Below are 68,566 nucleotides of genomic sequence, written 5' to 3' on the forward strand. Positions count from 1 at the left end.
CTTGCCCATCGACTGACGTGCAAACGTCGTCGAGCGCCGCCTGTCGGATCCTCCTCAAAGGCCTCAGTGGACCGCATACGGCGAGCGGCGCGCTGCTCACACTTCCCCCTTGTAGCCACTGTATCTATAGTGTACTAGAATAATATCCTAGTGGTGCGAGCAAGAGGGAGGGACAATGCGCCGGCTGAAGCAAATGCCAGTAGCCACCGTCGGTGGCGCTGCTGTGCTTTTTTCTAGCTGCTGGCACGCGGTCGAGCCGGCTCAGACACGCTCTGCGGCTGTTTGCTCCGTGTGTTTTCCGAGCCGTGTGACGTTCAACGTGGCCATGCTTGTGAAAAACAGTGGATGATTTGAAAGAAAGAAGGCGTATCCCTGCATCTACTGCAGCACAGGAGGTTCGGTGCCAAAAAGAAAGACGGACACCCATTTATACGCTCCGGGCTGCCACAGCGATTATCAGGGCGCTCCGAAAGCGTCATTGTTCGCCGCATCAACGGAAAATGAACTTGGGAAGAAATGGGAGAGCGCAATCTGCGAACAGCAGACAAGCATCTCACTGAATCTTCAGCGGTATTTCATAAAAACTTCTTTCTGGACGAGTTGGTGCATACTTAACATAAGAATTCCGTGCTTGTGTCTCGTCCTTGTTACTTTGTGGTTGCATGTGTTTGCGTTGTTACAATTTTTATGTTCAGTGGTATGTGAGCGCCACTTTGAGCCTCGATACATTTGGAGGGATTACGTCCGCATCATCAATAGCACCGAAATGCGACTTCCACGTGGGAAGCTGTCACTGGCGCCTGGCGCCGTGCCTACCCTTCTGCCCGACTGTACGTCCTACCTTTCTGTCGCACCTGTTCAAGAGAGGCCAGCCGTAGAAAGTGCACCGATGGTAAGCACGAATTAAGCCACGTAAGAGCGCACGGACCGCACGGACCGCACAAAATGAAGAAAGAGCGGGAGATTGTCAGCTCCGCCAACCACTTCGCGAGATCTTGGTCGAGACTGCGTAAGATGAAAACGGAGAGTTTGCGGAGAATGAACCATTCGCAATTAGCTCGCTCTAAGTAGTGAATGTTCCCTCAAGCTCTGGTGCCACTTTAACTGTGGCAACGACTCAACCGTAGTTTTCGCGACAACGTAGGTACAAAAGCAAGAAAGGCTTGAGATCTTGCATGAGAAAGTTCTGCATTTCAGTGGGCATGAAGACGAAATGTCTGCTCAACTGTACTTTAGAGGTGGGCTGTGGCAAGACATAGTTGTACGCTCACTTGCCGCTGCGAACCATTTGCTACAGGACTCTGAGAGCCGCATCATCTGCCAAGGAATAATGCCTGAAAGTGACTTTCATGACCTTTCACGTGTTTTAACTCGAGGCTGCAGCCTGCTGCTGTGGTATTTGGGACTCCAGCATACAGTGACAGCCGCTTAATTTTCTATATCGCTGGTTGTGGCGAGAAAGTGCATTTTAAAGACAGGCTGTGAAGCCTGCCTGAACTTACTACTGATCACAAAATGGGCAGCAGGAAATTTGAGGTTTGCAGAGTTTGCCATATGAAAGACAACGGTGGTTTTTCATATCCTGCCTCCCCTATGTACAAGTTTATGATCAATTTGGACAAAGACTTCATAGTTTGTTTTAGTCTTCTTGAGTTGCGCGCAGACAGTGTTTTAGATGTTTTAGCTAGGTGCTGTTAAAGCCAGGCTGCAGCATCAACTTGGCTGCCCTGATCACTTCGAATCCATCACAGCAGAACTCACTGCTTTCTACATCACAACCAAGCTACATTTCTTCACAAAAAGCGTGAAGAAGTGTAATGAAAGAAGGCGCCCTGCAGGCATCAAAATGTATTAAGCTCGGTTGATGTTCCTAGAACTCCATGCTACAAGGTGTTTTTTGGTCATGTGTTTTAACAGTAATAGTTGCTTATAATGGGATTTGATGCTCGGTGTCTAGGGAAGGTACACTTTAGGGTTCCATTATAGCTGTGCTATTTTCATTGTGAATAATTAAAAAAATACTAACCTGGATTTCTTTCGAGCGTCACTCTGACAGTATGTGCTGAAGATGCGGCGGATTTCTTAGGAGCTAAAATTTCGGGAAAAATTGTGAGTTTGGATGTGCGCAATTGCATAGTCAAAAATGAATTCATTCCGGGGTTTACTGTGTACAACACTCTAAGATCTAATTATTAGGCACGCAGTAAAGAGGGGGGAGGGACACATGAATAATTTTGACCAACTGGGGTTTTATAACCGGCAACACGGACATGTTTGCATTTTCCCGCTATGAAAGTGCAGCCAACGAGTCCATTATTTAATCCTACGCCCTCGGGGTTAGCAGCGCAACGCCGAAATCGCTACGCACTTTCCTGTCATTTGCTATAAGCACGCGATTTAAATGGAGTGGTAAATATTGTCACGTGGTAGTGACGGTGAAGAAAGAAGCAATACGGTGGAATACATAACTAGCTTTTATTGGGCGAACCTGTGCCCACAAAAACAGGCTACACTTATAGCACAACCAAAGCGGCGAACACGGTCGGCGATCGTCGGAAAACTGATCAGCGGGTCAAGCGCGTCGGCTTTTATACTGCAGTCGTCGAATGTTCCAGACTAATCGTTCGGACCCGCGTACCTTCCACAAAGTTCTACACCATTCGCGTCACGCGATGAAATCAGATAAGACAGGGTTCGGCGACAACAGACACCCGGATAGAAGCATCGATAACTTTCCAGAAACTTCGGATACATACAGGCGCATCCCGCGCTGTGCGATTACATTTGTTAGGCGGCGAAACGTGGTCGCCCGATAAAGATAAGTACACTCGTCAATACCCCCCTCTTAAGAAGCATCGTCCCGATGCTACAAATATAAGAGAGCGAAACACAAAAGGACACTTATTAAACATAAGTAACAAAACAACGAAAAGAAACAAAGTCCAAAGATCAGTTACGCGAAGTCCCAAAGTTAATTATCGCTGATAGTACGGCTTGAGTCGCACAACGTGGACTATTTCAGATCGTGCGCGGCGCCGCTGTGAGTGCGAAATGCCGTCTGGCACAACCTCATAGTCTAGTGCGCCAATACGTCGGATGACCTTGTAGGGTCCGAAATAGCGTCGCAGCAGCTTCTCACTGAGTCCTCGCCGGCGTATCGGGGTCCATACCCAAACACGGTCGCCGGGCTGGTACTCGACGAAGCGTCGACGGAGGTTGTAGTGTCGGCTGTCGGTACGCTGCTGGGTCTTGATCCGTAGGCGGGCGAGCTGTCGGGCTTCTTCGGCGCGCTGGAGATAGGTAGCGACGTCAAGATTTTCCTCGTCAGTGACGTGCGGCAGCATGGCGTCGAGCGTCGTCGTCGGGTTCCTGCCGTAAACCAACTTGAATGGCGTGATCTGTGTTGTTTCTTGCACCGCCGTGTTGTAGGCGAAGGTGACATACGGCAGGACCGCGTCCCACGTCTTGTGCTCGACGTCGACGTACATTGCTAGCATGTCGGCAAGGGTCTTGTTCAGGCGCTCCGTGAGACCATTCGTCTGCGGATGGTAGGCAGTTGTCCTCCTGTGGCTCGTCTGGCTGTACTGCAGAATGGCTTGGGTGAGCTCTGCTGTAAAAGCCGTTCTTCTGTCGGTGATGAGGACTTCTGGGGCACCATGTCGCAGCAGGATGTTCTCGACGAAAAATTTCGCCACTTCGGCTGCGCTGCCTTTCGGTAGAGCTTTGGTTTCAGCAAAGCGGGTGAGATAGTCCGTCGCCACGATGATCCACTTATTCCTGGATGTTGACGTCGGAAACGGCCCCAACAAATCCATCCCAATCTGCTGGAATGGTCGACGAGAAGGTTCGATCGGCTGTAGTAATCCTGCTGGCCTTGTCGGTGGTGTCTTGCGTCGTTGACAGTCTCTGCATGTCTTGACGTAACGGGCGACGTCGGCGGTCAGACGCGGCCAGTAATACTTTTCCTGTATCCTCGACAGCGTCCGGGAGAATCCGAGGTGCCTAGCGGTTGGATCGTCGTGTAGGGTGTGCAGTATTTCTGGACGGAGCGCTGACGACACCACAAGAAGATAGCTGGCGTGTGAGAAGTTCTTCTTCACGAGCAGGTTGTTTCGTAGCGTGAACGAAGACAACACGCGCTTAAATGCTCTAGGGACAACGTCGGTGTTCCCTTTCAAATACTCGACGAGGCCTTTTAGCTCCGGGTCTGCTCCTTGCTGTTTAGAGAAGTCTTCCGCGCTTATTATCCCAAGGAAGGCGTCGTCGTCCACGTCGTCTTGCGGCGGGGGATCGATTGGGGCGCGTGATAAGCAGTCGGCGTCGGAGTGTTTTCTTCCGGACTTGTATATTACCGTTACGTCATATTCTTGTAGTCTGAGGCTCCACCGCGCCAGCCGTCCTGAAGGGTCCTTTAAGTTAGCTAGCTAACACAACGCGTGGTGGTCGCTGACGACTTTGAATGGCCTGCCATAGAGGTGAGGGCGGAATTTAGCTGTAGCCCAAATGATGGCGAGGCATTCCTTTTCAGTCGTAGAATAATTGCTTTCCGCTTTTGACAGCGACCGGCTAGCATAAGATATCACCCGTTCAAGTCCTTCTTTCCTCTGGACTAGGACGGCACCGAGGCCTAGGCTACTGGCGTCAGTGTGGATTTCAGTATCGGCGTCCTCGTCGAAGTGTGCAAGTACCGGCGGCGACTGCATGCGTCGTTTGAGTTCTTGAAATGCGTCGGCCTGCGGCGTTTCCCAATTGAACTCGACATCAGATTTCGTTAGATGTGTTAGCGGCTCCGCGATGCGCGAAAAGTCCTTGACAAAGCGCCTATAGTAGGCACACATGTCAAGGAATCTGCGCACTGCCTTCTTGTCGATTGGCTGCGGGAACTTTGCGATGGCAGCTGTCTTCTGCGGGTCGGGGCGTACTCCAGATTTGCTGATGACATGGACTAGGAATAGAAGCTCATCGTAAACGAAGCGACACTTTTCCGGCTTCAGGGTGAGCCCTGATGACTTGATGGCCTGTAATACTGTCGCAAGCCGCTTAAGGTGATCGTCGAAATTTCCGGCGAAGACGACGACGTCATCCAAGTAAACAAGACAGGTCTGCCACTTCAATCCTGCTAACACCGTGTCCATCACGCGCTGGAACGTTGCAGGCGCCGAGCACAGTCCAAATGGCATAACCTTGAATTCATAGAGGCCGTCTGGCGTGATGAAGGCGGTCTTTTCGCGATCCCTTTCGTCGACTTCTATTTGCCAGTAGCCAGACTTGAGGTCCATCGATGAGAAGTATTTAGCATTGCAGAGCCGATCTAATGCGTCGTCTATCCGTGGGAGGGGGTATACGTCTTTCTTCGTGATTTTGTTCAGTCGACGATAATCGACGCAGAAACGTAGGGTTGCGTCCTTTTTCTTCACTAAAACAACTGGAGACGCCCACGGGCTTTTCGACAGCTGGATGATGTCGTCGCGCAGCATTTCGTCGACTTGTTGTCTTATAGCTTCGCGTTCTCGCGTCGAAACTCGGTAAGGGCTCTGGCGTAGTGGTCGAGCGCTCTCTTCGGATATTATGCGATGCTTTGCGACTGGTGTTTGTCGAATCCTTGATAACGTCGAAAAGCAGTCTTTGTATCGTCGAAGCAGACTTCTGAGCTGTTGCTGCTTAATCACGGGGAGACTTGGATTTATGTTGAAGTCTGGCTCGGGAACTTCGGTCGTAGGGGTAGATGCAACAGAATCCGAGAGGACAAAGGCATCGCTGGTTTCCTGTATTTCCTCGATGAATGCGATCGTCGTGCCCTTGTTGATGTGCTTGAACTCCTGGCTGAAGTTTGTCAGCAACACTCTCGTGTTTCCTCCGTGCAGTCGAGCGATCCCTCTTGCGACGCAAATTTCACGGTCGAGTAGTAGACGTTGGTCGCCTTCGATGACGCCTTCTACGTCAGCGGGTGTTTCGGTGCCGACCGAAATAACGTTGCTGGAGCGAGGCGGGATGCTCACTTGATCTTCGAGCACACTCAAGGCGTGGTGGCTACAAGGGCGCTCCGATGGTATCGCTTGATCTTCCGACAGCGTTATTGACTGCGACTTCAGGTCGATGATGGCGCCGTGTTGGTTCAGGAAGTCCATGCCGAGAATGACGTCTCGTGAACACTGTTGCAGGGTAAGTCCGGTCATGAATGGTAATTCTTGCCGTGCAGATTCCAGTCGGCGTAATGAGGTGCCCTCCAGCGGTCCGAATTGGGGGGCCCTCCCATGCAGTCTTAACCTTCTTCAACTGGGCGGCGATGTGTCCACTCATTACGGAGTAATCGGCCCCTGTGTCGACTAAGGCAGTGACTGCCTGGCCGTCGAGAAGCACGTCAAGGTCGGTGGTTCTTTGTCTGGCGTTGCAGTTAGGTCGTGGCGTCGGATCACGGCTGCGTCGTGTTGAACTGAAGCTGAAACGTCGCTTCGTCAAGTCATCTTTCGTCGGTGTAGTCTTGGCTTCCTGACTTCGTCGGGACGGCGGCGTGTCGTCATTAGGTCGTCGAGATGGTTTCTTCGTCGTCTTCGTCGGCGGCGGAGGATCTTCGTCAGTTCGACGAACAGCAACCGCACCTCCATCGGTTGCTGCTTTTAGTTTTCCGGATATGGGCTCGCAGAGCGGCCCCGGGCTGGGCCGGTGTATGGTCGGTGCTGCGGCGACAGGTAGCGGCCTGGTGACGGCGAACGGGACGGTTGTCGAGGGCTCCACTGAGTAGCGGCGAGGTAATCGGCGATGTCACGAGGGCGTTCACCTTCCCTCGGGCGCTGTGCGTTCACGGCGAAGCCTCGCAATCCCAGGTCACGGTATGGGCATCGGCTGTACACGTGCCCGGCTTCGCAGCAGTGGTAGCAGAGCGGGCGGTGGTCGGGGGCGCGCCAAATGTCCGTCTTCCTCGCGTAGGTGCGCTGGGCGACGGGTGGGCGTGCTGGCGGCGGCGGCGGTGGACGACGGAATTGCGGCGTTACAGGGACCTGGTGTTGTCGCGGAGGGGGAGCATGACGGCGTGCGATGGCGGCGTAAGTCATCGCTTCTGGCTGGGGCTGCGGTAATTGTGGTTGCACCTCAGGAACTCCTAGCGATCGGTGCACCTCTTCTTTCACGATGTCGGCGATCGAGGCCACTTGAGGCTGCGACGATGGCAAGACCTTGCGCAGTTCTTCGCGCACGATGGCCCTGATGGTCTCGCATAAATCGTCCGTGGCCAGTGATTGAATTCCGGAGTAGCTTGTTGGCTTGGTGCGTCGGTCAAATTGCCGGTTCCGCAATTCCAGTTTCTTCTCGATGCTCGTCGCCTCACGAAGAAACTCGTCGACGGTCTTCGGTGGGCTTCTTATCATACCGGCGAAAAGTTCCTCCTTTACGCCACGCGTCAGTAGACGTACTTTCTTCTCCTCGGACATTTCTGGGTCGGCGTGGCGGAACAGACGGCTCATTTCCTCAGTGAAAATCGCGATCGTCTCATCCGGCAGCTGCGCTCTTGTCTTCAGTAGAGCTTGGGCTCGCTCTTTTCGCACGACGCTTTGAAATGTTTGCAGGAAGCCGCTTCGGAAGAGGTCCCACGTCGTCAAGGTGGCTTCTCGATTCTCGAACCACGTCTTGGCAGCGTCCTCCAATGCGAAATACACATGTCGTAGCTTGTCGTCGCTTGCCCAGTTGTTAAACGTAGCGACCCTCTCATACGTTTCCAGCCAGGTTTCCGGGTCCTCAAATGTGGAACCGCGGAACGTCGGTGAGTCCCTGGGCTGCTGCAGGACGATGGGGGACGCTGGGGCTGCCATTGCGGTTGCCTTGGCCACAAACTTCTTGGTCTTCTCAGGTAGAAGTCCGTGCTCCAGGGGCAGCTGTTGAAGACGGCGGCTTGCTCGGTGGTCCGGGACTACGTTGGTGTTCTGTTTGCGGTCTGGGCTGGGATCACGGCTTGTCGGGGGCGTCCTGTACATGGACGAAAAGCACCTCCACCAGATGTCACGTGGTAGTGAAGGTGAAGAAAGAAGCAATAAGGTGGAATACAAAACTAGCTTTTATTGGGCGAACCTGTGCCCACAAAAACAGGCTACACTTATAGCACAACGACAGCGGCGAACACGGTCGGCGATCGTCGGAAAACTGATCAGCGGGTCAAGCGCGTCGGCTTTTATACTGCAGTCGTCGAATGTTCCAGACTAATCGTTCGGACCCGCGTGCCTTCCACAAAGTTCTACACCATTCGCGTCACGCGATGAAATCAGATAACACAGGGTTCGGCGACAACAGACAGCCGGATGGGGCTCATGCATTGCCCAGGGGGCGCTGCGAAAAAGGTGCTAAAAAGCGCCCTCTGTGCTAAAATGGGTCGTACCAAGCTCGGTCGTCTGCTTCGGAAAGCACGTTTACGATATGGACCCGCCACTTTCGGTTGTGTTGTTTCACGGCCTGCAGCGAATATCGGGCGCCGAATATTTTTTTAGGGGTGGCACGCTGCGTAAAGGCAAGAAATTATGCAGTGCCGAATACGTGTACGCCGTTCAAAAATTAGGCGGCGAAGTTTTAGCACCGTGTAAATCGAAAGTAAAGCGAGTCGCGTACGAAGTGGAACTTCAGGTAAGGTTTGCACGCTAGCTGCTAGATTCAGGCGCACAAACGCGAGGAAATGCTTGCTATAAATGAATCCACAGCAGCGATAAGCAGGCATCATGTGTACGGAACTGCTCGAGCACACAACGGTACGCGCCGCGATGTACGAACTGCTCGAGCGCACGATCGTACGCGCCGCAACGGCAGCGGTCTTTCGACATGCCGCGAAACGGCGGGCCTCCTGCAGTCCTTGTTGACTGCATGCCGCTAAACAAGTAGTTATGCCCGCGTTGTAGTAGCGGCCATCTGTCCCTTTTAGTAACTGGTAATAACTGATGCAATGCATATGAGCTCGCACGAACGTGCGAATCGCGCTGCAGCGCGAGCTCGTGCGCTGCTCGCTTGATGTAGGTTTTAATGACAGTGCTCGAACATCGATGTGCCGCAATCAATACTGCCTTGCTGCGTTGCCTCAACGTGCTGGCTTGGGATCAGGGATGAGCGAATTTAACTCTCTTAACCTGTGCTGCTCGTAGTGGAGTAGTGAATTGTCATCGAATGAGCCCGACCATTTGTGCTCATTGGTCACCTGGTCACTTCACCACTTCGCATCGGTCGAATTGTTAATTGTCGCTGTGGCCGGGTCTCGAATCGTGAATTACCAGCCACGCCTGCTGCTATGTCGGTCTGCTGTCGGGACTGTAGGTGCAATAGACCGAACATTAGAACGCAGATAATCAAGCAAGCTTCAAGACAGGCGAAGCAGTCAGCATGGCGCGAAGTTTCGCTTACTCAGCGCTACGAACTGCAGCTATGCAGCGCGCCCGACGCTCCACTTCGTGAGGCCTTGAAGGAAAACGACAGAATATGATGTTGGGATTCAGGCCTTCTTGTTCATGGTAGCCCACGGCGCAGAAGTAATGACGGTGACGCCTTTTCGAGGCTGGGCTAGGTCTCTCCGGATCGGCGTCACCGATTCCTTCTGCTCCCAGCATTACGTCCCACGGCACACGGAGAGTCCGTTTTCGTTAAACTATAGGCTGCGGCGAGCTCGCAGCGTGGTCGGCGTGGTCTGTGAGAAGTAACGAGCCTTTTCGCACTCGCAACAGGGCAGAAAAAAGTGCGAATCGACGCAAAACTCGGCCTAGAAACGTGCTTCGCCACAGCGAGGGCTCAATACGACCCAAGCTGGTACGACCCAGATGTCGTTTCCCGCGCCGCCACCAGGCGCCGCTACTATACCTCAAACTCCAGTGCAAGACGCCCATAGAAGCATCGATAACTTTCCAGAAACTTCGGATACATGCAGGCGCATCCCGCGCTGTGCGATTACATTTGTTAGGCGGCGAAACGTGGTCGCCCGATAAAGATAAGTACACGCGTCAATATAGCTCCATAGAAGCAAGGCAGGCCCAGATGTATTGGCTTTCGAGCAGTAGATGAGCAACAAGAAGCTCAGTGAATTGCCAGCTGGCACAGGCGATACGACGAGCGCAATGAAAGCGCCGGACTGTGCGAGAATACGCTAGCAGACGACATTGTTGATACTATGCTCTCGGTGTGGCCTTCAAAATCTTGCTTTACACAATACTTTGTTAAATACCATCCTGTTCTGTTATAATGAAAGAACCATGTCCGTAAAAAACCCTTAATAACACGGACCGCCTCAAAAGCAGCGAATATGAGAGCAGCTGGTCTGCTAGAAAAGGTCGCAGTGGCGACACCTGGTGGCGTCAACGGAAAGAGGCACGCGCGCTCCTTTCCGGTCGTGTCACTAGGACATTATTCTAGTACACTATACCAAGGTCGCTCACAATTCCCAGCCTGCTTTGCGGCGGTCGCGTAGGGGGCGCGCGCAACTTTCCGAAATGGTCCATTGCATCCCCTGCTGTTAATACTACTGCTTCCGTGCCTCTCACAGATCTGAAACCTTACATACGAAAGAAACTGCGAAACCGCTGGCAACACGTGTGGCACGCAGAAATAAATAACAACCTGCATGTGATAAAGCCACAGTTAGGTTCTTGGCCCTCTGCAACAAAATCACGGTGAACAGATGTCCTATTCTGTCGGCTCAGAATAGGACACATATTTGGAACCCATCATTTTCTACTTACTGGAAGTGAACCTCCAACCTGTGGTAGATGCGGTGAGAGGCTGACCGTCCTCCATGTGCTCCTGTAGTGTCGGGAAGCCGAAACGGAGAGAAAGAAAAATTTTCCGCTTGCATACCATTATTACATCCCTCTACATCCGGTTATGTTTCTTAGGAACCGCTTTTTAACACCAAGGCAGTTCTCAAATTCCTAAATAATGTTCTACATGTTATAAGCCCATTAAATTCGTAGAGCATCCTCGCTCCAGAGGATGCCGCTGCGATAATTGTTTTTCATAGCACATGCTTTGTGTTCCAAGGGCTCTAAGGAGGCAGTAGTGCTCCAGCATATCTTATAACCTGGTATATTTTTACACATCGTATCATTCTTTTTAAATGCGTCTTAATGTTCATAGTACACATCATACGTCATTGCCATAATCTTACTATACAGATTTTGCGCACTTTAGAGCGACTATATTTAAGGCCCATTCACAGCCACGTCACAAAAACTTCATAGAAGCTAAGAACTCATAATTGCACTGCGAACTCATTACCACGGACATGGCACTCTTTGGCCATACTTGGCCCTTGCGCCATTAAACATCAAACATTCATTCATTCATTCAGCACCAGGCAACATGGTTTCAGCCCGTCTTGACATAAAACATGGTTCTGCGTCACTCAGGGAATTTTGCAAAGGCACTCGGGGAAAACCTGGAACACTCAGGGAATTTGGAAATGACGACTTGGTAGACACCCTGTATAACGTGTTTTTACGTACTTGTGCCATGTCATATTTCATGTAGAAAGTTGAGCATGTGGAAGTTATAAAAATGTAAATAAAGTAGATTTGTTACCTTGGTTAAAGAACATTTAGAAATAAGTAATGCTACTACTGCAATAGAACTTCTCTCGCATGTTTCTTCCAATGTGGGCTTTTTACTGAACTAAATATATGATTTCATAATTACATTCTCTAAATACATATTCTTCTTTAATGTGACGTTGCGCTTAAGGGGGGAAGTGGGTCTTAAAAATTTTTTTCTTATTCTTGGGTGAATCTTTCATAAACTCCACTGTCTGGGGTAATTTTTCGTGCTGATTTCAGATCTGTAATTAGATTTTTGATAGCTGTAGCAGTTCAAAAAATATTGTGGTCCGAAGTCAAATTAATTTCAAACTCGTTACGGGGCTTTTTGATGATTCCGTCTTGCTAAATCAAAAACTGAATGCATGGCACCATTGCTAAAGACCTACTGTGGGGGTGATGCTATTTTTATTCATTTGGAAGCATTTTGCAGACAAGAAAACAATCTTGCATTTATTATGAACATTTTTTTTCTAATTAGCAGCGAGTACTATACCTGAATGTAATTTTCATGACGGTGCAAGAGTAATAAAAATAGCATCACCCCCCAGATCATTTCAATACGAATAAAATGATACCACCCTTGTTATTTTTGGCCAAAGACAACCCAGAAAAAACACCGTAAGGCGGAGTACAGTGTGCAAAAACATCGAACTGAAATAAACGCATTTGAAGTTTCAAACAAATGTAGCTTTTGCTGAAGTGAATCTACAGCAATACAAATGACACCATTTTGAAGCTCTATGTTTTGTAAGAATGGCCATACTAAATGTGTGACTGCACACTCTCAAAATAATGGTACACTGGCCACTGAACTAGCACAAGAAACTTCATTAGGCACCATGCTCTACAAAGAGCATGGTGCCTGGGTTTCAAACCGAAGTGTAGAACTCTGTGTGGGCATGAATATAGTTCCAGTGTTGTACATGCAGGCTGTCTGATTGATAGCAGTCTCCATTACAATCAGTGAGGCATTTTTTCATTTGGTATAATTGACCATGTTACTGAATGAAGGCTCTGACTTATGTAAGTAGCCTTCCAAGTCATCTTCACCTGACAGTGGCTGTGGAACTTAGGATCAGAGAGCCAGTGATAGATATGCAGCTGCTAGGTGCTTTCCAGAATTTTACTTTTGTATGATGCCTCGATGACTTCTGCAGCCAGGTGTGTGCCAGCCCAAGGGGCCTAGTGAACAGAGCTCATGATGAGGTTCTCTTTATGAAGGGGTGGTATATGATAGATATTGTTACGGGCTATCGTGACAATATGATAATAGAGTGAACGCGCAATGTGCTTGGTTGCGAGTCCGAAGTGCCGATGTGCGAAATGCACAGCCGCAGATACAAGGAGCCGACGCGCGATGTGCTTAGTCGCGCAGTTCAAGGTGCCGACGCGCGAAATGCCTAGTCGCCCGCGGGCTCGAGGAGTCGACACTCGATGCGCTTATTCGGGCAGTCTGAGGTGCCGACGCGCGAAATGCCTAGTCGCCCGCGGGCTCGAGGAGTCGACACTCGATGCGCTTATTCGGGCAGTCTGAGGTACCGACGCGCGAAATGCCTAGTCGCCCGCGGGCTCGAGGAGTCGACCCTCGATGCGCTTATTCGTGCAGTCTGAGGTACCGACGCGCGAAATGCCTAGTCGCCCGCGGGCTCGAGGAGTCGACCCTCGATGCGCTTATTCGTGCAGTCTGAGGTACCGACGCGCGAAATGCCTAGTCGCCCGCGGGCTCGAGGAGTCGACCCTCGATGCGCTTATTCGTGCAGTCTGAGGTACCGACGCGCGAAATGCCTAGTCGCCCGCGGGCTCGAGGAGTCGACCCTCGATGCGCTTATTCGTGCAGTCTGAGGTGCCGACGCGCGAAATGCCTAGTCGCCCGCGGGCTCGAGGAGTCGACACTCGATGCGCTTATTCGGGCAGTCTGAGGTACCGACGCGCGAAATGCCTAGTCGCCCGCGGGCTCGAGGAGTCGACACTCGATGCGCTTATTCGGGCAGTCTGAGGTGCCGACGCGCGAAATGCCTAGTCGCCCGCGGGCTCGAGGAGTCGACCCTCGATGCGCTTATTCGTGCAGTCTGAGGTACCGACGCGCGAAATGCCTAGTCGCCCGCGGGCTCGAGGAGTCGGCCCTCGATGCGCTTATTCGTGCAGTCTGAGGTACCGACGCGCGAAATGCCTAGTCGCCCGCGGGCTCGAGGAGTCGACCCTCGATGCGCTTATTCGTGCAGTCTGAGGTACCGACGCGCGAAATGCCTAGTCGCCCGCGGGCTCGAGGAGTCGACACTCGATGCGCTTATTCGGGCAGTCTGAGGTGCCGACGCGCGAAATGCCTAGTCGCCCGCGGGCTCGAGGAGTCGACCCTCGATGCGCTTATTCGTGCAGTCTGAGGTGCCGACGCGCGAAATGCCTAGTCGCCCGCGGGCTCGAGGAGTCGACCCTCGATGCGCTTATTCGTGCAGTCTGAGGTACCGACGCGCGAAATGCCTAGTCGCCCGCGGGCTCGAGGAGTCGACCCTCGATGCGCTTATTCGTGCAGTCTGAGGTACCGACGCGCGAAATGCCTAGTCGCCCGCGGGCTCGAGGAGTCGACACTCGATGCGCTTATTCGGGCAGTCTGAGGTACCGACGCGCGAAATGCCTAGTCGCCCGCGGGCTCGAGGAGTCGACCCTCGATGCGCTTATTCGTGCAGTCTGAGGTACCGACGCGCGAAATGCCTAGTCGCCCGCGGGCTCGAGGAGTCGACCCTCGATGCGCTTATTCGTGCAGTCTGAGGTACCGACGCGCGAAATGCCTAGTCGCCCGCGGGCTCGAGGAGTCGACCCTCGATGCGCTTATTCGTGCAGTCTGAGGTACCGACGCGCGAAATGCCTAGTCGCCCGCGGGCTCGAGGAGTCGACCCTCGATGCGCTTATTCGTGCAGTCTGAGGTGCCGACGCGCGAAATGCCTAGTCGCCCGCGGGCTCGAGGAGTCGACACTCGATGCGCTTATTCGGGCAGTCTGAGGTACCGACGCGCGAAATGCCTAGTCGCCCGCGGGCTCGAGGAGTCGACACTCGATGCGCTTATTCGGGCAGTCTGAGGTGCCGACGCGCGAAATGCCTAGTCGCCCGCGGGCTCGAGGAGTCGACCCTCGATGCGCTTATTCGTGCAGTCTGAGGTACCGACGCGCGAAATGCCTAGTCGCCCGCGGGCTCGAGGAGTCGACCCTCGATGCGCTTATTCGTGCAGTCTGAGGTACCGACGCGCGAAATGCCTAGTCGCCCGCGGGCTCGAGGAGTCGACCCTCGATGCGCTTATTCGTGCAGTCTGAGGTACCGACGCGCGAAATGCCTAGTCGCCCGCGGGCTCGAGGAGTCGACACTCGATGCGCTTATTCGGGCAGTCTGAGGTGCCGACGCGCGAAATGCCTAGTCGCCCGCGGGCTCGAGGAGTCGACCCTCGATGCGCTTATTCGTGCAGTCTGAGGTGCCGACGCGCGAAATGCCTAGTCGCCCGCGGGCTCGAGGAGTCGACCCTCGATGCGCTTATTCGTGCAGTCTGAGGTACCGACGCGCGAAATGCCTAGTCGCCCGCGGGCTCGAGGAGTCGACCCTCGATGCGCTTATTCGTGCAGTCTGAGGTACCGACGCGCGAAATGCCTAGTCGCCCGCGGGCTCGAGGAGTCGACACTCGATGCGCTTATTCGGGCAGTCTGAGGTGCCGACGCGCGAAATGCCTAGTCGCCCGCGGGCTCGAGGAGTCGACCCTCGATGCGCTTATTCGTGCAGTCTGAGGTACCGACGCGCGAAATGCCTAGTCGCCCGCGGGCTCGAGGAGTCGACCCTCGATGCGCTTATTCGTGCAGTCTGAGGTACCGACGCGCGAAATGCCTAGTCGCCCGCGGGCTCGAGGAGTCGACACTCGATGCGCTTATTCGGGCAGTCTGAGGTACCGACGCGCGAAATGCCTAGTCGCCCGCGGGCTCGAGGAGTCGACCCTCGATGCGCTTATTCGTGCAGTCTGAGGTACCGACGCGCGAAATGCCTAGTCGCCCGCGGGCTCGAGGAGTCGACCCTCGATGCGCTTATTCGTGCAGTCTGAGGTACCGACGCGCGAAATGCCTAGTCGCCCGCGGGCTCGAGGAGTCGACCCTCGATGCGCTTATTCGTGCAGTCTGAGGTACCGACGCGCGAAATGCCTAGTCGCCCGCGGGCTCGAGGAGTCGACACTCGATGCGCTTATTCGGGCAGTCTGAGGTGCCGACGCGCGAAATGCCTAGTCGCCCGCGGGCTCGAGGAGTCGACCCTCGATGCGCTTATTCGTGCAGTCTGAGGTACCGACGCGCGAAATGCCTAGTCGCCCGCGGGCTCGAGGAGTCGACCCTCGATGCGCTTATTCGGGCAGTCTGAGGTGCCGACGCGCGAAATGCCTAGTCGCCCGCGGGCTCGAGGAGTCGACCCTCGATGCGCTTATTCGTGCAGTCTGAGGTACCGACGCGCGAAATGCCTAGTCGCCCGCGGGCTCGAGGAGTCGACCCTCGATGCGCTTATTCGTGCAGTCTGAGGTACCGACGCGCGAAATGCCTAGTCGCCCGCGGGCTCGAGGAGTCGACACTCGATGCGCTTATTCGGGCAGTCTGAGGTGCCGACGCGCGAAATGCCTAGTCGCCCGCGGGCTCGAGGAGTCGACACTCGATGCGCTTATTCGGGCAGTCTGAGGTGCCGACGCGCGAAATGCCTAGTCGCCCGCGGGCTCGAGGAGTCGACACTCGATGCGCTTATTCGGGCAGTCTGAGGTGCCGACGCGCGAAATGCCTAGTCGCCCGCGGGCTCGAGGAGTCGACACTCGATGCGCTTATTCGGGCAGTCTGAAGTGCCGACGCGCGAAATGCCTAGTCGCCCGCGGGCTCGAGGAGTCGACCCTCGATGCGCTTATTCGGGCAGTCTGAGGTACCGACGCGCGAAATGCCTAGTCGCCCGCGGGCTCGAGGAGTGCTTTATGACTTAAGTTTCCCATTAAAAACGAGACAATCACCCAAGAAGATTAAGAAACCATGGGTTTCACCTAGCCTTTTCAAAATGATTAGAAGAAAAGATCGCCTGTACCACAGTTTCTTGGTAACCAGAAATCCTAATGATTACGTTGTGTTTAAGCAGTTTAGGAATAAATTAAATAATGACTTGCGCAAAGCCAAGCGTGACTATTACTCAGTAATTTTCGCTGGAAGAAAGAATAATTCAAAGCTAATTTGGCGCGCAATAAATGAGGTAATTAACCATAGAAATGTATCGAATGACATTGGCGAATTGATTATCGACGGGTCACCAAAATCAGGCGTACTATTAGCCGATTGCTTTAACAACTTCTTCACCGAGCAAGCAACAGCAAAATATAACGCAGATGCGTGTTCTGTTATTTCAAATGAAACAACCAGCTCAGTATTTCTTAGCCCAACAGATCCATCAGAAATATTTACCGTTCTCATGTCCTTAAGAAATAATTCCAGCTCTGATGTAGAAGGCCTCACAATTAAACCAGTAAAGTTTGTTGCTGACTTTCTTGCACTACCTTTGTGTCATATTATTAACCTTTCACTAGAATCGTGTGTTTTCCCTGCAAGAATGAAACTGGCTAAGGTTACAGTCATTTTCAAGTCAGGCTCGAAAAACGTCATGAGTAATTATCGCCCCATCTCTATTCTTCCTCTTTTTTCGAAAGTGCTAGAAAAAATTCTGCTCAAACGTTTGCAGAACTTCTTTGATGCTAATCAGTTAATATCACACTCACAGTTCGGCTTCCGCAAAGGTTTTTCTACAGAATCAGCTTTATTAGTCCAAAAAGAAATTATTTTACGGAATATTGAAAACAAACTCTTAACACTAGGGATCTTTGTGGATTTCAGTAAGGCCTTCGATTGTCTAGACCATAATATTCTCTTAGATAAGTTAAACAAATACGGCGTTAGGGGAAGGACACTTCAAATTTTCAGTTCATATCTTAAAGACCGGGAACAGATAGTGAACATAGACGGTTTTTGTTCATCCAAACGTTATCTAAAATGTGGCGTCCCGCAGGGCAGCATATTAGGACCTTTTCTTTTCAATGTCTATATAAACGATGTGATAACAATTTCGACAGAAGCTGATTTTGTAATTTATGCCGACGACGCTTCCCTATTTATCTCTGGTCCTTCGGTTACAGAAATAATTTCAAAAGCAAACAATGCCCTAAACAGCCTTTTAAATTGGTCTAAATTAAACAATCTCAAAATAAATACAACTAAGTCAAAAGCTGTTATTTTCCGCGCTATAAATCGTCACATAGGGACTAACTTAACCATTAACCTAGGCAATAATATTATTGAGGTCGTTAGCCACCATAAAACACTGGGTGTTGTATTTGATGAGCACCTTCGATGGACTGAGCACACTAATTACGTATCTCTAAATTTATCTAAAGCTGTTGGAGCACTTTCCCGGTGTCGTGGCATTCTTCCAGTGCACATTAAAAAACAGATATATGTTTCATTATTTCAATCACACATTGCATATTGTCATCTTGTTTGGGGCACGGCATCACCGACTAACATGAATAGAATTGTGAGCCTGCAAAAGAAAGCGATTCGTATCATTGCAGACGAAGAGCACTGCGCACACTCCAAACCGCTTTTTATTCGGTTAAAAATTCTGCCCATCAGTGTTATGCTACCGCAAATTATTGTTTGTTTATTCACCGCTAAAACCACGTTTCGTACTAATTTCCTTATCAGAATATCAACGCTCAAGGAACGTGTACCGGCAGCCAACACTCGACAATTAGAAAAGTGGTGTCTTCCCAAAACTCGAACGAATTATGGTCAACAAATGTTAAAGTATATAATACCTTACACCCTGAACAATAATACAACCTTAATTGATGGCCCCGCAATAAATAAACGTGCTTTAATTGAATACTTTTTGAACAGTATAGCTTAATCGGCAATATATTTATATCATGCAGTTTACATTCGGCATTTTGCGTTCATTTGTGTGGACTAGTGTGGAATGATTTTGCAGACATTGTCCAATTTCACTTTTTTTTTTCTCGCTCCCCGTTTTTATAACAGCTCATTCTTCATACAATATTTTGCTTGAAGTTATGCATGTGTGCACTTGAATGGTGTGTGTATATATGCCATGTACGCGTGTATATGTAGGTGTACATATATGTATATATATGGGGCGTATGCGCGCCACTTGTCCGGGTTTTTGCGTGTGTACGTGTGAATATAACACGTCAGTGTACAATATTGGTTTGTTATTGGTGTATATATATGTAAATATTTTTTGTTCTCATTCGTCACAGCTTGGTGCGAACAGTTTCTTTTTTTCTTTTTCGTTCGTTTTTTTTGTTTCTCAAGTTGCTTTTTTTTTCTTCTTCTAGTGCGACATACACTGCTGTTTTGCCGCTGTTGCCACTGCCTGTAGGGCCTCAGGCCTCGTCAAGCTGCTCAATGAGCAGCTTTTTGTCTGGGGTCCACTTTTCCTTTCCTTGAGGAAAATAAAACCGATTCTGATTCTGATTCTGACCCTCGATGCGCTTATTCGGGCAGTCTGAGGTGCCGACGCGCGAAATGCCTTGTCGCCCGCGGGCTCGAGGAGTCGACCCTCGATGCGCTTATTCGGGCAGTCTGAGGTGCCGACGCGCGAAATGCCTAGTCGCCCGCGGGCTCGAGGAGTCGACCCTCGATGCGCTTATTCGGGCAGTCTGAGGTGCCGACGCGCGAAATGCCTAGTCGCCCGCGGGCTCGAGGAGTCGACCCTCGATGCGCTTATTCGGGCAGTCTGAGGTGCCGACGCGCGAAATGCCTAGTCGCCCGCGGGCTCGAGGAGTCGACCCTCGATGCGCTTATTCGGGCAGTCTGAGGTGCCGACGCGCGAAATGCCTAGTCGCCCGCGGGCTCGAGGAGTCGACCCTCGATGCGCTTATTCGGGCAGTCTGAGGTGCCGACGCGCGAAATGCCTAGTCGCCCGCGGGCTCGAGGAGTCGACCCTCGATGCGCTTATTCGGGCAGTCTGAGGTGCCGACGCGCGAAATGCCTAGTCGCCCGCGGGCTCGAGGAGTCGACCCTCGATGCGCTTATTCGGGCAGTCTGAGGTGCCGACGCGCGAAATGCCTTGTCGCCCGCGGGCTCGAGGAGTCGACCCTCGATGCGCTTATTCGGGCAGTCTGAGGTGCCGACGCGCGAAATGCCTAGTCGCCCGCGGGCTCGAGGAGTCGACCCACGATGCGCTTATTCGGGCAGTCTGAGGTGCCGACGCGCGAAATGCCTAGTCGCCCGCGGGCTCGAGGAGTCGACCCTCGATGCGCTTATTCGGGCAGTCTGAGGTGCCGACGCGCGAAATGCCTAGTCGCCCGCGGGCTCGAGGAGTCGACCCTCGATGCGCTTATTCGGGCAGTCTGAGGTGCCGACGCGCGAAATGCCTAGTCGCCCGCGGGCTCGAGGAGTCGACCCTCGATGCGCTTATTCGGGCAGTCTGAGGTGCCGACGCGCGAAATGCCTAGTCGCCCGCGGGCTCGAGGAGTCGACACTCGATGCGCTTATTCGGGCAGTCTGAGGTGCCGACGCGCGAAATGCCTAGTCGCCCGCGGGCTCGAGGAGTCGACCCTCGATGCGCTTATTCGGGCAGTCTGAGGTGCCGACGCGCGAAATGCCTAGTCGCCCGCGGGCTCGAGGAGTCGACCCTCGATGCGCTTATTCGGGCAGTCTGAGGTGCCGACGCGCGAAATGCCTAGTCGCCCGCGGGCTCGAGGAGTCGACCCTCGATGCGCTTATTCGGGCAGTCTGAGGTGCCGACGCGCGAAATGCCTAGTCGCCCGCGGGCTCGAGGAGTCGACCCTCGATGCGCTTATTCGGGCAGTCTGAGGTGCCGACGCGCGAAATGCCTTGTCGCCCGCGGGCTCGAGGAGTCGACCCTCGATGCGCTTATTCGGGCAGTCTGAGGTGCCGACGCGCGAAATGCCTAGTCGCCCGCGGGCTCGAGGAGTCGACCCTCGATGCGCTTATTCGGGCAGTCTGAGGTGCCGACGCGCGAAATGCCTAGTCGCCCGCGGGCTCGAGGAGTCGACCCTCGATGCGCTTATTCGGGCAGTCTGAGGTGCCGACGCGCGAAATGCCTAGTCGCCCGCGGGCTCGAGGAGTCGACCCTCGATGCGCTTATTCGGGCAGTCCGAGGTGCCGACGCGCGAAATGCCTAGTCGCCCGCGGGCTCGAGGAGTCGACACTCGATGCGCTTATTCGCGCAGTTGGAGGCGCCGATGCACAAAATGATTAGGTGACTGTCCGAGAAGTCCGCGCGCGATGTGCATGATCGCCGAGTCGGAGAGTCCCTATGCGCGAAATGTTTAGCCGCGTTTCCGAGGATTGCGTGCGCGATACGTATTTGTCACGAATTCGAAACACCAAATGCTGAAAGGCTTAGCCGCATGTCCGAGGATTCCGCGCGTGAATGTTGGTTGCGAAGTCCGCGTTGCCGATGCTCGGAATGCTTAGCCGCGAGTCTGAAACGTCCACAAGTGCAGGGATCGGCCACGCTACTGCGATGTCCGCGTAGCGCCCGTTTTGACACGTCGAGATTACGGCGAGTGGAGACATCAAGCTCGCGAGGTGCAAAGAGCCGAGCAGACGACGCGAGCGCCGGACCAATGGCGAACCGCGCTGGAGTCACGTGGCAGGCGCGGCCAATCGCAGACTCCAACACGACCTTCAATCATTTGCTTTTTGTGCGCTTGTTTCTGTATGGAGGAGATCGCTGAAGCGGCAAATTTGAAGACGGAGAAATGCGCTTTCCAACGAGACCAAGATGGCGGCGCTCGGTCGCGCCGTTCCGGAGATATCGTGGCGTTTTTGGCGTGAAAAACGCTGTTCTTTCTTGATTTCCGCGAGATTTTTCGCCACCTTGGCTGATAAAACGAATTTTTTAGAGCACTTCTAAGTGGTTTACAGTGATGATATTTGGGTATCAGATAGAAAAGGGGTTATAGAAACTGAAAATGTGATTTTCAAAAAATCGATTTTTTTGCCATTTTTCGCGATTTAAAACCCGCGTCCCCCCTTAAGGGGCCTTCCTCTTGCAGAAAGTTGTAAAGAAGAAAAAGTTCTCATTCAAGGATTATGCTTTTAGTTCAGTTGATCCATGGGGCGTTAAGCGGTAATTGGCATTAATATTAACAAGAAATGGCTATTGGTTGCAGGGAAAGTTTTTCGTATACAAGTCAAAAGAGCATTTTTCTGAGATCACATTTTAAATTTTAACTGTTTAACCATCTGTCTAATATGCACCTGAGGCATAGTTTGCACGATCACCCACCTTAGATTTCTTTCCAAAATCTTTTTTGGCACTTGCCTTAGCCTTCCTTTCTTTGCTCCCAGCAGAGATCTGAAACTGAGCCTTGTCCATCTGATTGAGGGTCCTTTCACAAAACACCCCCAGTGTAAGAACGATTGCCGGAAGCACTTGCTTCCTTGCTTGATTACCATCATTGCAGAAGCTAGCTGTATCATACACAGCAGCTTCCGCTGTGGCCATATGCAGCCAAGCCAATGCAATATCCAAGCCAATCAAGGTACTTCAATTCCAACTCATCGAACGCTTCCCAAAATATATCCCCAGAAATGGGACCCCCTTTCAATGAAACTAAAACTGCTTTGTCTACAATATATGTGTGAAATCTAACATCTTTTTGTTAGGATGCTATAGAACATATATTGATGCCCAACATATTGTGCAGTATATTTGTGCACTTTTTTCTGGCTAGTAGAGCTGCATCTGCTTTGAACTTATTAGGTTCTCCATATGCAGGTCTTGTGACATACTTTCTTGAAATCCATCTATAAGGACCCATTTGAGTAGTACGGGTTGAATTTATTGGAATTATGACACAACCATAAATAATTTATTTATTCATTCATTTATTTGTATACACTGCAGCCCCATAGGAGGGCTATTGCAGGAGTGGTTGAAAACAGTGGTGAACAAAAAATAAAGTGAAATCAACAGTGACTCTTACATCATTACAATCGTTTACAACATCTTACAAATCGTTTTCATCGATTCTTAAAAAGCAACAACACAGCGATATGCACACATAAAGTATAAACTAAACCTAATTTTAGTAGTTACACATACTGGTTTTCATAGAGAGCACTTTCGAATTTGCTTATTGGGAGTGAACGAAGGCAGCCAGGTAAGGAATTCCATACTTCTGTTGTGCGGGGAAAGAAGCTGTACTGCGACAAAGAAGATCGGCAGGCTAAAAAGCCCAGTTGCCATCGTGTGGCTCATACCTAGTTCGTTCACTGGATGCGCCCTAGCTGCTGCTGCCGCGTTGGTCGCTGCTTCTCTAGGACCCAAATAAACCCCCTTTACAGTATTTGAAAGTATATGTACGGGCATAGAGAGGGTTAATGTTAAGCTCGTGGAAGTTACGCGTGCAAGAAGGCTTGGTGAAAGATATGCATGCTGTGTTTGAAGTATGATAGGATTTGTTAATTATGTTGTGCAAAAATTTTGATGATTCCACATCACAACGTACTGAAAGTAATGTTAGTTTCAGTGTAGAGAGGGCGGACGAGGGTGAAAAATAGCGGTCATACTGGTGAAAAATGAAACGGACGGCTTTTTTCTGAACTGCTTCTAGTTTGAGTATGTTGGTTTGATTATTGGGTGACCAGACTGCTGCAGCATAATCGATAACAGGGCGAACAAGTGTATTGTACATTAAGAGTTTAGTTGGCTTCGGAGCCTTTTGCATAGTACGACTAGGTATCCAAGTTGTTTCCATGCAGCTGAAACGAAGCCTACAGCTGTACTTTTATGCATAGAGCTCGCATGCAGCTTGCTATGCTCATGAATATTGAAATGTGGCCACATATGTCCATTCTAGGATGGGATTTCCCATGGCAGTGTTTCATGCTCATGAGCTTTCCTAGTGTGTTTATCATAGTACATTATGCTGACTGCGCTTCTACAGACCCATTCATCGTGGCATGATTGGTTTTTCTTTGTGGGCAAGGAAATGCCCAGACATTGCTACGCCCAAGGCTGTTATAACAGCATCGTCGGGTCGTGACACGCTGTCGCACACGTTTCCTAGAGACGAGAAGGTGCGTAAACTTTGGTACGTTCCCGTAAGCCATCACGCCCAGCATGGAGGCTTTTAAAAAATGGCTTCATTTGTGTGGACCACTTCGTCGACGATGACTATGCGACCAGCCCGGCTGTGCTGAAAAGCCTTTGCATTCCACTCAAAAAGGTCCTTTTGAGGTAATACAATTCAGAGTGGGTGCTTAGTGATGCATTCGTAACTCTCAGCTGTGTTCGCCACCTTTTGTTGCTCTGCGCAACAGATCCTCTTTCTTTCTGTAGGCATGTAGCTGCAGCTGTGACTGCAGGAGTGCTATCGGGGACAAAAGTCTCCAGACGGCCGCGCACGGCCGCCGGAGCAGCAGCGAGTAGAGTCACTAGAAAAAATTTCAGAGTACCGCAAAGGTCGGGATTTGACTGGCAACACTGAGCGGCCACCGCCATACACCTTCCAAGCCGACTGCGTCGCGGGAAGGCCGCTGTGTTGGAAGAGCTTGATATTCGGCGACATATCGGGTTGAGTGTTTACTGAAGTACAAATACTTTGTGCCCGGAGATAATGGTTGCCAAGAACGAAAAGGACATGTTATTTTGGCGATGTTATCCAGCCGGTGGTTGTTTTGCACGCCGATCGTGTTTACACCTGGAACTGTGCTACGATTGCGGGCAGCAGCTTAGCGCTGCTATCGCGAGCTTATGCACGCGTTTTTTTTTCCCTTCCGCGGAGCAAGCTACGAAGAAAACGTTTCGTCACTTCGAGCCGCAATGAGGCAAGCTTGTGCTTTTGGGCATGAATATCGAGGACCGCCGTCGGCTTCTACTGAATGTTTCCAAGCAGGACGAAACACCCGACAGTGTCACAGGTACGTACGTTCACTGTGTAATTTCACAAGCTAAATCGGATACATTTAATTTAGTTTGTAATCCGATACCGCGCGTTCTCGACTCTGCCGGGCGACTTCGTCCGCCGTATACGCACGACACATTGCGACTGCCGTGTGCGCATCGGTGCTTGGCCGTGATCGTAAGACGATCTGTGCACAGCAGGCGTAAAAACCAACTGCGATGACCATTTTGCGCACTAAATCTTGAGGAAGGCCAATATGAGCCATTTGTGTGATTACAGCAGCTTATATGTACTTCTGTACACTGATAATGAGCGAGAGTTTGCTACATTGCGGTTTATGAACGCGGCTGTCTAGTGCGTTCATGAGCGGCTACTCTTCTCAACTGATTTATGACTGTTTTCTTAGACTACCAGGAATTGCTGCGTGTAAAAAAAAAGGCAGGAACGCCCGCTGATGACGCAGCACTTTTTTTTCTAAGTTGCATGGGCGATGTATAAAATTATTGTGCTTTTAGAGCGGTTTATGTGACATGCATAGTGACAGAGTGAAACTAAAGCTACTGGGTGTTCTGTTGTTTTGTATTTCTTGTTATGCATCAAGCACAGCATTATTTGGGTATGCACCGTAGCATTTCAACATAAAACATATGTATGTTGACTTCAGTTCATTGCATGCGCTCGGCTTACAAGCTCAAAATTTGAAGCATGCGTTTTGAATATCACCTGGCCGTTGGTTTCAGGCTCAAAATGCGTATGTATGAATGAGCAAAGGATAAGTGTAAAAAAGGAAGTATCAAGGGCCTCCTATTGACCAAATTTTAAGAAAGGACTGCAATGTGTCAGATTCTGCAGTCTTGTGTGTAGGTGACCAAAGGAAAATAAATCAAAAGATGAGTTACTTGATATTACATGCATGCAGTGTTGGGTAATATTTTCTTAAATGTCATGTGTATAGGTCAGTTTCATTTGTAATGTACATCCAGGTACAAATCGCACATTCAATGAAAGCAAGGCAGTAAACAATATGAGTGCTTTGTGTGCGGTAAGCGATAGCCACCTTGCACACATTTATTGACATATATAACATATACATTGCACTTTCATTTTCCCGACCACAAGCCTACGGCTTTAGTCATGAACAAAGTCGAACTTTGGGCTAGTTGGCAATAATTTTTACAGAGATACCTGCCGAATAAACAAAGGACGGGGAAAGAAGGATGGCACAAATGCAAACAGACAAAGAAAGCTTTTATTTCAGAGGCATACCCAAGGAGACCAACATGTCGGTGCTCACCGATGATGCAGAAAGCCTGTTTCAGAAATTGTGCAGAGAGTATAGATGACCCACTGTCCTCAGTGCCACAAAAGAACAGCAGAAAAAGGAATTTCAGATTTTGCCCTGCTTTCACCATATCTCTCTGTTCCCAAATGGTAGCAGAAAAATTCAGCACAGGCGTAATCTTCACACGCTCCCACTTCCCGCACAAGTTGTCAAGCCTTTACACACTTTTCAGCTGAAGTATGGTGAAAAAACTGGTTTGTGATATGAAGCATACCACCAAGCTTATTGAATGTGCAGCACTCATGGTTTGCAAGATATCTCTGAGCTGTAGGTCTGTTCATATAGGGCAAACTGGTCGTTTCCTAAACAACTGACGAAGAGAACATGGTGCTTCACTTAACAAAAATAATGCTCAGTATGTCTGTTTGCACTGTAAAGCTTGTAGTTTTTATCTGCTGTACAGAAACACAGAAGTCTTAGGACGATTAAAAGACAAGTTAGCTAGGGAGATTCTTGAGGCGCCTCTCATTCACAGGTTCAGAAGAGACGCATGTCACTGATATATCTGGTGTTGATTTTCTTCAAAGAGCACTTAGGTTACTTAATTCTAGATAATATAGTTTTTTTACGTTTTAAGGTGAGGCTTTAATCTTGTTTTTAATTTTGCTACAAGTATGAAGCTTTCACCTTCTTTGCTTTTGGTGGTTTTTGCTGTGATACAAATTTTTTCATGTAATCACAAAACATCATTCCTGTTTAAGTGTAGTGGCTGGGCGCACACATTGCTTTCCTTAATGCTGTTGTCAATTCAAGCTCATCCCGTCTTTCCTTCATCATCCTGTATTTCCGAGTAAAGTCTCCCTGTCAAATGTGATCATGAAGCAGGCACACCATGCAAACTTAAAAAATGGGCAGACTAAGACACTTTGGCACCTAAAAACAAAGTGCACGTAAGTGAGTTATAATGCTCTTTTTTTCTCTTTATGGCACATAAGGCAAATGTGCTTATGCTGAAGAGACTTGGAAGTGTAGGTACACCTGAAGTAGAAATTAAGAATGGCTTAGTTTTGCTCCTTGCGACTAACAAACTGCCTGCAACATCCATCATGTACGGAAGCTACAAGTTCTGAAGCCTAATGAACTTTATTATTTCTTTTTTCGGATTTATAAACATAGCTTTAACTAAGCTTCAATGTGTGCGTTGCTTGGAATGTATCACAATCTGTAATTACTGTGCTAGCAAACAAGTTTCAGTTGCAGCGCCAATCATCACAATGGCAGTGAGGTGAAGCGAATGCCCCTGCTGTTGCGCCCTCGGGCTAAGGGGGGTAATCATTGACTAAAGAATAAATAGTAGTTATGGTGGCAGCAACTGCATTTCTTTCATACATTAATTTTTGATGGCACTTCAGAGGATGCTTTGCTATCTGTGAAAAGCTTTCAAAAAGCCCACGGGATCAGCAGATACAGTTTGAGCTATGAAATTGTCTACCTTGTCATAAATTAACTACTCTGCATTACTCTGCAGCTGAATGGCACCGACAGAGACACAGGTAGCCAACGGAGCACACGGAGGTCCTCATCTGGCACCACTGGGAAGGCACAGCATTACCCAAGAAAGGAACCCTCTTACAACTCATAAGAACGGGCGCTGGTGACTGGTGCCAGAACCTGCCCCACAAGCCTTGTTTCCTAGCAAATATGCAGGTGAGCCAGCTCCTCTTCATCCGCATGTTCCAAGCAAACAGTCATTCAAAAAGTATACATCACTGACCTCACCTCCAGAAGCAAACACGTTTGTTTCACCTACGGAACACACTGGAGGCTGACACCACTAGTGTGGAAAATAAACAAAGTAGAAGCGCTGCAAACAGCACATGCAAGACTAGAAACACCTATCACCCCTGCAGTCATCTTGAACAGCAAGTGGAGTTTGCTGTACAACACAAAGATAACAACTACCCAGTACTGACAACACCATTTAAAAGTACCAACTGTCAAATAGCAACACCATTAGCGTGTACGAACAAAAACAAAATGAATTTTGTATATATGACAATGAAACTGCAGGAGCATGAACACCAGAAAACACCGATTGCACACTATCTCCTTAAAACCACAGCAAAGTCTGATTTCATCCTTCTGCGGAATACAGAAAATAGCTTTTGAAGCTGCAAAGCCTTACATACAAGCCATAATAAGCCGAGTCGGCCAGTACTCTCATCCTAAGCACGGACTAGAACAGCTGCTCAAATACACTCGACATTTTGCACGATGGTCTTATATGCAGCATCAACCACCACACTACACTCGACATTTTGCACGATGGTCTTATATGCAGCATCAACCACCACACAAGTATGAATGTGTGCTTACAACCCTCCTAAACAATGCAATCCAAGAACATTTAAAACGCATCAAACTGCTTGAATAAATTTTAAAAATTCTGTACCATGCATACAGCTTCTACACACAAAAACATAAGAGCAACCATAAACAGCACAAACTGGGTTAAGTGCACAAAACTCCAGCAGGCAATTTTTTCCCCCATAGTGCAGCAAATTAAGCATTAGTGGAATGGCTAAGAGAGACTAGACAAAGAGCCGCAGGCATTCAATATCTGTGCCATCCGACTCCCCTAACACAGACTTGGTCAGGTTTTAAAAAAAGCGGAACCAGCTTGCAGTGATGAGCCAAGAGTCCAAAATAAATAAGCCAGAAAAAAATAATTAAATATTGCAAACTGGAATAATGTCTTCTTTGCCTGACTCTGGAGGCTGAACTCAGCATGGAATATCATATGTGACAAAATTCACACCAAACATACATGGTAGTTGTTAGTAGAGGACTATGAACACCTAATATTGTTCTGTGTTTTCTTGTGTCAAACGATGCGTTACAAAATAGAATACATGGGTTACCGGGCAGTATTTGCCTACAGTGCTAAATAATTTATAATGGATTTTCTTCTCTCATGCTGTTTCTGTTTCATCGACGAACGACTGATGTCAAGCTCATGTGTTGGTCACGTGATCCACTAAAAAAAACTAACAATCATTGATGTGTAGTTATAATTTACTGCAACATTTAATCCAACCTTTTCCAAGACCTGGAATGACAAAAAATGACCTGTCAGCGATTATATTAGTTTTTCTACAAAATCACGTGACGAAAACATCAACTTGACATCACAGTCGTCGTTCGGTGAAACTGGAATAGCGTCATGAAGAAATTAAATTGTTAATTATTTAGCGGTTGTACGCCAATACCACAGGCTGCTCCATGTATACGAATGTCTAACACATCGTTTGAAACAAGAAAACATGCAAGCAAAAATTTGTCGTCTATAGTCCTTTAAGGGTACTAAAGACAGTGTATCAAGCCCATATTACAAAAACATGTCGGCCTTTTCAGCCTGAGACATACAAAATGTGGAATAATGGTAACCCACTGTCAACTCTTAGTACAGTGCAACAGCATATTGATATGGACACAGAATTTAAGAATGGTCTAGCTCTTGAAGCATAAAGTTACAGCTCACTTCACGTTTGAAATAGCTGCACGCATGCCAACACTTTTTGATCCGCACTTAGAGTTTTGTGCTGCTTTCTTTTGCAGCATTTCATTTTTTGCACGCAGTGCAAAGCGCAGCCTACACAACAAAAATTCATGCACAACTTTGTCTGCAACATTGTGACATGCAGGAAAGACAGTGAACGTGGGCTCCACGGCTGCAATGAGGGTTCTGACCTGATCAACGTTGACTTTCCCCATGACAAGAGACTCTTCATTCACCCTGAAGTATGTCTCCACACACTCAGTGAGGTGCATAATATTTTCGGATGGTGTGCAAAGAGATTGCTTGTCTGGAATGTAGTTCTTGAGTGCCAAAAACCTGTTTTCATTCTTTGCCGGCTGAACCAATAAAGTTGTGCAACTCTCACAGAGCTTGTGCTTTTTCATGATGTTGCGTGCCACATAACCAGCGACATACTGTAGAGACTGTTGTTCTTCAGGCTTAAGGTCTCCTACTTCCTCTGGCATATTTATGTTATCTAGTTCTTCAGCCAAATCAGGTCGGGAGGAAAGAAAATCTGTTAGCTGAACAGAGTCATCAATGTCGTAAGAGCCATGCCTGCTTGGCTTGAAGAATTGTGCCAGGACAATGACTCTTAAGGTATACTTGAATTCTCGTGCCCTGGGTACGGGCGTCTTAACTCTTATTGTGCTAAATAGGTTCTCGAGCGCGTCTTGGCAGAGGCGACTCAACAGCAGAAATTTCAGTCTTGCTTTGCACATACAGTTTGCGTAAGTTCAGTGCAGTTGTAGTCGTTATTATTATGCCGGCCTGGACAGGCTTCCATGCTGCATTCGTCTTTCCTTTGTCAATGATGCGGAGGTTCCTGAAGACCTCCATGAAGTCAGTCAGGAAGGTCACAGCTTCCTTTCCCTTTTCAGGGCAGAGGTCGCTCAACGCCATGGTTGGCGTCCGAGATGTCATGAGGGAAAACCACTTGAACACCTGGTCCACGAACCATGCTGTCGTAAGGGCCTCTTCGTCCATTTTGCCCTGCTCGACCAGAAGCCGTAGGGCAGATGCTACTGCATGGTTAAATACAGCATATGCTGTGCCTACATTCATTCATTTTTTCATAATGGCTGGGATTTAAATGCTTTGACTTCAGGCGTGGAGCAAGCTTCAGGCTATGCTTCTCGTCGATCTCACATAGCTGCTCTAGGTACTTCATGGAGACCTGCAGAAGCAGCAAATGATCATTGTCATTTTGCATGTGTAGGCTAATGTAGCATAGTGTATGTTTACAGGTGCCTGCCTCTCATGTAATGCCCTCAAAAAGGGACTCTTGAGTTATATGAATAAATAAATGAAACTGTAAAACCATATTTGTATTTATTTAAGCTGAATCCTATAGATGCTTCACACTGAAGTAAATAATCTTCATTGCAGAAGCAAAAGTTACAACATTTTCCAAATAATTAAACTCCATTGTGCACGCTACGTTGTGAACAGCAATGTAAGATGGTGTGAGACTCGGCAACTTACCTCATTGGATGGCAACTTGTTATTCCGCACCGTGTCGTCTAGAAGGATTCTTTGTTGCCGAACCAGGTGCCCGCGCAAGTTCTTGAGCAGGTGGGGTGCGTCCGCAAGGAAATGGAGGCTACGGTCGTTTCCACATGGATGGGGACAGCTGGTCCTTGGACGACCATACTTTGTGGCCATGATTCCATGCAGCTTCCAGATGGCTTGATTTCCTCCACCCATGTCTGAAGTAATGCAGTCCACTGCTAGACCGATGCTTTCACTGCGCCTGATGATTTCAAATAGCAAGTCCAGTACCTTTGCTGCATCAAAGGATTCACCTGAAATGAAAACAAAATGCTGAAACCTTTCATTTATTTTGCACATTTCACTCATTGGTATATGCATACTGATGCTGTATTTATTGCATTATGCTTCTATTAGTGGTGCCTCTCACCCGCTCCACACTTGGCTGGCGCACAGCCAACATGGCAAGGCGCAAAGCCAAGTCGATAACCGCCTTGCTTCATTTTTTATGCTACATTCTTTCACTCGTCAGCCGCTTAGGAGGTTTAGCAAGCAAGCGACGACAGCGTGTCACCAATGGTCATCACTACATATAGCTACGTAGCATTCTACACAGTACTGACAACTCATTTCAGCTTTATTCTGTGGATTGTCATTGCCTGTGACCCTAGGTGGTCTTAACCGACACCAACTGCATTTTCTGTAAGCCTCCCCTATGCATTAGCTCGCTACCATCCAAGAAAAAGTAGGCAGTTCAGTAAAGATTCTAGGAGGAATGTTGCCACTCTGTGTTACACATCACTGGCACGCAATTCTTCAGGAATTGGCCAAACAGTCTCTGCAGTTATGCGCATAAGAAAAATGAAAACATTGTGTTGTTCCCAACTTTACGTGCAAAAATTCACTTAACACTAACTTTCAACTGCTACTTACCTGTGAAATGATATGCGACGGTCTGCTTCCATCTTGATGCAATTCCGCCAAGCATAAAAACCAAAGCATGTGTCGCCAGTACAGGCTCTGCACTTGGGTCCGAGGAGGGGAGAGTAGGGCGGCCTGAGGGATAATTCAAGAATGCTTATTTGGGGCATAGCAGTGCAGAGCTGTCCAGTATATATCATAAAGTAAGCATGCAGTGTGCTTTATTAGCACAGGAAAGCATCAAAAATAGAAAAACAAATGATGTTGCTGTGCTGGGTTTAGTAGCACATAAGCATCTAAGCCTGTCATGTGCCAAGCTTAAGTGAGTTAAGTTGGACACCACTTTGATAACTTTGTTTATAAGGTATAACAGGTTTCATCGAAAACTACATAAATATAAGATATCCCAAGGATGCTTGAATGGCTTTCTGTGTGTACCTATGCACACACATTTAGTCATTAACGCTTAGATATTCAAATTAGAGCAGTTAAATTAGTTGCATTAATTTTTTTCACATCGCTAAATTAAGTATCACATGCCAGTGCTCATTACTGCATTGGTTTTAGCTGCAAGAGAACTACGCTGCCTGATATGTAAACGGCAGACCACATTTGTTTTTGATGAAGCCTTACCGATGACAGAGCGTGTTGTAATATCATAGTCCAAACCAGGCGTCAGTTGGATTTCGTCCAACATTAGGACTGCATAACGCTCTTCAGAGTTGAATGTTGCCACTTTTGATGCTAAAGGTGGAAACACTTCCTCAAGAATACCTAGAATGACAAGAAAAGAGCCTTTTATTATGTTTGATAGCTTTAACACTAGCCCAAGGGTATTGCAGAAAGCATAGTTAGAGTGTATCTTTGCTAACAAACATGCGTCCTGGAATGATCACGGCTACTTTTCTTTGAAATTCAAAAGTACAAGCTTCAGCCCAGTCGTTTCAAACAACCTCGCTTGTCACTATCAGAGCCTTTATAAAATCTTATCTAAAAAGATGAGTGCAAGCCTCCTGCTGCCGCCCAATATTTCTAGCTATGCTTGCTATGTGATCATCAGTGAAGTCAGTAGCTAGTCTTGAGTCGCACCTGCAATGTGGAAAATGTTTATTATGGAGCTGCAAACATTACTGCATACCTGGGGTAAACTTGATATCTTCAATATGTTTTTGAAGAGTGCGTTCAGCAGGGAGCGGCCACCCATTACCTCTCAGGTATTCATATCCTCTTCCCCCACAGGCAAGTCGGACCTTCAGAGACTCCTGAATTGTCTTCCGAGTCCATGATGACCCTCTCATTGTTCCCTTTTGCAGGACACGGAGCTGATCTTCTGCAAGCAGTCCACTAAATGATCTTCTCAGGGCGTCACACTCCATTTCCACCCTCGCACGCTTTTTTCTTTCCAAGTTAAGTTGGCGCTTCAGTGTGTCAACTTCATTGAACATGTTGGGAGATGCATCCTCTTGAACATCTGAGGTTTTTGGCACTTCTGTTGCCACATCAGCAGATCCAGTATGCTCCTGTTGCTCTTTTGAAGAGTCCAGACCATCTGCTGTGCTGTCAGCAGCTGCAAAAGTTTTCATAGTGATTTTTTCGTTTCAAACACTTTTTGTGCCCAGACATGCAACCACATTACTTGTAAGTGCTACACTTAAAAGAGCAGTGCCAATGAAATAGTTGAGGTTTCTCTGTTTGGTCACAGTATCAGGCACCGATTCAAATCATTAAAAAGTTACAAGATCAATGCCAGTATACATTCAGGTACGAAATCATCCATTTTGCATTATATGTGGCTACATGATAACCGACCAACAAAGCACTGCTGCAGTGTATGTATGAAAAAAAGTTTCATTTGAGGAAAAATTACCTATTAGCAAGTTTTCCCCTTCAGGTTCAGCCTCTTCAGCCAAGTTGTTTGCTGGCGAACTAGGAAGACGGGCGAATGGTGGCTTTCTGGTTTTCTTTGGCACACGGTGTGCAAAAATGCTTGGCACAGCTTTATACTTTAGCCTCTTCTTCCCATCCACTCTAGGCTTCTCAAAGTCTTCAGCACAAAAGTGGTCCTGCAAATGTTTGTTGTATGGTTAGGAGTGTGATGCTGGTCACAGTAACGCTGGCTGCCCAAGGCGGCTGCCAGGGCTTTATTGAATGAAGCTGTTCGAGACATGTGAAATAAGAAAAAAAACATGGAAGATAGCTGTAATAATAAGTTGAAAGACCCAACTAAAGAGACGAAGAATACGTTATAAAGTTATCAAGGTTTACAAGTTTACACAGTGAAAATTAAAATAGCTCAATTGGGATGTAAACGCGCACGTGACCGCAAACACGCAGCTTCAAGGATTGCTAATATTCAACCCATTTCTATTTTTCTACCAGTGCCAACACAACTGCACAGAAAGCAGCCGTTATGTGGACGCACGACATGCACTGACCATGTTTTTATTGACTGCGATCGTCACAATTTGCGAAAAACAAGTGCCATATGGGTCGAGTGACTCGAAGCGAGAGCGTGCTCACGTGCGCGGGGAAATCATGCGAGTACCTGGTGCACGTGAGGACGCGGAATTCTCGCGCGACAAGTGTGCCTTCGCGTGCCACGAGCACGGAATAACCACGTGTGTTGAGCAACAAAAGCGTACCCGCGTCAAGCGTGCAAGGCGCGAACGATCCCTACAATGAACTCCTATTTTCGTAGCATCGCTAAAACCGCGTGCACTTCGCTTAAATATCTTCTAAAACAGCGCCGAGAAGCACAAGCAAGGTGCACTTACCTCGCACACACGGGTGTTTTTTGTAGGCTTGAAGTTATCCCGGCCGATTCTATGTAGCCAAGCAGAACGACGCTCTCGGTCATTTTTTCCAATCGGAATCGAGAAAAAAGTCTTTCCAGACTCGGTTCGGTTGCTGCATCCGAAGGCACAGCAACCAGGCATGATTTCTTTAGTCAAACGCGAGCGCTACAATCTGAACACAAATAACAAACGTAGGGAACCTGCGCTGCCTGCGCTTTAACTCAGGCGGCCCGCCCGGCGCTTGGAAGGTATATGGCACCCCGGAGGTCACATGGTACGGTTGGGCCAATGAACGCGGCGGCGGCGCGGGGAAAACAAATGCGGTACTCTGAAATTTTTTCTAGTGACTCTAGCAGCGAGCGCATCGCTGCGCGCTCTCGCGGTGACGCGCCTGGTGACAAGACCGATGCTGCGCGCATGCGCATCCGTTCTTACCTGCGAGCATGTCGGTTTACTAGCTGGGAGCCGCCGCTGATCGGTTGTCTGGGGCGCGCCGGCAGGGGCCGTCGCTGCAGTGGTACTCTGCTGACTCATCGGTGATTACCGGCGCGTGTCGCTCGCTTGCCCATACACTTGCACACGCCTATGATAACGCTTGTCGGTTATCTTCGCCACTTACCGGCCATGATAAAGCAATAAAGAGACGATTACAAAGCCGCAAACAGCGCATTTAGAGCGCCAGTTGTGCGCTGCTGCCTCTCTACATCTGAACGGTCAGACAAGGCGCTAAAAACCTGAGCGAGCAATGAGCATCATCCGTATCCGTATATGAGGAAAATAAAACCGGGTAATGTTGTGGAGTGGGGAAAAAGCAATTGAAGGACGCTTAAGCCTCGCCTTAAGATTCGATGCAATAGCGCCTTCTCCTTTTTTCTGTCTCATTTATTTATTAGAAAGCACCAATTACTGTATCTAGGTTACACTTTATGACATACTACAGTCGCACATACTGACATGCGCACGATTTGTTTCAGTACAATGAAGCCCCGTAACACCACCTTTTCATTCCGTGCATTACAATTGACTTTAAATACTTTAGTTACTAGTTACCGTAACACAAGTGCCCATCTCCAAAACATGTTACGAAATCATAAACACCACAATGCGTTCTTAGGCGCCCCTAACGTGTGTGAACAAAAGGCCCTTTGTGCATGACGGATTGCTTAATGCGACCTGGTTAAGTGGGACTTGAAGCCTTTCAGCTTGGGTGTAGTACTTCTATGCAATAAAGAACAATAAGCGTTTGTGGCTTTTGCGTTGAGCGCCTGCCTGGCGCACAGAGGTCCGAGTTCGACCACCGATGTCAGGTATGTTTTTGTACCGGTATACATTTGGCCACGAACTCGTAGTTTCGCGGTGCTCACAGTCCTACCGTGGTCGCACCGTGCCACGTGACCAACCACGTGACTGGTTAGAGAAACAACCGCGTGATGAACCACGTGACCAGCCACGGTGCCATTTATGCCTTAACTTTCGCTACGTATATCCTGGCATAGCCAAGCTAAGCCACTGCAATTTTTTGCCAGCTTCCTTTGAAACTTCTGGTAGTTTTCGCGACTGACACACGACGACGGACGACGACGTCGGGTTTTCAGCAGAACGAGCTATCACGTAATATAGGTAACAAACAAGCTGCGCAGCCGTAACTCGCATCTGCCTGGGCTATCAAACAGTCAATTCGTGCATGAGACATTGCTAGCCCAAACAGGTGCTGCCTAATTGTTTCAGTTGCTGTGCGCTTGGTAGTCATCCTTAACGGTAGTGCCGTATCTTAAAATCGCCCGAAAAATATGTGGTTGGACTACAATTGCTGTATGCAGTAGTTTGAAGGAATTGGAAATAATATGGATTGCAAGGGTTTTATTCACAAATGAGAAGAATGCACGCAAGGCACAAAGAAAACTAGTGGCTTTTGAAATGTCCCTGCAAAGCGATCACTTGCGCAATCCGCCTCGGCATTGAGTTGTAGAGCGATGTAATAACATCCGGTCGTCCACGTAACACCTCCCATTCCTCCTTCACTGCATCCATAAGGAGTCGGCCGTAGTGGGAACATCACGGTGGGTGCTGAGTTGTTTGAGTAGGCCCCATACATTTTCTATAGGGTTTAGGTCAGCTCCTTTGGGAGGCCAGTTTAGCTGGCGCACTACGTAGTGGTCAAGGAGGGCTGCCACTTTACGGGCTGTGTGAACTGGACTTCTGTCCTGTTGGAACTGAAAGTCACCATCAGGGAAAGGGCCGTCAAGAAGGAATGGCAACAGGTGACGAGTGATAATGTTGCAGTATTCTTCCGGTGTAAACGACCCTTCGATGCGAACAAGCGGGCCGAGCCCTTCCTTGCTGATTGCCCCCCACACGTTTACAGTGCACTGCCCGCTGCAAAAAATGTTTTGACTGTAATCCGGGAGGTACCTAAGTGTAGAGAAATAAGAAAAGTGATGTTTCATATCAGTAAGGAAAATATGTTGTACTTAAAGAGAGGAAATAGCATAAGCAATCATTTAAAGAAAAAGGTTCGACACGACACGGAGGAAAAGGCTATTACTGAGGCGTAGTGAAGGGAACTTATATTGGCTAGTATCCAACAAGCATGCTCACATACAAAACCAAAGGACAAATTAGGTTTAATAACAAAATTATCTCTGCTTTACAAAATTCACCACTGGTGTACTAGGAAAGTTGTCACTTCTGAATCTTGCTATATGCAATATCAGCGCGCGTAATAGAAGCCTAGGTGGCCGAGCCTACACTGATAGCTAGCATATCCCAAGTAATATGTGAGATGCACACGCATGGTCGTACTGCCAAATCCTTGTGTTTTAGTGTAAAATTATATGTGATATTAAAATTGAAATAAAAAATAATAGAAAGCGGTAGCGCGAAGCAACAAGGACGAAAGGACACGAGAACATAGAACAAGCGGAGGACAAGCAGTACAAGCGAGAACAAAGGGCAAGTTCTCGTGTCTCCCTTTCGTCCTTGCTGCTTCACGCTGTCGCTTCACATGGTTATTCACCAACTAGCCCGCACTATGATATTAATGAAAAATAAGTCAGCTTGCACACCGTACGGAGGCGAGCTCTGGTTCTTTATGGACAAAGATGCAGCTTTACCCAAATCTCAAATTAAAGCTGCATATAATTTGGGTACGGCATAATGAAGAAGACAAAAATCAGCGCAAAGGGAGTTATTCAGCAGAAAACTAATTACCTTTAGTTGTCAAAAAGCGGTATAAAATAGGCAAATTGCACGCAAATTTTTAGGCTGTCAATTGAAATTTGCTGAAAATTCGCGGAAAGGAGAGTGTCCGTATCTAAAATTTTATCCACGAACATGGTAGGAGATTGAGCCTTCGCACTAAGCGTTTGTTTAGACGTGCACCTTCTGTTCAGAAAATGCTTTGTTTTTAAATAAACACACGTGTTGTCCAGCAGACTTAAGCTAGCTCACCTGCAGTTGACTGGTCGCCACACACGCCGTTGGAGGTCCCAGCAAGTGCTGAAAGTCGATTCGTCTGAGAAGACAACTTCACCCCAGTCTTCCACTGACCACTGCTCAACGGCTTGGGCAAAGGCTAACCTTTCTGTGCGCTGTTTCTCTGACAGGTGCGGCTTTTGGGCTGCAACGCGGCTTTGGAGACCTGCTTCCTGCAGTCTCCTCCGTATCGTCTTGCATGAAACATCGAGAGCAAGAGCTTCCTTTAGTTCTTTTGCACTGAGGAACAGGTCGGCAACTACCGCAGCCACAATTAGTCTGTCCACTTCTTCTGTCGTTGCCCTTGGTCTGCCACTGCGTTGGGTGTCACCTAGCCTCCCTTCATCATTTTTGTAGGCTTGGATTATCCTATTCACAGTGTCTCTTGCCCTATTAGTGCGCCGGCAAATTTCCCTCTGGGGAACACCTTCTATAAATAAACGCACAATGCGCCGTCTTTCTTCTAGTGACACTTTCGGCGCCATGCTGCTGACTGAAGTCCGAGCTGGAGAACGGGTTGCATCAGTGCCTACAACCAGGCATTCACCGTCGTCAGAACATCTAAGATAACAATAAAAGCTGATCCACGAAGGGCTTCCTGCATTCGCAGGCAGCGGCAGTAGCAAGCAGTTCGTCAATCGGCAAGCAAGACGAAGCGAAAGACAGATGACCGATGACTCGTATTTCCGAAAACATTATCGAGGTAAAAGTAATGAGGAAAAAAAAGCGTTTTCTTTGTGTCATTCTGGATCAGCGTCGCAGCGCATTAGTTAACCGTTCCAAGAAGGAAAAACAGAAACGAGTGCAGCTGTCTGACATATGCACGGCGCACGGTGACATGCACGGGCCGCAAAACGTCATGCGCTTGCTCACGGAGGACTTTGTGGAGAGTGAAAAGCGACGAGACCTCGAGTTCGCTGGATCTGTCCATGATGCCCGCGTTTTGAAGGAGAGCCCTTTCTTTGCACGTGCAGCATAGGAATGTGGTGAAATATATCTCGTGGTGCAGCATGTCAATTCCAGTTCAAGGGTCCCTGCATTTTGACTTTGTGTGGTCACATTTCTTTCAATTCCAATTTCATTGACTAGGTGAAACAGGCAGTTTTAACATAATTTGCATTCTTGTTTTGTTTCGTGGTATCGAACTTCTTATGTGGAATTTATTTCATTACTGTGAGTTTTTTCTTGTACTCCGGTGGTAGCCGCAGCCGACATACCGGTTCATTCAAGAAACTCAACAGTTTGTTGGTATTCTGACTTCGGTGGTAGCCATGGCTGTCATACCGATTCATGAAGAACTCAACAATTGTTGATATTATTCTACTTCGGTGGTAGCCTTGACCGTCATACCGAATATGTCAGACATTTATTTCCCTTTTTTGTACTACCTGAAAGACTGATGTGAGATATGAAGTATTTATGGACCATGAGTAGTTCACCTTTAAATTGAAGATGAATGCAGTGCCCTTTTGGGTCTTTGTCTAGGCTGCCATTGATGATATGAGTCATTAAGATTTTACAGGCTATTTGTTTTCTCAATCCTTTTCCTTTTTAATAGATGTTCATATCTTTTTTCCCTCTTTATTTATTTCTGCAGACAAAACTGAACAGGAACTTTTTCTCTTTCTCCTTTTTCGTTTTTTTTAACTACACCCTTCTATTTACCTCTTCAACCATCTCCTCCACAATCGAAAGTGCCTCCCTATCCTTTAAAAGTTCAGTTTTTTCCCTACTTACGTATGCCCGAATTTCATTTTTATTGTATCATGATACTTAGTTATTTAACAATTTTATAAATGATGATCAAACGAGTTTGCCTCTTTTCCACAAGTACACATGCTATTTTGTCTAATTCTGAACCTCTCTGTTTCTCTCTATGTAATATGCTAAATATTTCAATTTCTTTTTCTATTTTCAAGTTCACTAGAGGTATATTTGCTAAAACATGCACTATTAGCAACTTTTTTATAGGCTTTTGTTATTGCTAATAAAGGTTTTCTTTGAATGTATGTTAGTTTTTTAACAATAATTGTTATATTTCTGTACCATATTGGGGAAGCATATATTATTATGCACTCTATGCCCCTTTTGTATACGTCTCTCATTTGTTTGCCTTTGATACCTCTGTTTTTACCAGTAAACCTATATAAATTATAGGTAAGATTCATTACTTTCTTTTATATGGTATAGATGTTGAGTAAACGTAAAGCTTCCATCAGAAATTACCCCTAGAATTTTTAGTTTATCTACCAGTTGAATTTTATCCTCTCCTAATTTGAATATTGGAGGGCTTTTCTTGCATCTTCCTTTTAAGATCATGTATTGAGATTTTGAAGGGTTAAAATCAATATTCTTTGCTTTCCCCCAATTTTCTACTATTTGCAGAGTTTTATTTGCTGTTTCCTGAAGTTTTCTTTTGGAATCCACTTTAATTATTATGTTATATCGTCTGCGAAAGCTTGTATTTAAGCGCTTTCGGAAAATTTCTTAATGAATCTTATATCTTGAGTGTCCATAATAACGGGCTTGGGGTGATCCTTGCGGAAAGCCCTGCTTAAGTTTGTACTTTATTTCTACTTCCCCATTTTTATATATTATGGGTCTATCCCTCATTATTGCTGCCAATAGTTCGTTCAGATTTTCTGGGCATTTGTGTTGAGTTAAATATTCTAATATTACTTTTATGTTAATAGAATTGAATGCATTTTTTATATCTAGTGATATCAATAGTGATATCTTGCTTATCTAATAATGCCTACGTTACCTTGTTTTTTATATTCTCTAATGCATGTGTTGTAGATGTTAAGTGCTTAAAACAATACTGATTTCTTAATAATAATTTCTCATTATTCAAATAAAACTGTATTCTATGCTTGAGTAGCTTTTCTTCTACTTTACCAAAAATCTAATTAATACCCATTGGGCTAAAATCTCCAGGTTTTTCGTGACTTTTCTTTTTCAGAATATTATTTTTGACTATCTCCGTTTTAGTGGAAGATGTCCCCATTTTAAACAGCTGTTAAACAAGCCCTAGAAAATTCTTTGTCTCTTATACATCATTTGAATTATCTTTGTTCTTAACCCATCTGGAGCTATTGCTATGTCTTTTGTCAAACTGCTTATAACCGTGCCTATTTCCTGTTCTGTAAATGGAACATCTCCATTGCAGTGTTGAATTTTATTTTATTCTTTGCTCAAAGTTTCTTCTTCGTTCTCGGTTCCTCGTTCGGAGATTGTGTATAATTTTCGTAAAATATATTCTACCGTCTCTTCTAACGTGCTTGTTAAAGAATTGTATTCTTTTTGTATACTACTAACTATTAGAGGGGTTTTCAACATATCTCTGGCCAGCTTGTACGCTAAATGCGTCTTTGCGCTAGCCAAATTTTCTACAAATGAGTCATGTTCTCTATAATATTGATTCTTGTAAACTTCTCTTAGATCTCCTCGACATTTTTATACCTCCTTTTCATTGCCCTGACTTTTTTCCTTTGTATTTCTGAATCTGTGGTCCACGATATTTTGCCTGGCTTTTTCTCTTTCGTGAATCTCTTTTGATGTTTTTTGTACAGCTCCTCTATTGTACTATAGAATTTATTCACAGTATTTTCTATAGCTTCAGTAGAGTTTAAGTTCCCTACCTCTTTTTCCCAATCAATATTTAGAAGTTCTTCTACAGCTTTTCTTTCTCCTTCTTTTGTTGTCTTAAATACTGGAGCACATTTTGTACCAAATATTTGAATTTTTGTGTATCTATGATCCCTACAAGTTGAATCTTTGGTGACTTCCCATTTCTTCATGTATGTTAACATACCTGAAGATACTAATGTTAAGTCAATCCAGCTTTTTCCTCGATTACAATCAAAGGCGGGTTCACTATTCCTATTTAAAATTATTAGATCATTTTTAATTATGAATTTAATTAGTTCCTCACCTTGATAATCTGTAATATTACCTCCCTGTGTAATATTCTTTGAATTAAAATAATCTGTTCATCAATCATCAATTATTATGTTCCTGGTATGTGCTGTTTGAATTATCTCATCAATTCTAACTAGCAGATGCTGTATATTTTCTTTGGGAGGGAAATAACAGTTAATGATTAAAGTCTCCCTATTATTTAGGTTAGCTTTAAATGCTACTATCTTTCTTCTAACACTAGTGGGAAAACAGATTTTTTCTGAGTGTATTATTGCTGTGACTTTAAGGTTCTCTTTTGAAGCTAATATTTTGTTTCATTGGAAAACCAATTATTTTTCCTTTTAGGTTATAAGGCTCTTGAATTAATGAAGTATTGTGTGATTTATCCCGTTGATATACACTTAAAGGACTGATTTGCTTTAAATGTCCTTGCCAAATTAATTTGAATTATTTCTAATTTCTCATTGTTTAAAGTTGGCTTTGTGTTTGCCATTTTCATTTAGAGAACAAAATAAAAAAGAGAAAAATATTAACAGTACTTACTGTCCTGTCCTTTAAAAGAGCGATTTACTCTCCTGCAAGCTGCAGGTACTGAATGACATTGCCACGTTCCTGGTCCTTCCTTTTCTGGAATGTAGGGCAATTCACCGACATCATTGAATGACCTGCCTTCTCGGAGTCCATTGCTTCCTCTGTGCAGGTACAGCATTCATAGTATTCCTTTCTGCATTCCTTAAAGTGATGGCCTCCACCACACTCGGTACATTTTACAACCGTCGCCTGACACCACCTCTGGGTGTAGCCGTACTTGGCACAAAAGCAACACCTTGGCACAAATGTGGTGTCATACATTGGGCATCTATCCCAACCTATGTTAAGGTGGGTTCTGCCCTTCAGTGCTTCTAATGCCCGCAAACTCTGTGAGATTGTAGCTGTCTTTCCATTTTTTCCTCTCCAGGTTTTGTTTGCTTTGACTTCCTTAGTACTGCAGGGAAGCCTATTTTGTTCAATAATATTTTTTTTTCGATCTCGTCATTGCCTAGCTCCCAGGCGATTCCAGTTATCTTAATTTCCAGGTTTTTTCTTTTGGATGTCTTGTCTTGAGCTTGGAAGGTAGCATGGCATCATTTGTTATAAATTCTCCCACTCTTTGAATTCCTTTCTTCGAAGAAGCCACGACTACAATCCCATCTCTAGCTGGGCTCATTTTGGCCTCGTGGACACCCAAATCGTGGGGGTCGACTTTCCTCTTCATGATACTGTGTATTTCCGTTTTATCCAACTGATCCGATGTTATGATCAGTGCCAGTTTTGACTGGCCACTTTCTTTCTATTTATTTTCTTGTTCAAAGAAATCATGTATTTCTTTGTTTGGTTTTTGGCTGTTCTGACCTACGACTACTGCTGCATAGGTTGGGATTTCGGTTTTCCCTTCCTGCGTAGATGCAATGACCCCCTGGAGCCTTGCAACTTCATGTGTGGCCTTCAGAGTAAGACTCTTCAGTTTCGTGTAATCTGAGAGTAGTTTGTTTAGCAGAGCTTCCCTGTCTTCAATGCCTGCTGCCAAGGTCAACAGAGTTTTCATGAAGGACGTGTCAATGTTTGACATCCTTTTCATTGTTGATACCGAGTTTGTGGTCTCTGCTGATGGGATGTCTTGTTCGTTCTTTTCGTCCCCTTGTTTATTTTCCAACCCATTTCTCTATTCCTGTTGGATCGACAATGTCCCTTTTGAGGCCTTTTCACTTTTGTTTTGCTTCCTGGTCTGTTTTTTCCTGTTTGCTCCTTTGACTCTTTCCTCCTTGTTTGATACATTGCTGCTTCCATCTCTTCCCATGAATCAGGTATGTCATCCTCTGAACTCCAGTCATCTTCATGACAAGAATAATCTCTGAGTGCCTCTTTGTTGGCTGGAGTTCCCTTTTTGTCGGTGGCGTTTTTTAGTAACGTCAATTTGGTGACGCTTTCTTTTGGTCTTCCTTTTGTTTCTCTTACTCCTGCTTGTGACTTTTCAGAGCTACCATCTTTCTCTCCTGAGCCCAGGGTTTTTAATTGAAACCTCTCTTCGTTTTTCTTCTTACCCATCTCTCTCTCCTAGTGAGCTTTTACCAATATCGAGTTTAGGTTGGTGTACTGTGGGGCTTTTTGCCACCTCACCCATAACGCTGTTTCTGCTCTTGAATGCGAACTCTTACCTTCTCATTTCAAGTTTACCCCTTCAGTAATGTGAAGATGCTTCACCGCATTCTTGAAAAGTCACTGTCTGCTCTCTGCAACACTTTCTGGGTTAGTTTGCCCCAATTACATGACTTGTCAACTTCTCCTTCACAGAAGTGGGATGCTTCACTGCATTGTTAAATGCTCTTTATTTATTTATTATTATCTTTTGTGCCCTCCTCAAACCTTGTTTACCAACTGGTTACCACACTCCTGTATGTTTTGTCCTTCAGAACCTAGGGATGCTCCACCACATCGCTCCAACAATTGTCCGCACCCTACTTGGCCTCTGTATAGGGATTCTAGGAAGTTGTCCATGCCTTATTTGACCTCTGTACGGAGACTCTATTTAGCTTTACTCTCAACAGTGTCTGTGGTGCTTCTCCTGTAGAAAATATACACACAGATGCCACACCATTTCCAGGTTTTCCACAAAAACTGTCTTTCGCTTGCCCTGAGCATCTGCTAGGGAGGATTGCCTTTCCAGGCTCCAAGAGCAATCGTGGGTTAATACTGTGCTCCTTTTCAAGTATCACCGCCAGTTCTCTGTGTAATGCATGATGCACAAATGATCACCCCCTTTGAATACCATAGTAAATAAGCACACTTACTCTTCATATTCGCAGGTCACGCAGTGGTGGCCAGATAAACTGTTGTCCTTCTTGGTCCTCTTATATGCTCAGTCAAGTGGCTTCCACTTATTATTAATTTGTGTGGTAGTCGTATTGCGCATAAACTCCTTGTTGATAAGCTTGGTGAGTCTCACCGACAGATTTCTTGTGCTAAAATAAAAGCATAGCATAGTTAAATACAAAATACGTTGCTACATGTGACTGAAATTTTGCGGTACCACTTCGATACGTTCCTTTAGTACTTAACTGTGGTGCTTTCTGGTACTCTGTAATCAAAATATTTGCATACTGGCTGCCACACATTTCAAACACTCTTGAGACAAGAATTGATGTACTAAGCTTAAACAAATCCTGCAAAGTATGCATGAAAACATTCCACTAACATTATTGATTACAACAAAGGTGCTAAATAAAACAATGGACGAAGGAAGGAGACATGAGACAACCACGTAGGTGTCTTTCCTTCGTCTGTTGTTTTATATGGCACCTTCGTTGTAATCATGCATAACCAACTTGCCCACCAGCATGTGCTCAGTAACATTGTTGGAAGCATAAATTCGAGAAATGACAGTACACTTCATTGTTGCTGATAATATTGGTGGCAACATAAAATGAAACGTAAAAGACAACATACTGGAGTTCTCTGCTCTTCCCCACCAAGTCCTTCATCTCCGTATACTTGGAGATGAACTTGGTTTTTCGAGTGCTCCATAACTCTGCTGCTTCTTCAGCGGACGCGGATGCCACTGGAAAGGCGCCTGGCCCCACTCCATCGAAGCCGTCCCTGGCACAGGCCAGTGTTGGTGGTTGTGTCACAGGAGGAATATTTTCAACTTGTGTATCTTGGGCCACGAACCGGAGTGTCAAGCGCTGCCCGTCTGCCAAAACCTAACATTTAGAATGTGCACACAGCACAGCATGATATCTCAAAAATGCTGAATGGACCTAAATCAATGCCGCAATTTGGCGGGGACCTATGTGTTGATCGTGGTCAACTGCTACCCGTGGCCATGAGTACGAATAAAGCACAGACTGCCTGCTAATCACGCTTTCATTGAAAACATGCAGCTCCACTTGCCTGATGCCTCATATATATTTGCATTTGCGTCCTCCAGTGCTGAACCGTCGGGTTTGTACACAAGCCTAACTTCATTTTGGACGCCGTGGACGAGAACATGCATCGTCGTCTGCTCTTAACTTGGCGGCAAGTACGCCATGCTGCACTTTTCTCTGCACTTGCTCTGGAGCAAGTGCATGCCGGCCGGGAACTCGTGCAGCACTTGGCCAGCACCTTTACAAAACAAGGAGAAAAGTGTAGAGGGCGCGCGGTGCACCAGAAAAACGAGGACAGCGGTGCTGCACCCACTGAACTAGTGCAGCCAAATCTATACTCTCCTCAATTTGGCTGCACTTATTGCACTAGTTCAGAAAAGTGTCGTGCGAGTGCAACGCCAGTTCTTGAAGTCTGAGTGTAGCGCGAGACTACTAGCGCTTTCGGTGCAGCGGTGAAATCGAGGACAGAAGTGCAGAAACGTACAGGCCTTCGTCTGCTGCAACTGAGCGGCTGTGGCTTTTCTTTTGTTGGTGTGTGCTGCGAGCGTAAATGTGTGTGCAATATTGTACTACTAGTCATAAGTACATGGATACGCCTTGAATTTGTTCGAAATGGCGTTTTTGTTGGCAACGGCTATGGAACTCGTTGACTGACAGTGACGAGGAATGCGACGCAGCTCTTTCCGTTGCGTTGTGCAAAGTGGCATGGGTCGACCATCACCGAGTCAACAGGTACTTTGAGCAGGTGACAACTAAATACTTGGACTTCGAATTCAAAATGCTGTTTAGGCTGTCGCGTGAGACTTTTGACAGTCCGTGCTCGTGGTTCAGGTTGTTGCCATTCTACCCGAAAAGTGTCTCCGGCCATCCGCAGATCACAGCAGAAAAGAGTTGCCTTTTAACTTTAAGCTACTTTGGTGCACAAACAAGCATGTACTCGGTGGCAGATAGATTCGACGTTTCTGAATCATCAGTGGTGCTGTGCATGCAGAGAGTGCTCAATTTTCTGCACGCAATTAGCGCTGAAGTGATATGCTGGCCTAGCGCTGGCGACATGGCCCGCAGCAAAATGGACTCCCTGACAAAAAGCGGCAGCAAAGGCCCCCGCAACACTGTGGGATGCATTGATGGCAGCCACATTGAGATTCTGAAGCGGGACGATTCCACTGCATCACACATAAACAGGAAGAAGTGGGCGTCTATAATCCTCCAAACAGTTTGCAACAACCAGAACAAGTTTTTGGATGTCTTCATTGGCTTCCCTGGTTCTGTGCATGATGCCCAGGTGTTGAGAGAAAGCACCTTCTTTGAAGAGGCTGCAGTCAAGTGCGATGAATTTTATATACTTGGAGATTTCGCATACCCCTTGCTGCCTTGGCTTATGACGCCGTACGAAGACAATGGCTCCACTTTTCCATCATGGAAAAAACATTCAAGTTTCACAGTCAGCGTGAGGGTGGCCATTGAGAACTGCTTTGGCCTTTTGAAGCAACGCTTCAGAAGGTTGTATCTTGTTGATGCCAAGACAATTAATTATACAGTGTTGTCTCATTGTTATGGGAGCATGTGTACCTCACAACATGTGCAATTCTGAGAGAGATTTCGTTGCAGAACTTGCAGACCTGCCCCCTCGCGACGATATTGGAAATGATGAGCCAAGCGAATGCAACACATCCACATCACAGTGTGAAAGCCGACGGCGACACACTGGCCAACATCAATGCTGAGGAGAAGTGCACATGGGAATAATGTGAAAACAAACTGCCGGTGTAGGTGTACTTATTTATTGCCCTCGGCAGCGCGTATGAGACACTCATGAAGTTTCATTTTTTCTTCGTGCTGTTTCTGTTTCGCAGCGATGGCTTCCTGCAAAACACTGATCAGGCTGCCAATCGACGAGCCCCTGTGGCGGCCACCACCACGACCTCTCCTAGGTGCAACTTCACTTCTGCCGGGTGCTCGTACCTCCTCGGCTGGTACCTCCTCAGCTGGTGCTTTGTCAGCTGGTTCATCAGCAGTCCCATTTTCTGGCAGGATGTTTTCGCCATTCCTGTTAATTCCATGAAACGCTCTTTAAAAATTAAGGGATTACATTCAGCAACAATTGATTCTGGTACTGTATAGCATATTCTATTCTGCTATAATATTGGACAAAAATTATGTAGTCAAGATGTTCCACTAGCCTGGAGATTATGCAACATTCTATTAATGCGGTGTGCTAACAAAGCACTAATAACGAGTATAGAGAGCTTCCTGGAGTAAAATGCAGAAATTATGGTATTAAAAGCCACGAAGGGAGGCAGTAACACAACCAAAATTACCACTGGTTAGAATGAGCAAGTAATGCTTTTTTTACGTTCTCAAGAATTCTTACTTAATTTTTTTAGAGCCTCCAATAATCAACACTCGGAGCAAACAATGTTCACCATCGACAACTTTGTTGTACGTGCACGCTTATGGAAAATGCAGAACAGCCTTCTCAAGTGCTGGCATCGACAGATCCATAACTGTGCCCCTAAACACCAAATCGCAACCATCACTAGAGCTGCACGAAATATGACAACCATCTCGCCTAACAGAACTGCAGACATGCATGCATGACCCTCAAGGTATATTTTAGGGGGCCTCCTAGATTCTGCACAACTACTCTGCTGCTCTGGCACCAACTAGCAATTCCTTCAGTAACCCTTCATCATGCCAGAACTCATGCATACTGTCAAGAAGCCCGCAAGCAGTCTGGTACCGCTTCAGCATCGAAATACGAGGGAGAATGAGGAAGTCTTCACAGCTTTTTGCGAACACACACCAGCACCTCACAGTTTGATTCAAAGCGAGACACCTTTCCCCATACCTGGGCATGATTTCCTTGTGGATTGCAATGGGGATTCGTCCCTTGCTCTATAGAAGATTAATTACGCTTCGTTGCTCGTACGCTGAGAATGTGGGAAGCACAACCGGCATCTTCAACTGCTGACAGCAGTGCTGTGCTGGTCCAAGAAAATTTCACAGCTGGGAATGGATATGTTGACTTCGCATTTACAGCCTTAATTGGACTAAAAAAAAGGGGGGGGGGGGTCAAGGACTTTCTGATTTGTACTTTGAAATCATTACAACTCCCTCCAGACAATAATGTACCTCTACAAGCTCTTAGAAGCTGTCACTCATCGTCTTTTATCACTAGTAGTTTGAAGTTGCAGAGGAAACAACACATCCTAAACACTTGCTCTGCAATATCAATCATACTAATCAGAAATGGTTAACTGAATGTTTGGTACGTTTTGACGCCTCCTATCGTGCATTCAACATGAGCTCTTGCACATGTGATGCGAGGTGTCTGCTCCACAGCTTCAGGCCTCATCTGGGGCTCGTGTTGCTCACGGAATGGGAGTCAGAAAACTGTGATTCTTGGTGGCAAATAAGGAAACTTAAACCTCTTGTCTACCATTATTGCATCTCCCTCATCCATAAGATCCAAAATCCCACTGCACTGAAGCATAGTCTTGTCAGACACCGATCCGCCCGAAAGACGCGACACATACACAATATACCCTTCGGGTGTAACCCCAAAAGCACCTTCTAAGTGTTGTAGTGCTTATAAGCAGAAAATGTTTGCCGCTGTGCACTAAGTGATGAGGGCTGCTGTATGTGAACTTCTGTTGCATTTAGCACCAACCTAGTGTTTCTGAAACCTCGAAAAAATCCTGGTAGCTTTGGCACTATCATTTCTCTTGGTGGCATTTGCATCCTTGCTTCCAGCTCAAGCTAAAGGAAATTAATCCAGTTAGCGAAAATGTGGCTGACATTTTTGACAAAAATGTGGCTAAAAGGTTGTGAGCAGCCTCTTCAGGTATGCCAATTTTCAACCGCATGAGCACCATGAAAAGCTCTGCTTCAAGTTCACGTTCACTTGGCCTGTTAGGGACTTTGCTATTGGCCTTCCTTTTTGCCCCCCAGTATGACATTTTACTGACTCGGGGCTCAAAGTATTCAAATAGGCCTAAAAAAATGTCATAATTAGGCAGCCCAGTATAAAGGCGCACTTCCCCCGCAGGGGCGTCTGCGTCAGCAGGCGTTTGGTGTGTTGCGCCACCACATACCCGAGCACACGAGGGTTGGAACCTCCCGCGTGTAGCCGTGCGCGGCTTAGCCGTGTCCGGGGAAAAGGGGATCCTGGGGGTTGAGCCATTGCTGGGTGTTTGGACCTTTACGGCCCCTCGGCGGCGGCAACACACCCCTTTGGCCTCGGCTTCACGTAGACGGCACCCCCGGACTGACCCACCCGGGGGAAATCGGCAGTCGCCTTTTCCTGTCCTCCTCTCCAATCTTCGTCTTTCTCTCTCGCCTTTTTCATCTTTCCTGTCCTCTTCTCTCTTCCATTTACTTCCTTTCTCCACGGCGGCAAGGGTTAACTTTGTGTATGTGCCCTCCCTTGGGTATTATATATTAGGTTATAGTGGCAGTGTACGGTTGGCGCCTGCAGCCTTACCCGTTAAGTCCTGCAGCGTCCCCAAGTTGGGCTCCATGGTGGGTGGCCGCCATTGCTGCTGAAAACATACCAAATTACTATGGGAACACCCGCATTTCCCCGCCTACTTGATCGTCACCCTCAGAAGAGGGGACGCACCGAAGACTTAAGCACTTGTTTCAACCGAACGAAAGAGACCTATCCAAAATACCACGTAGTACACAGTGAGAGTCCTGAAAAACAAGCTAGATTTATTTCTCCATTCACAGTAGCAAAATCTTTGACCGAAGCCTTAGGGTCAGGTTATAAGGTAACGAAAATGGCTAGTGGGGACCTTCTCCTTGAGATCCCTCAGAAACAACAGTACGAAAAGCTTGGCAGTCTTGTGACATTGGGTAACATACCAATTTCTATCACACAACACCGAACAATGAACAGCTCACGGGGAGTCGTGTCAGAGGCAGACCTCCTAGACTTGACAGAAACTGAACTTTTGGAAGGATGGAAAGAATAAAATGTCACTGAAGTAAAACGTATTATACTTAGACGAGACAACAAGGAAATCCCCACAAAGCATCTTATCCTAACATTTGCATCCAGCACACTGCCAGAAACTATCGAAACAGGATACATCAGATTAAATGTTCGACCATATATCCCCAACCCTAGAAGGTGTTTCAAATGTCAGAGGTTCGGCCATGGCTCGCAGACCTGCCGTGGTCAAATAACTTGTGCAAAGTGTGGAGTGCAGGGCCACCCCTCCGACAACTGCAGTGGCACACCTCACTGTGTGAACTGCAGTGGTGACCATCCCGCTTACTCACGCTCCTGTCCAAACTAGAAGAAAGAAAAAGATATAATCACCCTTAAAGTCAAGGAAAATATTTCGTTTAAGGAAGCCCGTAAAAGGTGCTCTCCTTTCCACAACACACCTTATGCTGATGCGGCGCGTCGGGGGGCGGCGTCGCAGCGGCCAATGCCAAGTGCCATGCCCGCGTGCAGCGAGCAGGCACCTTTGGCTTCTGCCCCCAGGGTGGAAGTAGGTAAGCCTACTCCATCCAACCAGCAAACCGGCCAGGCTACCCTTGGGTTGCCAGCCCCACAACAGTTATCGGCGGCAACCTGCGCTACACGCAGCGATCCCGCAGTACCGATAGTGGCCCCGAAGGTAGGCGCAGCCGAGGCTGCCTCGACCTCCCCGGCCCCTCCCAGCGCTGGCAACAGCCGGCGCAGCCAAATTCCACAGGGAGCCCCATCGACCTCCGGGCAGGTGGGCGCAGGGGTTTTGCCTTCCGAGGTGAGACTCTCCCGAAAAACTTCTCGCTCGCAAGAGCGCGTGTCCGGCGCCTCACAAGAGGCAATGGACACAACACCTACCCCCACGGCGCGCCAAGCGCCTAAGGAGCGGCGAGGTTCCCTCGAACGCTTCAAAAAAGGCAAAACCCCGGTTACAGGGCCTCGAAAGAGCTCTGTAATCTAATGCATCACTTCCGTTTCCGTACACACAGCACTAATTTACACTAAATATGGATACACAAATAATACAATGGAACATCAGAGGTCTCCTTAGAAACCTTGATGATGTACAAGAACTCATCCACAGACACAATCCAAAAGTGCTGTGTTTACAGGAAACACACTTAAAACCAAAACACACAAATTTTCTTCGACAGCACGTCACTTATCGCAGAGATCGCGACGATGCTATCGCATCATCGGGCGGTGTCGCCATTGTAATTCAAAAAAGCATAGCCTGTCAACGTTTGCAGCTACGAACGGCCCTTGAGGCAGTGGCGGTTCGAGTTATTCTGCTAAACAAGCTTATCACTATTTGCTCACTTTATATACCCCCACATTATAAACTAAGCAAACATGAATTTCAGTCCTTTATTGATGAATTGCCAGAACCCTATGCTGTTCTTGGCGATTTCAACGCACATAACTACCTGTGGGCCCCGCAGGGGCGCCTGCGTCAGCAGGCGTTTGGTGTGTTGCGACACCACGGACCCGAGCACACGAGGGTTGGACCCTCCCGCGTGTAGTCGTGCGCGGCTTAGCCGTGTCCGGGGAAAGGGGGATCCTGGAGGTTGAGCCGATGCTGGGTGATCGGACCTTTAAGGCCCCCCGGCGGAGGCAACACACCTCTTTGGCCTCTGCTTCACGTAGACGGCACCCCCGGACTGACCCACCCGGGGGAAATCGGTAGTCGCCTCTTCCTATCTCTCCCTTCTCAAACCTTCGTCTTTATCTCTCACTTTACATCTTTCCTGTCTTCTTCTCTCTTCCATTTACTTCCTTTCTCCACGGCGGCAAGGGTTAATCTTGTGTGGATATCCTACCTTGGGTACACCATATTTGGTTATAGTGACGGCGTACGGCTGGCGTCGTGCAGGCTTGGACACAAGCCCTGCCGCGTCCCCTCGTTGGGCTCCGTGGTGGGCGGTCGGCGCTGTTGCCGAACACACACACTTTCCTATGGCAGCTCAAATCTCTGTTGTCCATGATCGGCGTCTCAAAAGATGCCGCACCGAAGTACCGTTTCAATTCTCCTTTCGAAGCAACGCTCCATCCTTCCCCAAATACTATGTAGTCCACAGTGAAAGTAACACACCTATTAGAAAGCTTTCTCCATTCCTGGTCGCCAAATGCCTGAAAGATAAAATCGGACAGACATACAAAGCCTCCAAAATGTCTAGCGGGGACCTCCTCCTAGAATTGAATAGTAAAGATCAAGCAGATAAGCTGTCTGAACTTACCAGTATTGGCGAGGCGACAGTGACTGTTTCAGCCCACAGAACACTCAATACAAGTAGGGGAGTAATATCTGAAGAAGATTTTATTGGATTAAGCGACGAGGAAATGCTGGAAGGTTTCCAGGAACAAAATGTTACCAAGGTACAGAGAATAGTAATCCGCAGAAACGATCAAGAAATCCCCACCAAACACGTTATACTCACCTTCGGAACAAGCGTAATGCCTACCTCGCTCGATGCAGGTTATGTTAAAGTCAATGTAAGACCATATATTCCAAACCCCAGACGATGTTTCAAGTGCCAAAGGTTTGGACACGCTTCACATGCATGTCGAGGACAAACAACTTGTGCTAAATGCAGCTCCAACGAACACCAATCTGAGAATTGCACTTCTTCCCCACATTGTGTTAACTGCAAGGGAGATCACCCAGCTTATTCACGGTCCTGCCCTTGCTGGAAAAAAGAAAAAGAAGTCATTGCTCTAACTGTAAAAGAAAAAATTTCGTTCTTTGAAGCCCGAAAGCGGCTTTCGTATCTTCCGCGAAGAAGTTATGCCGAAGTGACGCAGGCGGGGGCAGCGTCACAGAGGCCTCCGGAGTCCTCCGAGCCCACGCGCAGTGGTGCCGCAGTGACTCCTCCCGCCCCCGTGGTGGAAGCAGTCAGTACTGCTCCACCCTCTTCGACGGCCCTGCAGACACCAGCCCCGCAGGGCCCTAAGATCAAGCGAACCCCAAGGCCCGAGACACGTGTCTCGGCGCCTAACTCGATCCTCCAGCGCCTCAGAGAGAGCGATGGAGGTCGACGCAAAAACCCCGGTGTCATTGACACCGAAGGACAAGCGCTCTCTTGAGCGCGGTAAGAGGGACAAGATCCCAATAACCACCCAAAATAAGAAAGCGATAACCTGAAGGTTATCGCTCATTTGTATTAGCGTTTTTATCCATGTCACCTATAATCCCACCTCTTAGTTTTTCGTAGTGCCAGTTTTACCTTTCAATTTCAAGATGGCTTTTATTATTCATTGGAATTGTAGAGGTCTCATGCACAACCTAGGTGACATCAAAGACATCATCAACATCTTTTCACCAGTTGCCGTATGTCTTCAGGAAACAAATCTCGGTCCAAAAAATAGTCAAATTCTCAAAGGTTTCACCGTTGTCCGAAAGGACCGCGATTGTTCCACCCGTTTGTCAGGCGGAGTGGCTATAGTTGTGCAGGGCAGCACTCCTACCCGAAACGTCCAATTGAATACATCTTTAGAAGCCGTAGCTGTCACCATCCTGTCTTACAAAACCATCACCATTTGCTCACTCTATATACCACCCCACACCCACTTCACTACTAAACAATTAGAAAATTTAACAGATCAATTACCAGAACCATTTGTTTTAGTAGGGGATTTTAATGCTCATTGCACTCTTTGGGGCAGTGCCAAAACTGACCAAAGAGGACAGCTGGTTGAAGATTTTATCTTATCCAATGATATCTGCCTTTTAAATTCAGGTGCCCCAACGTACTTTTCACCAACTGCCCGCAGTTTTAGCTGTTTAGATTTAGCATTTTGCTCACCATCTCTTTTTAATGATCTTAGGTGGGAAGCCCTCGACCATATGGTAGTGATCACTTACCAGCAGTCATTAAACTCGTATCATCACCATCAACCTTAACCACTAGGCCACGCCGATGGAAACTAAAGCTCGCTAATTGGCCGCTCTTTACGGAAAACTCGAAACTAGAAGATGTCTTTTCGCCAAACCTAAGCGTTAACGAACTTAACACAAAATTCACTGAGGTAATAATCTCAGCGGCAGAAAAGGCGATACCCCAGTCATCGGGAAATGTGAGCAAAAGGCTAAACCCCTGGTGGACGAAGGAGTGTACCAACGCTAAAAAAGAACAAAATAAGGCCTGGGGAATCCTACGGAGGTACCCCACCTACTGCAACCTCTTAAACTTCAAACAAGCCAAAGCCAAAGCACGATTCATTAGAAGACAGGCTGAAAAATCTTCATGGCAAAAATACATATCTTCAATCAACAGTACAGTAACATCAAAACGTATGTGGGACCAGGTCAGGAAATTTAGAGGAGAGTACTCATCGTACACAATTCCACTACTTACATGTCCAGGCACACAAACAACAATACAAGAACAGGCAGATATACTTGGCGAACATTTCCGTGATGTATCCAGTTCAGGGAAATATACAGAGGAATTTTTGCAATACAAACAGTGCGCTGAAAAACAGAAGCTTCCCACTACTGGCGCGTCAAATGAACCGTATAATTCCCCCCTGACACAACAAGAAATAAACAGAGTCCTCTCTGCAGGGAAAACAACAGCGCCGGGTCACGACCGCATTCACTACGCCATGCTGGCTCATCTGTCTCAGGCATCTGTAGACGCTCTCCTCAAATTTTTCAACATAATCTGGGAATCAGGTATAATGCCCGAAGCGTGGAAAAAAGCAATAGTAGTCCCATTTCTAAAAGCCGGTAAATCCCCAACATCCGCAACCAGCTACAGACCCATTGCCCTCACAAGCTGTTTGGCAAAATCATATGAAAGCATTATCAATATAAGACTCTCATTTATTTTAGAATCAAGGAACCTCATAGACCCCCATCAGTGTGGATATAAAAAGGGTTGTTCAACCACCGACCATCTTGTCCGTCTTGAACATGAAATTCGACATGCATTTTTACACAAACAACACTGTCTTGCAGTTTTCTTCGATTTAGAAAAAGCCTATGATACCACATGGAGATATGGAATTTTAAGAGACCTGGCTGACCTCGGCATCCGTGGTAAAATGCTAAATTGCCTAGCTGATTTTATGTCTAACAGAACATTTCAGGTACGTCTGGGTTCAGTTCATTCTAATGCATTTACACAGGAAAATGGCGTTCCGCAAGGCTGTGTTCTCAGCACGACGCTGTTTATAGTAAAGATGAATTCAATTAATAAGATTATACCGTCATCTCTTATGCACTGTTTACGTAGACGATCTCCAAGTAGCTTGCCGCGCCTCAAGTTTGCCAACCTGTGAAAGACAGCTTCAAATGACAATAAATAAACTTACACAATGGGCTAACAAAAATGGTTTCCGCTTCTCCACACAGAAAACAGTTACTGTTCTGTTCTCTCAGAAACGAGGACTAAACAGCGATCCAGTCCTAAAATTGAACGACACCATATTGCCGGTGAAACAAGATCGTAAGGTTTTAGGAGTAACCTTTGACAGCAAACTTAATTTCCTAACTCACATAAAAGCACTAAAGAATAAAGCAAATAAAGCTCTAAATATCCTTAAAGTTTTGTCCCATAAACACTGGGGTTCCGACCGAACGTGCCTTTTACGAGTTTACCGGTCTCTTGTGCGTAGCCTTTTAGACTACGGCTCCGTGGTTTACGGTTCAGCCAGACAGTCATACATCAAGCGACTTGATCCAGTACATAACCTTGGACTGCGACTGGCAAGTGGCGCCTACAGAACGTCACCTGTGCAAAGTTTATATGTTGAGTGTAATGAACCCTCATTACATCAGCGTAGAGCATTACTCACTTTTTCCTACGTACTAAGAATTCAGTCATCACCACAACACATATGCTACAATGTACTCACACAATGCAACTCACGCCTACACTATACAAATAAACCAAACACGATTAAACCGCTTGTCCTGCGATATGAGGAATATGTTCGGGATTATGACATTCCCCACGAAGTCCTCCAGGTTGCCAAGAAACCACAACGGCTGGCCCCGTGGTACGATTTCACACAGTTGTGCGACTGGACATTGACTCGTTTAAAGAAGAAAGACACCCCACACGAACACATTACACAAGAATTCCGTGCACTTCAGGACAAATATCAAAATAACATGCAATATTACACTGATGGCTCTAAAACAAAAGATCATGTGGGAGTGGGCGCCGTAACGGAAAATTGGGGAACAAGTATTCGATTGCCACAACACGCCTCTGTCTTCACGGCCGAAGTTTTCGCTATATGGCTTGTTGTAAAAAAGATTATCGCTGAGAAACACAAAAATGCAGTCATATACACAGATTCTTTAAGCACACTAAAGGCTCTAAATCCTAAATCTGAGTGTGAACCCTTGATTGGAGATATTTTAAACATGGTGGTGCTTAACGAATACGGGAGGTCAATTCATTTCTGCTGGGTCCCAAGCCATGTTGGGATACCAGGTAACGAAAAAGCTGATAGATATGCATTGATGGCAGCGCACAAAGACATCACAAACACAACACTCCCATACAAAGATAGCATCCGTGCAATTAGAAAAGCCTTAACGGTAAAATGGCAACGCGAATGGGACCTTTGTGCCGACAACAAGCTACATCTCACGAAACCCATAGTTGGCGAGTGGAAGTCATGCTATCATCAGGAGCGGTTCATCGAAGTAGTTTTATGCCGACTACGCATTGGGCACACACACCTCACACACAATTACTTACTTACGAAAGAAGACACACCAACATGCGAGAAATGTCAACAGCCACTAACAGTTATGCACATATTACTCACGTGTACGCAGACGGAAACACACAGACGAACATTTTTGCGCAAATTATATCAACTACACATACCTTTACACCCTGCTCTGATTTTAGGGGATCATCCGCTAGTCCCATTATGTGACGTCCGTAAATTTCTACAAGACACTGGATTTTTACATAAAATATAGATTACTAACCCACCCTTTTTCTTCACAAACTGGATTTTAAAACACCTCGTGTTTGGCGCAGCATAGCCTTAGTTGCTTTTGCGCCATTAAACCCCATTTAACTAACTAACTACCTGTGGGGCGACCCTCGTATAGATGCACGAGGACGTCTTGTCGAACAGTTCCTTTTTTCTTCTGGTGCTTGTCTGTTGAATAAAAAGGAACACACATATTACTCTCTTACAAACAGAACCTATTCTTCCATAGATCTTAGCATAGTCTCGTCGTCTCTACTGCCTGAGCTTGAATGGGAAGTTAACGACAACCCTTACGGAAGCGACCACTTCCCTATACTGCTAAGATCTCCAAAAGAAAACGAATATCCACCACACGCTCCTAGGTGGAAGATTGAGACAGCTGATTGGGAGAAATTTCAATCTCTTACTAGTATCTCATGGGCTGAGCTGTCTTCGTTAGGAATTGATGCTGCAGTCGAGTTCTTTACAGCCTTCATAATAGATGTCGCATCAAAATGCATATCCGAAGTAAGTGGTTTGGCATGTAAACGACGTGTACCGTGGTGGAACGCCGAATGTAGGATCGCTCGTAAGAATCAGAACAAGGCATGGGGGTTGCTGCGCGCCTCCCCCACTGCGGAGAATCTTATAAATTTTAAAAAAGTAAAATCCCAAGGCAGGAGAACCCGCCGACAGGCCAGACGAGAAAGTTGGCAGAACTTTCTATCGAGTATTAACTCGTTCAGAGATGAGGCCAAAGCCTGGAACAGGGTCAACAGGATAAGAGGACGACAAGCGTATGCACTCCCTTTGGTAAACACAGAAGGCGATACCCTACAAGATCAGGCGGACTCACTTGGGGAGCACTTTGAAAGCGTGTCAAGTGCCAACCATTACTCGCAATCCTTTCTGAAATATAAACAAATAGAAGAATGTAAGCCACTCATGAGAAAATGTCAACAGAGTGAGCCTTACAACCGTCCTTTCAGCATTGCCGAATTGAGAGCTGCCTTGAGCGCATGCAAGAGCTCCGCACCGGGATCTAATAGAATCATGTACGAAATGCTGAAAAACTTACACAAAGACACACAAGTAACACGACTTACACTTTTCAACACTATCTGGGACGCAGGGTACCTTCCGACCACATGGAAAGAAGCCATTGTGGTCCCTGTTTTAAAACAAGGCAAAGATCCTTCCTCAGTGGCAAGCTACCGCCCGATAGCCCTCACAAGTTATTTGAAAAAATGATAAATCGGCGGCTGATCCATTTCCTTGAAGAGAACAAAACGCTTGATCCCTATCAGTGTGGCTTCCGAGAAGGGCGCTCCACAACCGACCATCTTGTACGTATTGAGGGAAATATCCGGGACGCATTTATACATAAACAGTTCTTCCTCTCGATATTTCTCGATATGGAAAAGGCATATGACACAACGTGGCGATATGGCATCTTGCGAGACTTATCGGAAATGGGCATTCATGGTAATATCTTCAATGTAATAAAAAGCTACTTGTCCGATCGTACCTTCCGCGTGAAAGTCGGCAATGTGCTGTCACGTCCTTTTACACAAGAAACTGGTGTACCCCAGGGAGGCGTGCTCAGCTGCACACTTTTTATTGTTAAGATGACAACGCTTCGTGCTTCCTTACCACCGGCCATTTTGTATTCCGTCTATGTGGACGACATTCAAATAGGCTTCAAATCCTGTAACCTCGCAGTATGCGAGAGACAGGTACAGCATGGATTGAACAAGGTGTCAGGGTGGGCAGAGAAAAATGGTTTTAAAATCAATCCTCAAAAGAGTTCTTGCGTGCTGTTTACAAGGAAGAGAGGCCTGGTTCCGGATCCTTGCTTGGAAATGTGTGGACATCAGATACCTGTAAACAAAGAGCACAAATTTCTAGGTGTTATACTCGACAATAAACTTACTTTCGTCCCACACATTAAACATCTTAAACAAAAGTGTCTGAAAACAATGAACCTAATGAAACTTCTATCGCAGACTACGTGGGGTAGTGACAGGAAGTGCCTAATGAATCTCTATAAGAGCCTCATCCGGTCACGATTAGATTATGGTGCCGTGGTATATAACACTGCCGCCCCGAGCGCACTAAAGATGCTTGACCCTGTTCACCATCTAGGTATCCGCTTAGCCACGGGCGCTTTCAGAACAAGCCCGATTGAAAGTTTATATGCCGAATCGAATGAATGGTCTCTCCACCTACAGAGATCATACGTTAGCTTTACGTATTTCCTTAAAGTACGCTCCAATCCTGAACATCCATGTTTTCATAACGTTACCGATATGACGTGCGCTACACTTTTCAGCAATCGTCCCTCCATAAGACAGCCTTTCTCGCTGCGTGTGAAGCAGCTTAGCGATGAAATGCATGTCCCGCTCCTCGAGCATCGCTTAATGCACCTAACCAAGCTCTTACCTCCTTGGGAGTGGCAGGTTATACAATGTGACATATCCTTTATAAAAGTTACAAAGCACGCTCCTGAGGCCGAAATCCGAATGCACTTCCTAGAACTCCAGCACAAGCACTCCTGCGCAGAGTTCTACACAGACGCTTCGAAGTCAAATGCCGGGGTATCCTATGCAGCCGTCGGCCCATCGTTTTCGGAATCCGATGTACTGCATCCGGAAACAAGTATCTTTACGGCCGAGGCCTACGCACTACTCTCTGCTGTAAAGCACATAAGAAAATCGAAATTTCCGAAAGCAGCGATCTATACAGACTCTCTCAGCGTCGTGAAGACCTTAATGTCATTCAGCAAACATAAAAATCCCGTATTTAATGAACTCTACACCGTCTTGTGTAAAGCGTACGTATCTAACCAGCATATCATTATATGCTGGGTGCCTGGCCATAGGAGCATCGAGGGCAACGTTCTGGCGGACGAGATGGCCACGTCTATCGCATCGCAAGCCGTTAACCCTACTGCTGAGGTGCCTGTCACAGATCTCAGGCCTTTCTTGCGAAGGAGGATGCGCGGCCACTGGCAGTGCTTGTGGGACCTGGAAACAAACAATAAGCTCCACCTAATTAAGCCACAGTTAGGACTCTGGCCCTCTGCTACAAAATCACGCCGAACAGATGTCCTATTCTGTCGTTTAAGAATAGGACACACATTTGGCACCCACAATTTTTTACTCACTGGAAATGAGCCCCCAACCTGTGGGAGATGCGGAGAGAGGCTGACCGTCCTCCACGTCCTACTGGAGTGTCGGGAAGCCGAATCCGAAAGAAAAAAACATTTTCTCTTAGCATACCGCCACCACATCCCCCTTCATCCTGTTATGTTACTTGGTCCAGAACCACTGTTTGACACCAACGCCGTCCTAGGTTTTTTGAAAGATGTCGTGTTGCATGTTATTAGCCCCACACGTTCGTAGCGCTTCCTCTCTCCAGAGGATGCCGCTGCGATAATTATTTTTAATAGCACATGCCTCTAGGCCCTTGTGGTTCAAGGGCTCTGGCGAGGCAGTAGTGCTGTAAGCAATTTAACATCTCGCATATTTTAAACATTGCATCAATCATTTACGATGGATTTTAAAGTTCATAGTATTCGTCATCAGTCATCGCCATAATTTTATAGCACGTAGATTTTACGCACTTTACAGAGACTATTTTTAGGCCACTTTACAGCCAAGTCACATCTTCCATAATACATCCATAACACTACCACCAGTCATGGCGCTCTTTGGCCAAACCTGGCCCTTGCGCCACAAAACAACACACATCATCATCATCATAAAGGCGCACTTCTTAGCTGAGAGCTTAATGATATTTAAAGTAAGTAACCTTGAGTTGGCTTCATCAAGCGTCATTTCTAGCCAAATATTCCTTCTTTCTAAAGAAGCAATTCTTTGGTGCAGCAATGCTGTTTCTCTCTGCACATCACTGCTCGTTGAAGTACTTGGGTAGCTGGTGCTCGCCTAGGAACCTGTGATAATGGCATAGAAAGAGATAATAAAACTACTTGAGTCATGTAAGCAATCAGTAGACAAAAGCTAGCTTTGCTAGTAAATTTGCACAGGGTGACAATAGCCATGTTACTATAACTTTTAATCAATTGAGCAGTCCAATGAACTCTGTTTACTAATCCTCAGGCTAAAACCATTGTTTACTTTGAACACAACACTTCTTGGTGTAAACTTTCAAGGCAGATGTAAGCTACAGAGAAGTATGTGAAGCACCTAGAAAGTTGATTATATCAATGCACTGAACGTTAAAATGAGTAAAACTTCACAGCTGTGAAGTTTTGCTTCGAAGGAAGGCATACTGATAGCGATCCCTTATGATTAAATTACTGCAGTGACTTACCAATCACTGAAGTTTGTAACATCACAGGAGCTGTGTCTTGTCCAGTAAGATTCATTTGCATGTCACCTAAGAAGGAATAGCAGAGTTTATGTCATTCATATTGTTGTGCTGATCTTATTCGATTTTAATATAAAGTACTGAATACCAAAATGTCAGCCCTGTTGTGGAATTTGCATTATTACATACTTTGACTGCTGCCCGTTTTCCATGCATTGGGTGCACGTTAAAGAACACTAGGTAGTCAAAATTAATTCAGAGTCCCATACTTTGGCGTGCCTGATAATCATATTGTGGTCTTGGCAAATAAAACCACAGAATATTTTAAACATGACTGATCAACAAAGGACTTCTGTTGGTTGCGGCTGATTTTGGTTGTATACTAAAAATAAATTCGCACATCACCACATTGCACTTTCAGCTTCCTTCATACTTCCCAATTTACCTGTATAAGAACTGCTTGCTGAGTGGGGCAAGAGTAAATGACTTTTACAGCGCCATCATATTTTCCTATTGCAAGTTAGAACAAAAACAACATTCAACTCGACCATGAATAAAACAACCATCAATTCCAATCGGATGAGAAGAAATTCAGCTGTACATTAAGCTGACAACCTTGTTTCTAAAAGGCGCCTCACCAACCATATATGCTTTGGAACGATTTCCCTGATTTAGAACAGCCAGGCTTAATACTTGCAGTCTCTTACTTTTCCACAAATGACAAAATACTTTATTTTACAAATTTCTATACAAGTGAGCACCCTATATATACCACGGCAAGCACGGCACGCTACAAGCCATCAGCCTTACTCTCACTATTTTCTTGTGGTTTCTGTTTGGGCATATCCTCTGTGGTCATGGCTGTGCTTCCAGAGGGGTCAATGAGCAGCTCAGCTTCTGAAAATAAATATGGAAGTCTCAATAACATTAAGAAACAGAAACTGCTGGCTGCACGCATATCCAACCATACCACTGATCACTTTCTTTATTAACTATTTCTATCAGCTAGTTCTATCACCTTGGAGCAACTTGCATCCAAGGTAACATTCTGTACCGTTCAGTCAGCTATATGACATGGTACACATTGTACCTTAGTGATACAGAGCACTACACCTTTATCCCTCAAAAAGTGACACATTAAATACATAAGTGACGTCTCCACGTGCCTACATACAGGGAGTATAGACTTAATTGTGCACTCGAGCTTGCTGTTCTATAGAAACTTCCCATTTTTATGTCTTAAGAACAGTCAGTGAAGCATGCTCACCCTAAATCACTGCAGCAGGCTGAGCATTCCCTGGTACAGCCCCGGGTTCCACATTGCTGCTTTGGGAAGCTATTGTAGCAGCGCCTACAGATGTCAAGCACAGACCTATCAATGCAAAGCTTAACACATTTTAAGAGGTAGTTGAAATAAAATTTGTTATGTCAGGTGAATCAATTAATATGCCACAGTCAAAGCTGAGCAATAATGTGACTATTTCAGAGGAGGGATAATGTGAATGTCTGGTGTGAAAATGTGCAAATGCAAATGCAATGTCTGGTGTGCAAATGCAAATGTGTGCATGCACCTGAGGCATCAATCTTTAGTTCAGGGAGTGCACGCACAACACTTGCTTGCAGTCCAGTGTTGCGGAAGCAGATCACGGCAAACTAAAACCTCCAGAGCACCTGCGGCCAGCTGAACCGGACGTTGAAAAACACGTCTCTACGTTGCGCAGCTTTACTGTAGTGGCGAAGAATGCACACGTAACCAGCTCGAATGCTCCATTTGCTAAGTGTCGTTCGGCATTATTCCTGTTAGTACGGCATACTTTTGAAACACACAGACGCATGTCCACACACAACAGCGATGCGAGGTGTGGCGAAAGCAAATGAGGCCACTTACGTTTGCTCTCCCGCCTTTGTGCATCACGGTTGTGCCGCCGAACACTAGCGGCGCTGTCAGCTTTCCTGTTCGTAAACAGGCTAGGCATGTAGTTTGGGTGCGTAGTGAACTTCGATGGCCGGCCTGCATTTATAGTCGCATTAAGTACGTAAAAGTCAAATAATAAAGGCTTTATCACACTTATATGTGATGAAATACACGCCACAGATCCTAGAATGCACTGTTGGCTGCCACAGCGTGCCGTCCAGGTTCAACTCCTTCACCACTGCCTTCCACAAACTTCTTTCTGCATTAACCTTCGTGGATGGAAATCTGAAGAAATGACTATTTCCGTTTCCATAACGATAGCTAATGGAGGCATGGACGCAGCCCATTCATATTTGGAGGAGTGGGAGGATGACAGGAGAGATGCATACAAGGCTGCTGATGTGGAGAACGCTCGAAAACAAGTTCTATTGTATGAGCACACAGCTGAGAGGGTGCAGCAGCTCAAATTTCTTGTTCTTTCTTTTCAAGGATTTCGCATGCCATTACTCTTCGGCATCGACACTCAGCAGCCAGACTTCGTTATAACCGATAATGCGGCATGGGGCATTGGAGTAAGCAGGTTATTTCACCATAGAAAACATACAAAAGTTGACGGTGTAGCATCGTCTCGTTGTTACCGATATATTAAAACTGGTATCAATAAAAGTGGGTTCAACTGTATCTATCTAGTCTCCTACATCATGGTGCCATGGTGTTCTGTTTCTTTACTATGTATATCTCAGAATATACATAGGAAGGCAGGGGGCTATGACACATGCTTACATAACATAAAGTGCATGTCATGAGATGAATGACATTATGCATTTGTCATGGTAATGACAAAGTGTATGAATGATACAGCGCTGTTATGGTTGTTTAACTCAATATATATCAGGATATGAATGACATGGATTGCGAATATCAGTCATGACATCAGTGACACCACATGCTTGTTATGGTATCTATGTAATGACATGAATCATATAAATGACATGATGCTGCCATGGTCGTTTCTTTAACTCTATAAATATCTGGATATGAATGACATCAGATGTGTGCATGACCTCACATAAATATCATCACATGCATGTCATGACATGACATTATTGGCAAGATAGTCATGCCAGGCCATTTGTGACCACCTCTTGTCGAGGTTGGCGCACTTATGCCTTGCCGAAAATACAGTTCATAGAAATCGCCATGTAAGGCCAGTGCATTGGAATAACCTTGAATTTGTTGCCCGCACATTCGTCACATATTTGCAATTGTAATATTACTTTAAAGGGAGGAAGTTCATGCAATATATCAGCATTGTGAAGAAATTCTAAAATGGTCAAAGCACTTAATACAAGTGTATTGCAAATAACGCAGTCATTGCATAGCATCACATTTTTACATCACGCAGGGTGTAACCCTCTTGACCTTGTTGTGAATGGCACAGTGACTTAACCTTTTGAGCAAAAAGCGAACGTGTGTGATGCAATAAAACCTAGCCATCTATCATGTTGGAACAGCAGAATGCTCCCTGCAGCCAATCTGTGGCGCATTGGCTACTAGGAGCAAGAAATTCTTGACCAGCTTTGTGTGCAGTCGTGTACTGCAAAATGCATGAGTGAATCTGTTCTCGAGGGTCTGAATGAGGTTGTACAGATGAACTGATGGATACAGAAGCCCCCCCCACCTACATCGCACTGTTTGCAAGCTTCAGCTGGCAATTAGTGTGGCACACTTTCTCTTGTCACAAGGCAGGCATCCCTGCATGCCTTGCAATAAGTTGAAAAGATGCACTTCCTGGCTACTTATCCCGTTATGTAATAAAGCAGGCGGGCATCACTGTGTTGCTCCACTTGGTCTACGGCAACTTCTGCTGCTTCGGCAGGTAGTGCAGTGTCGTCCAAGGCAGTTTCTTAATTTTCTGGGAGCAGCTTCTCCTCGGACAGCAAGGATTCCAAAAGTCCAAGGGACACATTTCCTCTCTCGGGGCTCTTTGCCAAGCTGTAAAAGCTTATGCAACTGCATATACACAAACAAGTTAAATGGAAATTTTGGATTACATGCTTTGTATTTCAATGGACCAGACTGAAATGCATAAGCATACTTGATTATAATGATGAACTGCGCAAGAGTGGGGTGATCATTGGCTCCGCTGGACTGTCTAACAAACGCTGCCAGCAGTCCTGGTTCTTCATCCTTAAAATCATGCACTCCAAGAGCCATGCTTTATCATATTAATATCCCTGTAGGGATATCCGCTTCAATGCCTTGAAACATGCTCAGACAGCACGCTGTAGCTTTTTTTGAAGCTTCTTGATCTGAAACAAAAGTACAATAACTTACTTTTGCCTCAAAACTGTTTCTTTATACAGGAATTCTTTTGTCGTAACTTTCGGATAACTTCATGCAGGGTGTGCACTTTCCTGTTCTGCTACCTCAAAATGTGAACAGCACATTTCAGTCACCTTTGCGTAGCCACTACCAGTGTAATTGGGTGTCGCACTTTATTTTTCAAGTGCAACAAGTGAGCCATTAGGATTCGCCTCACGTTTTTGTACGTCAAACTCCGCTGAGGCATCTGGGTCGACATTTCTGTGAAACAAACCAGAAAAGAGTCAGCCATCAATTATCTAAAATAAGTTTTCACACTTGTGATGCCCAGCAGGAATGTACCAAAAAACAACACACCCTGTGACATGCATCCATCGCACACATTGGAGAAAGAACAGACCATGTCCAGATAATGTTGTGCAGTCAGACACATCTAGTGGCTGGAACTCATTGTTCTTTTCCAACTCCGTAACGTGGAGTTTTTCTGCGCATACCAGAAGCTCTTGGGCCTCATGCTCTGACTCAATGGTATGCTGGCAGTGAAGTTGACCAGCCAGGAAAATGGTACAGCATGCTGAAGTTTGTTCTTCGGTTTTAAACACGGCTACCTTGTTGAAAGTCACTGGGGGTACTTTGCTTTTATGATATTCAGCTGTTTGGTAACACACTGAATTTTCGTGTGTGAACGTCTGGCATGACCAATACTCTGGTGGTAATTGAAGACCAAAAATGAAGTGCTTTGCAGGTATTTCATCTATCACTCAGTCCAGTTCGTCATCTGGAGTGAGCTGCATTAATTTGCATGCTGAATTGTCAATGTCTCTGTGGCCCTTTTTCGTAGGCACGGAAGAGCATTGTCCCACTCTCCTCTTCCTCTCTTTCGGCAGAGTCTTTGTCATGTATGTGGGATGATTTGCAAAATTGCCGGAACAGCACCGTCTCTCACGGCAGGAACGTCATGTGGTATTAAAAGCTCCTTTCCATTTATGATGTGCATGAAGTGTCTCATGATAAACCTGCGCAAGTATAATAAAAAGTGAGCATAGCCTCTTTTACAGGAAAATCCCCAGGTTTACAACCACTGACAAAACAGTGCAATCGCTACTATAATTTATGATAACACACGTTCAGGTGTGTTTTGGTGGAGGCAAAATGCAAAATGCATCTATGTGGTATATGATGTCAGTGCACATTGAAGAACCTCTGATCGTCTGAATTAATCTGGAGCTCTCCAGACTACAGCTATCCTCATAGCCTGTGCGTCGCAAGGGGTCGTTAACATTAACTTGGCCAATCGTCAACTTGTTTTAAATGCTTAAACACATACGAACGTACCTTGTGTCGAAATGCCTTTCACAAACTGCAGAATTCTCTTGTAGCAGCTGGTCAGCCCTTGGTATGGCACATGGCCACTTTTCAATTTGATCTTTGCAGGCAGGGACTCAGAAAAGAGACACTCTTTGTCCGCATGACTTGTAGCCGGCGTCGAAACCTGGCATAAAACACCACCTTTGCGTTTTTTTCTTTCCCATTGACGGCATTCTTCATAGCGTGTCAAGGGATAGCGACAGCACCTCATACCACCTACTTTAAAGAAAACCTTAGCTAATGGGAGAAAAACAGCTGCACTACACAGACCACGAGAGCTACCTTGCACTGTGCCGTGGCCTATGAGGCTGACGCTGCCCCTGACAGAAGCGCCGAATTTTCCCCCAGTGGAAGGAACGTGCGGCGGCGCCGCGGTCTTCACACCTCGCAATTCCAGCCAACCTGAGTGTCGCAGACAGCTCGCCAGGGTGCGGACTGGGAGAGGCGGAACCAAGCTACACTCCAGGGTCGCCGGATCCTGCGTAACAGCTTTCCTCACGACTGCATCTCCTTGGGAACGTCATTTTATGAACAACCTTGTATAAAGGCTAGTCATCAATGGTTTGCACAGTTATTTACTATTCACTTTACATGACCACAATGTTTATTCTCTGTGAACACTGTGCACCACCACTTGTGTACTATTGTATTTTGATGCCAAGTCATTCATTTTTTCCTACATTGCAGTGCATTCAATATAAATTTCACTTGTAGATCAGTTTGCCAACTCTGTGTATGTAATAATTGGGCACATATTCTGTATACAGGATCTATGCATGTGTTTTTTTCTCTTTGTGGTCCTTTGTATTTATTTTGTTCATATCTTGCATGTAATTGACTGA

General features: G+C 46.6%; 1 long non-coding RNA gene across 1 annotated transcript; it reads left to right on the forward strand.

Annotated features, from left to right (window-relative positions):
* Positions 1-24,020: 24,020 nt before the first annotated feature.
* Positions 24,021-29,720, forward strand: LOC135904264 (uncharacterized). Its single transcript, XR_011512018.1, has 3 exons — positions 24,021-24,511; positions 27,306-27,484; positions 29,482-29,720. It is a non-coding gene; the product is annotated as an uncharacterized lncRNA (long non-coding RNA).
* The last annotated feature ends 38,846 nt before the right edge of the window (positions 29,721-68,566 follow it).

Source organism: Dermacentor albipictus, chromosome 2, assembly GCF_038994185.2.
Source record: "Dermacentor albipictus isolate Rhodes 1998 colony chromosome 2, USDA_Dalb.pri_finalv2, whole genome shotgun sequence".
In the NCBI taxonomy this organism is placed as follows: domain Eukaryota; kingdom Metazoa; phylum Arthropoda; class Arachnida; order Ixodida; family Ixodidae; genus Dermacentor; species Dermacentor albipictus.